General features: G+C 34.8%; 1 long non-coding RNA gene across 1 annotated transcript; it reads right to left on the bottom strand.

Annotated features, from left to right (window-relative positions):
• Nucleotides 1-27385: 27385 nt before the first annotated feature.
• Nucleotides 27386-38733, bottom strand: LOC135214499 (uncharacterized). The gene is made up of 3 exons (XR_010314383.1): nt 38478-38733; nt 31748-31783; nt 27386-27628 (listed from the first exon to the last, which is right to left on the bottom strand). It is a non-coding gene; the product is annotated as an uncharacterized LOC135214499 (long non-coding RNA).
• Nucleotides 38734-53065: the final 14332 nt, after the last annotated feature.

Below are 53065 nucleotides of genomic sequence, written 5' to 3'. Positions count from 1 at the left end.
AGAATTTTATTATGTTATTCTTGATTTTTATTTTGATCCTTCTTCCTTTTGTTTATATTTAATTTTATTTTTTTATTTTTCGTTAATATAATTTTTTTATTATTTTTATATATTTTAATATAATTTTTACTTTTATATTTAATTTTATTTTTATTTTTGTCATTAATTTTGATTTTTAATTCAGTTTTCACTTTTATTCATTAATGTGATTAGCACTATTTTTGTTTTTATTTTTATCTATGAAAAAACGCTGCCGTTGAGAATAATAAACAAAAGTGTGGTCAGGAACTAGACTTGAATTACGAGCGAAATAAAAGTCGCAGGTGATGACTCAGGAAAACTCTTAAGGAAAATGGAAACTATTTGCCTCTTGCGAGAGAGAGAGAGAGAGAGAGAGAGAGAGAGAGAGAGAGACCTTACAGACCTTACCTTACATCTTGTTCGGGTTGCCCCAGGTCCCTCAGTGTGAGGCACCTCTAATGTCTACCAGAGAGTTGCTAGTACATCTTCCGGTATATTTTGCATCTTCCAATCTTGGATGGTCTGGGATGCAGTTTAGATATTTGTCGAGCTTATTCTTAAACACATCTACGCTCACTCCTGATATATTCCTCAGATGAGCTGGCAACGCATTGAATAGACGCTGCATTATCGATGCTGGTGCGTAGTGGATTAATGTCCTGTGTGCTTTCCTTATTTTTCCTGGTATAGTTTTGGGCACTATTAATCTACCTCTGCTTGCTCTTTCTGATATTTTTAGTTCCATGATATTTTCTGCTATTCCTTCTATCTGTTTCCATGCCTGAATTATCATGTAGCGTTCTCTTCTCCTTTCTAGACTATATAATTTTAAGAATTGTAGTCTTTCCCAGTAGTCTAGGTCCTTAACTTCTTCTATTCTAGCTGTAAAGGACCTTTGTACACTCTCTATTTGTGCAATATCCTTTTGATAGTGTGGGTACCATATCATATTGCAATATTCAAGTGGACTACGAACATATGTTTTATAAAGCATAATCAATGTGTTCAGCTTTTCTTGTTTTGAAGTGCCGTAACAACATTCCCATTTTTGCTTTACATTTTGCCAACAGAGTTGCTATTTGATCATTGCATAACATGTTCCTATTCATCATCACACCAAGGTCTTTGACTGCTTCCTTATTTGTGATGGTCTCATTATTAGGTCCCTTATATGCATATAGCTTTCTTTCTCTGTCTCCATAATTTATTGATTCAAATTTTATCAGAGTTAAATACCATCCTATTTACCTCTGCCCAATCATATACTTTGTTAAGGTCTCTTTGTAGAGCGTTCCTATCTTCATCACAAGTAATTTCTCTACTTATTCTTGTGTCATCTGCGAAACTACTCACTACCGAATCCTTAACATTATTGTCTATTGTATTCAATCATAATAACAAACAGTATTGCAGCTAACACCGTACCTTGCGCACACCGGATATACCTTGGCTTCATCCGATTTCTCGTCGTTTGCAATAACTATCTGTTTTCTGTTGTGTAAAAATTCTTTTAACCATCTTCCTACTTATCCACGATATTGTGTTTTCTAATTTTCTTCGCTAATATATTATGGTCTACTTTATCAAAAGCTTTTGCAAAGTCTAAATAAACCACATCTGTTTCATTTCCGCTTTTCATATTTTTGAATATGTTTTCACGGTGGACTAACAGTTGGGTTTGTGTACTTTTTCCGGGTACGAAACCATGTTGTCCTTTATTAAACAAATTATTTTTTATTAAATGTTTCATAATATTTTTCTTCATTACCCTTTCATACACTTTCATAATATGTGATGTTAGACTCACAGGCCTAATAATTACTTGCCTCTAGTCTTCGATCCACTTTTGAAAGTAGGGGTAATATATGCTAATTTGTGCTCATCATATATCTTGCCTGTATCTACACTTTGTGTTAATAATATTGCAAGTGGCTTTGCGATAGAATGAACTACTTTCTTTAACAAAATAGCAGGAATAATTCATCAGGCCCTGCAGCAGCTCCATTTTTAATTTCATTAATAGCCTGCACAATATCAGCTTCATTAATATCTATGTCAGCTAAATATTCCACATATTTTCATCCCTTACTTCTATATCATTATCTTCATTATCTATTCTAGGGGTGAATTCTCTCTTATATCGTTCTGCCAGTATGTTGCAATTTCCTTTTTTTCATTCGTTAATCTCCCTTCAATTCTCAGAGGGCCTATTTCTATTCTTCTTTTATTCATCTTCTTCGCATATGAGTATAATAGTTGGGGTTTTGCTTGATATTTAATAGGGTTTTTCTTCCAAGTCCCGTTTTTCATTTTCTTTTGATTGTATAATCTTTTGTTCTGCATTTTCTATCTTACTTTTTAGTTCTATAACTTTCCATGCATTTTTTTTCTTTTGCAAGACCTTTTTTCCACTTTCTGATTTTCTGGAACAAGATCCTTCTGTCTCTTGGTATGCATGAATGATGTTTACTTTTCTTCTTCGGTATATATTTTTCCACTATTTTCTCCAATAATTTTATATAATATCTCCGTATTTACCCTTATGTCATCACTTACGAAAATGTTATCCCAATCTTTGTTTAATTCTTCATTAATTTCTGACCATTTTATATTTTTACTGTAGAAGTTGTATTTTCCATATCCTTCCCACTTTTTCATTTCTTGCTTATCTCTATTTTCACTTGCTTTGGAATGAACTGTTAATTCTATGACATTATGGTCTGAAATACTCGCATTATAAACTATTATTTCTTTAAAATAATTCATCTCGTTCACAATACTAGGTCTAAAGTATTTTCCTTTCTTGTTGGCAGGTGATTTATTTGTTGAATGTGTATTCTAGTAGCATATCTAATAGCTTTTCAAATTGCCTCTTATCTTCTGCACTACTATTACTCTCTTTTTTATATGTATAAGTACAACCACAATCTCCTATTCGTTCTTTCCATTCTACGAAAGGAAATTGAAGTCCCCACCAATAGGAGAATAGTCCAGTCCTTGTGATTTCTACATATATCATCCAATTTTTCAATTATTAAGTCAAACTCTTTAGTATTAGGAGGTCTATATATTACTATGTTCATCAATTTTTCAGATTCAAATTCTACCGCTATTAGTTCACATTCTGAGTTACTATATTTCTCATATATTTTTCCTTGTTTTTTGTCTTTCACATATATTGCGGTTCCCCCTTGATTCCTATTTTTTCTACTTGATCTATAAGTTTGGAACCCTTGTTTTATTTGATCATCATTCCCAGTCTCTTGGGAATACCAGGTTTCACTTATATTCATTATATCTATTTTCTTTTCATTTTGGGTTAGTTCTTCTAAGTACTCTATTTTTCTTTTTGAGTTACTCGTAACTAAACCCTGCGCATTCATCACTATGATGGTTTGCGTGTTTTCTCCTTCATTTAATACTGGTAGTAATAAGGATTTTCCATGTCTCTTTCCTGTTTCTGGTATGTTGTTCTTTTTTTCATTTCCAGAAATTCTGACATTAAAAAATCCAACTTTTCCATAATATTTGATCTTCTTCATCATAATTATTAATTTTGTGTCTGAATCTGCAATTTTTTTTTTTTCTTTTCTCGTCTTTCTGCAATATCCTCTTGCATAATAAATACAGTTATTATCTCTTGAGTAGAATTTCGGAGCTGATGCTTTGAAATTTTTTGCTGACACCTCTGCATATCTCATTGGTGGTTTGCTTTTCTCTTTTACCTGATATTCTTGATTTCTCTCTTTATTTGTTTCTTTCTTATTTTGGATTTTATTACTTGGTTGGTTATTTATTTGATTATGATTCATGGCTACAGGGTTGCCTATATTTGCATTTTTTGTCGAACTTACATCCTTTTCCTTCTTTTAGGTTTTTACATATTTTTGGATGCAGATCTCTGCAATCATCCCCATATCCCGAATTAACGTATGGCACATTTACCATATATTTCATAGTTTTGACATATCTTAGGATGTTTGTAGTAACATCTTTCTCCAAATCTGCAATTCCCTCTTTTCAAAAGGTTGCAGATTTTGTCTTTCTTGTCTATTTTTTTTCCTCTTTCCCGTCATTGTATAGATCTGGGTAGAGCCTCTTCGGGATTTGCTTTTCTGTTGTCATATCGTAATTTATTTCTTCGTAGGTATGCTGCTTTATTGCCTCATATGTAGTATCAATGAGTATCTCTGCATCCATACTTTTATCTTGTTCTTTGTTTTCCTTATTTTTTTCTGTCATTTCATTTTTGTTTACTTCTCTTCCGTTTTCCTCTTCTTCTTTTTCTCTTTCTTTCTTCCTCTTCCTCTTCTTCTTCATCCTCAACTATTTGTACATTCAATCTTGATTTAATAACATTGTCTATCCATGATAGACATGTTGAACAAAAAATTCTTGTATCTTTTCTCAAATCTTGTATTACCTCAGCACACTGTGGATGGGTCGGAATGTTGCATGCAGCACATTTTCTGATTAGGTTTTGTGGATTGACTATGCTATACCAAACCTTACACAGTTTGCATGCTTTTGGCATTCTTTTTCCTAATGCATCAATTAGGATATTCACAAGATTCACCTTATTCATTTTCTTTGTCGGAATATGTTGGTTTATGTATATTTTCTTTATGAGTCTCTTGACCACTTGGATTTTATTTGGAACTTCTTCAATTATTTTCAAGATGTTTTCATTAGATTTGTTCCAGTTTGAAGGATTATATCCTTCTAATATATCTATGAATGCTTTTGTATCTTTTTGGTTAGGACTGTTGCTGATTTCATAGATGAGAAATGCCAGTTCCCTTCCTGCTACCTCATCGTATTGCGAATCTGCTAAACACGCCAAATTACGCCACCTCTTCCCGCAGTTGGAACTTACTGCCATCTTGTTCTGATTTATAGTATTAATTACACTTGATAAACTAACTTAGAAGACGCTTTATCCTACTATTTTCACACTAATCTTATCACCGATAGTTCACGAACACTTCTAGATATTTCTCAAATTCTAGTCGTATGTTAAACTTGTGATATCTGTTGATTATTGTGACTTCACGCGGGTACGTCTCACCAAGCAAGATGGCTACTACTAGAGAGAGAGAGAGAGAGAGGTCATCATATGTCACTTCTATTTATTCATTCATTCATTCTTTTTATCTAAAACAATATTATGTTTTTAATTGTTGTTGAAAGACAGACACACACACACACACACACACACACACACACACACACACACACACATACGCACGCACACAAATGCAAAGAGAGAGAGAGAGAGAGAGAGAGAGAGAGACGTATTCAGTGATCATCATATGTCACTTCTATTTATTCATTCATCCATTCTTTTTTATATCTAAAACAGTACTGTATTTTCAACCGTTATTGACAGACAGACAGACAGACAGACAGACAGACAGACAGACAGACAGGACAGACCGCCAACAGACAGAACAGGACAGACAGACAGACGACAGAGAAGAAAGTTCTCAACGCTTATCATAATTTATTGCTGCTGATCCGTTCCTTGATACTTTTGACATCCAAAACAGCATTGTAGCCTTTTACTTGCTGGAAATAGATTCTGTCTTTCCCTTTTATGTTGATCATTAGAGATGTTATTCTTTCATTGTTTATTTTCAAGAAAAATCACGAACTTTGACCTTCTATGCAAATCTCCTCCTCCCAGTCTTTGTTATTTGATGCTAATTAGCGAGACGTTCTTTATCGATGGCTTTTTCTAATTAAAAGATTTACAAAGTCTGGGGGAAATTTGATGCTGTTTCGTTTGTTTATCAATTGGGAAAACAGGTTTGTATTTCCTGGAGTGTGTTGTGAATTCCTTCTCTATTTTTCCCTTTTTCGTCCCAAAAACGTTTAATGCGGATTTGTTCTGCTTTGTAAGTTATTAGATATTCATTAGAGTTTTTTCTTAGACCGAACCAGAATTTTCTACTGATGCCATCCTTTAAGAACAACTGTCTATAGTTTTGAGTACTTTTCTATTAACGTAATTTAACTTTAAGTGGACAAAGTAAAACTATGAAATATAGGTAACTTTCTTTCTACTTTCATTGAACAATTAAAGACCCTAGATGAACAAATTTGCCAGAATGGAGATAAAAAAAAAAGAATCAGGTAACAGCCTTAAAACTTTAGTAGATATGAAAACTGAAAGTGAACAGAAAGTAAACTAAAAGCAAAAAATACCAGTAGTCACTTTAAAGGTAAATAATCGTTCATGAAATTGTGATATATGTAAATACAGAGATGGTCTGACTTACTCCCAATTTTACATTAAACCGGTCTCCCACTTTTCTCTTCCAGGGATGACGGACCCAAATCAATATCGGTGTCGCTTATTTTCACTTCTTTTGCTCATAGATGCATAAATCAACATCAGAACTAATAGTTTCTCTCTCTCTCTCTCTCTCTCTCTCATCTCTCTCTCTCTCTCTCTGTACACACACACACACACACACACACACACACACACACACACACACACACACACACACATATATATATATATATATATATATATATATATATATATATATATATATATATATATATATATATAATGTGCATTAAGTATATCATAACAACTTTAGTTCCGCCAGAGCAGTTGTACCCTACGACCGTAGATGAATCGCGTAATATTCGTTAATAACTCTTCTCAAATACATCAGGAAACAGCCCTTGTGGGGGTGTGCTCAATACATCGTTGAATTACTCACCAAAGGTGATGAATTAAAACGGAAGAGGCGATTCAGGACGGAGGGAACTGGAGGAAAGTGGAGTCAGTTTGTGAGGTAAATTAAATTTACATTTCGATAACATTATTGTAGATTAAGCCGGCCTTATGCCAGCACGGGTGCCTACGCCTGAAAGTGACCTTAACATGATAATTGACAAAAAACATTATTGCTATGCATATTGTCTTGTGTTTCTGACTGATTTTACTTCGCTCAACATTTTGTTTATACTAGATAAATTTTAATTTGAGTTTCAAAAGATTTCGCCCATGTAATTATTGTTGATTAAAAAAGTATCATTATAAAAATAGTCTACCCAGCATTAAATAATTTTTCTAATATAATAGTATGTTTCTTTCCTATTTCTTACGAAAGTCAGCTTTCATTCATAGTGTTATTGAAAAGAGTTGAATTGAAATCAGAGATTTATATAAATATACTTTTACAGCCTTCCGTTTCAGTAATAAAATCCTCCCTTTTTGGGCCTTTCTGCTCCAATCAGGTGTGTAACAAAGACTAAAGAACGACTGAAGCAAACCTTAGCACCCCTGCCATCAAACCACACCAAAAGGTGAGCAATATTTGTGAAAAGATTTTTCTCACGAAATGATTGACATTGAACGTCCAAACAGAAAATGTCTTCTTAGTTTGACAAGAATCAGGAAAACGTTTTCTGCTATTATTTATCAGCTAAGTAACAGAATGTGAACATGATGTAATCGAGACACTTTTCATTAGGAAAATAATGTATCAGAACTGACGTATCCAGAAATTATATAGAGTAGTTACGAGTATACGATGCCTTCTCGTCAGGAAGCGGGATACAGCACAGGCAGTTAACAAGTCTTCTTCCTTGTGAACAACTAAGTATTTACATAATCAGTTCTTCCAGAATCCATGAATAACTGTCATGCTTTTAGTTTTCGGGCATTCCCTTACTTCCCATGGGCAGGCACACGCGCGTGCGCGCAAAGGACAGAATTTTGTCAATAGTTTTCCCACACGAAGAGATGCATCGGAGTTTACTTGTGTGGTTTGGTCGTATGGAGAGAATGTCAGAAAAATGAGTTGATGAGGAGTGTTTTCTAGAGTTGCTGGGACGAATAAGGAAGGATGAATAAGTAGATGCCTTAAAAGAGAGCCGTTTAGACGAACAGATGGATGGACAGATAGATAATGACATTACATAACATTACCATGTTAGTCACCCTCCCCCCCCCCCACCCACTACTTATTATTTTAATTTCCTCGTTTCTTCTTCAGAGGCTTCAGCCGAAGACCTAACGAGATTGATTAAGGTAAATGCTCGTGACGTGCAAAGACTAATGACCTGTACGACATACCTCTTTCATTTGCTCTGGAGAACAATGGCACTCCGTCAAGCGCGTTTTCCGCTTTCCGTTCTTTTCTTGCCCAGTGAGGGTTCTTTTTTTCTCCCTCTCTCTCTCTCTCTTTTATTGCTGCTTCCTCTTCTATTCACTACTGAGTAATTAATGAGTTTACTTTGCCTCTCCAATGAAATCAACTTCGTTTTTTTTATTTGCTCTTACTGTTTTTTTTTGTTAATAATGGCCAGTGAAGCAGACAGTGCTCAATGGATAACATTTCTCGTTTTTTTCCATTGACGAGTACTTTATTATTGAAAAAATTGCAAATGAGAGAGAGAGAGAGAGAGAGAGAGAGAGAAGAGAGAGAGACCAGCAACAAATCATTTGGTGGGTAGTTCGATATTTGCAGCGCAACAGGACCGCCATTTGAGAACATATGTTTCACAGCACAGTAGATCCGAGTGAACGCACCTCCCCCCAACCCCCCTTCTACGCACACACACACACACCCATCATCAAGAAGCCTGCTTTCAATATTTGTGTCAACATACCTCTAGCTACGATCCAGCAAACATGGAGAAATGATCTCGAAACACCCGGTTTTTTTAACCACTTGGAATGATTCTAAAATGCAAAAAAATGAAGCTATAACAAATCAAGCTGGAATTGATATCAAATAAAACATCCATGTAATGTGCATGTCAGAATTAATGAAAGGTATGGTACACTTTTCAAAATGAGAAGCAACAAGAAATGAAACTCAGAGCCACTGGAGAGAGACTCTTGGGTCACTGGAAGGAAATAAACCCCGACTTCTCTTTACAGTTTTCTTTCCCCAAAGGAAACACGGGAGGCGAAGAAGGAGGTCCCGGGGAAGGAAATACGGTAATACTTCGCTTTCAGTTGTGGGGAATTTTCAGCGTTTCTTTTATTCTCTCCGTCCTTTTCTCCACCTACTTATTTCATACTTTTTTCCTTAGCGTGTTAGGAATCTCTCTCTCTCTCTCTCTCTCTCTCTCTCTCTCTCTCTAGTAGGAAGGGTTTTGTGTGTGGATGTGTTTTTCTCTCATGCGCATAAGAAATCTCGTCTGCTCTCTCTCTCTCTCTCTCTCTCTCTCTCTCTCTGTTGTTAATGAGAGGAAAAGTTTGTGTGTGTGTGTGTGTGTGCGCGTATTATTGTTGTATTTGCAGGGAAAATCTACATCCATTTGATCCTGTTATTAAATTCCATATCTTGTTTTCCCGGAATAATACTTTTGCGATTTCTGTTTGGTGTCCTCTTCTGTGAAGAAGCCTGTGGAGCCGGGGTTTCTCTTGTTGTCGTATTGGAAAATAATCACCATCTGCTATATCAGGATTTTGATGTCAATATTTCCGCTAGTGAAATGAGACGGCGTTGATACATTCACCCCTGATCGTCTGTTAGTTGTTGAATGTTCATCAGTACACGTCATAACTTGAAAGTTGGTTGGTGGTTTTCGGTAAACTTTTATGGAAGGTTGACTGGAACTAAACTTCATTTATTTTTCATACTGATATGCGGCATAGTTTAGCTGAAAACCAGATTGTACAGGAGTTTTAAGCCTTGTCTGAACATCCTCCTTTGTAAAGAAAAAAATAGTAAAAGGAAAAATAAATAAATAAATAAAAAATCGCTCAGCTGCTGCTGTAGGAAAAGGACAAGAGTGAGGGAGGCTGGAAGGCCAACTGGGTAAGAAAAAACCACAAATAACAAAAATCTTTTCAAACGAAAAGTGAACAATGGTTTGCCCCCAAATAAAATTGTCGGCTCCTCTCACAGTGAACTTTAGAGCTGAAAGCGTTAAATTAGATTGGAGAGAGAGAGAGAAGGTCTGTATGTTGCCCCCCAAGAAGTAACATAGAATTAGTACCTCTTGAGACTCAAAAGAAAAAGTAGTGATTTCAAAAGAACTGTTACACAGACTAATTATTTACTCTGTGAAAGGGGAAATCCCGTTGTTGGAACTTGGCCTAAAAGTCTACACAGGATCCTTTCATTCTTTCTGGATTTTATTTGTGGTTGGTAGGTTAGATATCTGGTAAAGGGTCGTTTCTTTCTTTGTAAAGAAAAGGATATTGGATATTTTTTTTTTATTACAGTACGAATGGAAGCTTAGGAAATGTCGTGAATAGTAACTGTATTTTTATCCAGAAATTTCAGGGACTGTTATATGTGATTTAAAACCTTCTTTGTCAAAACAGGCTTAGAGAAATGTACAGCGCTTCCTTTACTAGAATACTGTTCTCCGGTGTGGATGTCTGCTTCTGTCAGCAGAGATTGATCTCTTTCAGATAGAGAGGTTCGTGGTGGTAGGTTTCAGTTTCTTATTAGTAGTAGTTATGATTTGGACCATCGACGGATGGTTTCTTGTTTGTCACTTTTTCTTAAGCTATATTTTAACTGATCTTTCACATTCATAATTGATTTCTGATCCACTTTACCTTCCAAGAGCAACTAGATTTGTTGAAAAGCAGCACCAATATGCAGTCAATGTGACTCTCTGTCGAACTTCCCAATTCCAGAGGTCCTTTATTCCTCACACCGTTGGACTTTGGGACAGTCTCCCCGAGGATGTTGGGCAACTGGTACTTCAGAAGTTCAAGCGAAGATACAATGTATTCTTACCCTAATACTTTCTCCTCGTATTTTAATACACTTATTGATTTATGTTTCACTTTTTAGTAACTTACATCTCTTCTTTCCTTATCTCCCTTTACTTCCTCTTACTTCTTCCTAATGTACACCGTATTCTTTGGAAGCTTGAATACCAAACCCCTGTAGGCTTGTTCCATATGATTGGGTTTCATCTACTGAATATATTAATCATAAAAGTGTAATTTTTAAAAATATCATTGTAATTTCTGTGTTTGAGCCAGTTGAAGTTTTCATTTCTCTGAAGACTTACGTTAGTATACGTAACAACGGCTCAGTAGAAATTGCTCTTTTACAAAAGACGGATAAAAAGAGTTTTGAAAATCTGAAGGAGTCTCGAATTTGCCTGGAAATAGTTTTCCAGTTTCAATACTGCGAAGCAGAGGCAACCAAGTGTTTCATGTTTACAGGAAAGATTTCCTGATACTTCATCCATGCTCACGGTGACGCGAGAGAGAGAGAGAGAGAGAGAGAGAGAGAGAGAGAGAGAGAGAGAGAGAAATAACAGTAAATCAAAATACGATTCTTCTCTAATCAGAGAATGTGGAAACGTTGTTCATTCTGTGTATTGTAAGGTTTCATTAAACAAATCGTCTCTCTTGCATCTAGTGGTACTGACACTTGCCTCACTAGCAGAAGGGACAGTTATCGATTTGGGACAGGAAAGAAAGAGAAAATATTTATTCATCTGAAATACGATTACTTATATCAAAGCGTATTCCATTTCATTGCCACCTGTTTTTTATGAATTATATATAATCAGCAATCAATTCTCAATTCGTTATCTCCGTCTGGAAAAGGCTAGTTTCACAATGTCATTAGTTTCTAAATGATTTGTAGAAATTAATATTATAATATATAATATATATATATATAGATATATATATATATATATATAGAGTATATATATATAGATATATATATGTATGTATGTAAAGGTTTTTGCCACGAAGGAAAAAATGAAAAACGAGATAGCCAAGCACTTTCGATGGAGTGCGATCCTTTACTTAGGCACAACTGATCGTACAGAGGAAAAACATAGTCAAGTAGGCTTAATATCCAAACTTTGACTATGTTTTTCCTCTGTACGATCAGTTGTGCCTGAGTAAAGGGTCGCACTAGACCGAAAGTGCTTGGCTATCTCGCTTTTCATTTTTTCCTTCGTGGCAAAAATTCTTTATTTATACATAGCATCACGTTTTATATACTTCGTGATCAAGTTATTCGTATATATATATATATATATATATATATATATAGATAGATATATGATATAGAATATATATATCTATATATATATATAATATATATAGTATATATATATAAGAGAGAGAGAGAGAGAGAGAGAGAGAGAGAGAGAGAGAGAGAGAGAGCAATCCCACTTGAGCCTCGCCCAGGATTCTTCGAGGTATCCCTCTGTTGACCTTTGTAGGAGGTGCCTCAAAGCCTTCCATTTCGTCATCTTGCCTTAACCTAAATTAGTCCTTTTTGAGAAGCGGTCGAGTGCCACTTGTAGGAATGAACAATATTGACTAGTGATTGTCCTTAAAAATCTGAAGAGAGTCGGTGCTGTCTTAATTTTAAACTGTTTCGGTAACAGAACTCATAGGGATCTTTCTGGTGAATTACAGCGTTTTTTTTTCATGTTCCCTAGTGCTGTGTATAGTTTATGAAAATTTTTATTTTGAATACTGTTTTACTGCTGCGAGTGCTATAATGACTGACAGTAATTACGCTAATATAGTAGTCTTTTTGTCCTTTATGTATAATATCCCACAATATAACACATATTTCAAGTGTATTATCTTGAGAAATGAGTAATATTCTTTGCCTTCACGAAGCCATTAAATTATAATTAGTGAAAATGAAAGAATTTCTCCGGCTACATATCAGAGGTGACTCAGCAATTCTATCATATTTTGGAGCTATCCGCAGCGAATGGATTAATTGACTGGAAGACTACTTTCATCCTTCAACCGCCAGGCTTTGGAATTCTCTCCCAGCTTCTGCTTATGTCCTGGGTGTTGAGTGTAATAGTTGTTTCGGGATTTAGGCATAGCCGCTTTTTCGACTCTACTTTTTTTAATTTATTGATTGTTTTTAGGGCTGAATAGCATGCTTTGATTGATCTCTATTTGGCATATGCATTCACACTGAATGTATACTTTGTTTTCAAATACTCTGGTAACAATGCCGTGTGTGTCTATTTTTGTGTCTGTTATACAGGCTACATAACACAAACGTTATAAAATCTGAAGAAGAAGAAGAAGAAGAAGAAGAAGAAGAAGAACAAGAAGAGAGAGAGAGAGAGAGAGAGAGAGAGAGAGAGAGAGAGAGAGAGAGAGAGTTCGTAATGTGATAAACCACGCGGCATGATATTGAGGGCCAAAATGTACTCGAGTGAGCACAAGCGGGAATATCTGGTTCCAATAAAGTGAACTGATATTAGTATTGGGGTAATAATGAGTCTCTCTCGCCTTATTTAATGATTTCGTTTAATCATCACATTTGCGATCTCATCTGCAGGCTCCATTATCGGATAGCATTTGCGGATTGTTTATTGCTAGATTAATTAAACTGAAATTGATAACTGAATATATGTGTGAATATTTATCAAATCAAAATATTTAAAAATAATAATTAGATTTCACGTGTAAGGCAGTAATGCATATAAAAATAAGTTAAACTGGAACTGAAGAAGTTTCCAAATTATATATTAATCCAAAAACTTTATTTCTTATTTCTTGGGCTTCGGGAAACTCATTCATGAGTTCGAGTCTTTCGCCGGAAAATACAGGAAGAGATTTCAAAGTCATTTGTACAAGGTGTATAAATACCTCCAATGTAGATACGCAAATATATAAACAGCTCTCTAGGGAGTCGAGTACTGACTCAAGCTTTCTCATATACCCAAAGAGCCTCATGTTTACTCATTCCTGAGACTAGGTTTTGTTTCTCAGAATTCTACGACACAATGAACTGACGGTATTGTATTCTTTTGTCGACAAACTTGGGAGAGAGCTTTAAGGCCGGTTTACACGGGGATAGTTCACTGGCGCCAGTAACTAGCGGCAAGTAAACTTTCCAGGATAGTAAGCGTTTGCACGAGGACAGTGTTTTGGGTAGAAGTTGCCGCCAGTAGCGAGCAAAATGTCTTCTGACATAGATGAAGCAATCGATGGTGCTTATGTCATTCTCGCTAGGGAAGTACAGTTGCTCATCAAAAAGAAAAGGAAGAAGCCCAAAATGTGGACGAGAAAATGGATTCAAAGAGGAGATATATTAGGAGGCTCTAGTACTTTAATTCGTGAATTAGCAAACGAAGATCCTTCAGAATACAGGAAGCATATGAGAATGAGCCAAGAGAAATTTGAGGAACTGCTACGTCTAGTAGAGCCTACCATATCTAAGAAGGTACCACGATGAGGAATGCATTACCAGCCAGATTAAAACTTCAAATAACATGACGGCTCTTGTAAGTCAACAGAACCATGGTCTAGTAGCATATATTTAGTGATGAAGGCTTATTGAATGACTGATCAAAACACTAATATTTCATTTCCCTCCAAGCTATTTGTTACTTCATGTGTGTATTTTATAGAGTATGATTTTCAAACTCGCAAAAGAAAAAAAATTGTTGATGAGGCTCGGCTTATTGTTACATCCCCTAAGAATGAATCGGCTCTCTTAAACAAAGACAGTCGAGGATGATAAATATCCTCTACTCCTGCTCCACTTTTCTTAGATTTTTCCACTTTCATTAACTCTTGCCTATAAACACACTTAAGAGTTTTGATTTTATTTCTTAAAACATCAAGGTTGGGAATATTTACTTCCAATTCAATCAGAACATCTCTTCTTTCTTGAAGAGCTCATCCCGCTTATTACGATTTATGTAATCGTTATGTCTAATGTTCCACAAACATTCAAAATCCTCGTATTTATCCAAAAACTTCATTATATCCTCGGTATTCCACTTCTCTGACATGATGATCCTTCTGAAGGCAAGTGACAAATGGGAAAGTTTGCTTTTGCACGGGCATAGTTACTGGCGCCAGTAGCTCAAGTGTCCGGATAGTGGCCAGTAAAGTAGCCGGGATTTCAACTAGACAGTAAACTCCCCAGGACAGTTTACTAACTTTGCCTTTGCACAGGGATAGTTTGCTGACGCCAGTAAACTGGCTCCACTCTATCCCCGTGTAAATGGGCTTTAACATAGCTACTGTGCTTAGTTGGAATTCTGTTCAGTGAAACGATACACTAGTAGTAGGTTTCAGGACTTGCAAATCATGTCAATAGTATTAATAATATTGCCTTTTTTAAAAATGGAAAACAAAAAGGTTAAACAATAACGTTTTTCTTTTCAGTAATTTGTCTGCTTTGTTTGTGTTATCAAAGCATTCATAGCAAAAAGCCTCGGAGATAATTTGCTTATCTAACAAAATACGCTATAATTGACAATGCTATGAGTTCTTACAGGTATATTTTATATATTTAGTGTTTAGTGAAAAGATATAATTTTTTGTTAGTTTATTTCATCAATGAAGACGAGACATTGCAGACGAATTCATTGCAGGGAAACGGACTTAAAAGAATCAAAGGTTCCACAACGAGGTGAAATCGTTACAGACAGAAATAGACCTTTTATTCAGCGTCATATCACCACTTTGGTGCATTTCAGCTTTCATCTATGTTCGCTTCATCAACTTTACTTGTAAATCATATTGTACCAAAGGCGTTGCAGTTGCGTGAGATCGAAAAGTTGCCCTTCGTCATTTAATATATAATTCTTAACTAATTTCCTTAGCATCCGCCAACTAGCCTTAATAGCTAATGGGGCATTATTTATTTCCTAATTGATAATGTACATTAAAAGAGATAACTCTTGGAATGAATGGTCATTCCCATTTAATTACCTAATTGCCAGTTAATGTTTCTTATCTCAATACGTAGAGCTTTTGAATAATCTTTTTTTTCGGATTCGCGTATGCACTTTTAATTAAATGAATTTTTTATAAATATTATTTCCAATTCAGACCAACAGGATTCAATTTCCCATGTTGCTATTTTAGTGATTCAGTGTTTACATTTACTATGGGTTTCAGAGACAGTGCAAGCACGTTTTTTGGCAATAACGCTGTAACGAATACTCGTATCAGAACGAGATTTTGCTATAGTGTATTACTCCCAGTGCCGTATTTTATAAGGGTATCGTGAATCACTAATTGTAAAGAATAAACACGACTTGACAAAAGCTCCCAAAATATCCCATTTTTCAGCGAAGTCTGACATTTTAAGTTCTAAATATTCTCGAATGATAATTTTTAATCAATCAGTCGCCAAAGTAAAGTCGACTATATTTTCGTATTAGGTTGTGTTTTACTTCCAGCCTCTTCTCAGTTACCAAACACTCTCAACATAAACCCTTTAGGGTTCCACAATTTTCAGTTAAGAATAAAGTTTCCTGTATTCAGTTTCGGTAAATGGGAATGTGGTTTAATTTATTTTTAAAATCTTCTTACATTTGTTAGCAAATTACGTTTATAAATGCAAAACTCCAAAAGTTTAGAAATTTGCCTTTTTTTGTTCTGTAAAGGCTTACCGACAATAGTTGCCAGTTGCTGTTCATATTTTTATTCACATTAAATTTTCCCCGAGTGATAATGAATTACTTTTAGAGTGCAGGAAAGTTAGGGTTAATTTTGATCCATAGCTTATATTACTTTCATAAAATTTCTCATTCATTTCGTAAAGTCAAACGGTAATCAGCCGATGTAAACAAAAATATTGCTAGTTGCTCTCTTCCTCTCTTCCCTCCCTCATGCGATCCTACCTCCCCCTCCTTTCGTTCTCCACCTCCCTCCCGCCCTCCCATTCTCCTCGCCTCCTACTTCCCAATACCGTTCTCTCTCTCTCTCGTCGCCCCTCTCCCTTCCCCCTCTCTCTCTCCTTCTCCTCTCTCTCTCTCTATATATATATTCTATATATATATATATTATATATATATATATATATACTATATATATATATATTAATACATATATTATAATTTTATTTTTAAGTCACTGGAAGTGTCATCAGATGTCCATAGTGACATCGTCACATATTGATGATAGGACAACAAGCTTAAAATCCAATAGAAAAATATTACGAAGCCACTAAATAGACTGTATATTAATGTATTTATGTTTACGAATATATGTTTACGATGTGATATCGCAGAAATGGAACATTTTATCTGACTAATTCTAGACCATCGTTTACATAACGATTTTCTTAAGTTATGGTGTTATCTTTCTAGTGGAGTTTGATAATTGACATGTTCTTGTTAAGAATAATCTTTAATTTGATAAGGTTGAGATGGAACAGTTTATAGATATAACTTTAGTCCATCTATTTTTATGTGATGACTGCCGTGTCTTTGGTGTTGTTTTTCCCTTTTAGTCTCGTTTCCCTTTTAGGATTTCGTCTGCTTTTCCCGACGAGAGAGAGAGCAAGTCTGCTAAGATTTCTGCAGTTATAGACAAAGTTCAACTTTGTATTTGTCAAATATCTACGTAACGTTTTTTGTGATTCAGAGTCACTGCATTGTTTATTAAATGATTTTTTTATATATTTTCTGTTATTTCATCTGTCCCAAACGGTGGGGTTTTCAGTTAGTGTCTTGTTCTATGGAGTTGTACCTAAGTCATAACGTAGAAAATTAATTATGCCATATCATCAACGATATCTCTGAAATATTCTTATGACATGAAATCTTTCAAAGCTGTCTTTAAAATATAGAATAAAGTGAACGGAATATGGTTTGAAATATTGTTCACATCTGTCAGGATAGTGTTGGAACTTGAGTCACGTGACTTGAATCGATCTGGCTCTGGCTGTGTTCTTCCCTCATCAGCAGCCATCTTAACCGTACCCGGTCCCTGAAGTGTTCAAGAGGCCTCTGGACGATTGGTTATATTGTTAAAGTCCTACGCTGAGGTAAGGCGTCTTTAATCTGGCTGTTCAGTGAAACTTTTAGGTAGCCTAGTCAGTGCGCCTGTAGGCTAAGGTTCAGCAGTCAAAGTCGTAGAGATGAATCTATTCCAGTCTTAGGTTAAGCCACCCTAATGATCCTAGGAACTGAAATTGTGACACAAGTTCATTGTTTATTCTGTGGGAATGAGGACCTTAAATTAGTTAATAATGAGTCGGAGCATTCTTCTGCAGTCTGGCACATTTGGTCGTCCTGTAAAAGTGCTGGCAATATTCAGTGCCCAAAGAGGTGCACAGAATTTAGCAGAACCAAAGATGTATTTTGGAGGTAGATGGGGACAAAGAGTCTGACTTTGGTTTTAGAGAAAGCCAGTCATGCACGATAAAGCCATAGTACTTTAAGTAGTACTAGTATGAATTCACATTGTAGGCTTTTGTAAGGTTTACTGCATCAGGATACGGCGTAGATCTCGGCCAAGGTCTATAGAGTACCTTCTGTAGACCTCGGGTCTCGGCAATGCACCTTGTTCGCCCGTTTGGGCTGACGTCGTTTCAGATTTTCCTCGTCTAAGTATCCCGTTGTTTCTGTTTTCTATTTTTTACTCGGTTCCATTTGTTTATTTTGCCAATGGTTATATTAATTTAATTGCCCAAAACTATGCAAATTATTTTATATATATCAAAAGGGTCAAAGAATAACTTACATAATTTATTGTCTCGACCTAAACACAACAGCTTCACCCAATGTGATGTGATGTTTGTGCTGCACTTTGTAAGTGAAAGTAGCTGGGTGAACACAGTTCAAAATTTAGTTATTGACCTTATTGTGTGATAATTTTAAGTGATGAGAGGTAATAGCCAATACAAATTTTTTTCAGAGATCAGTGGACACCTATTGAAATGGTTTTATTTTAGTCTGAAACAAGTTAGGGCAGATCGATGGAAGAATTTTTATGCGATTCCGCTTATGGAAATGACATAACAATTTGTTGGCAAGAAATCTTGAAAGTGGATGGTTGCGATATTCCATTATACCAATAAAGGTAGAGAAAAGGTCTAAAAGCTATATAAGATTACTTTACTTTTTCCTGTGAATAGGTCAGTGACTTTTCTTTGGAGTGGGTCATTGAATCTCATTTGGGTAGGGCCATTGAAATATTGTAGACTGTCTATTACCTGGTCGCTGACATGGGGTATTTTGACAGAAAAATGTAAGTAACTGTAAAGGCCCAATTGCTTTTTATTTTTTATTTTTTTTTAAAGACCTTGTATGATTATTTTCCATTCGTACGCACTGAGGCAAACGCGCTGATATTCATAGAGACTGAGTTTAAATAAAACTTGCGTTTGCTTATGACCATTTCAAAAGAATTTAAACTCTTCAAAGTTGTACCCACGCCCACCACTTAGGTGTTATATACGAGTTGGACTTTATACATTATAAAAACCGACATAGTAATACAGTACCATATCTACGTAAAGAAAATTCTCTCTCTCTCTCTCTCTCTCTCTCTCTCTCTCTCTCTCTCTCTCTCTCTCTCTCTCTCTCTCTCTCTCCTTCCTTTTTGACTCAGTATCTGTATTCTGAATCTTGCCAATTGATTTGTTTCGTGTTTTGCCTAATGTTACGTTCGGTAGGGTGTTGGGTATCTTTTATGGTGTTACTTAAATATTACCCGCAAGGTTACATGCGACGCAACTTGGGTAATACCTCAAGTGGAAAAGAGTAGGTCGGGAGTGTTGCCTTTCGATGTATTTTTAACCAGACGAACAGGTGGGGATTCTAAAGAATATCATAGGAGGCGTTGTGTAAATCCATGTCATTTATTTCCAGAATATATACAGGCATTTTCTGACTTGGAGACAAGATAATCTTTATTATATCTAAACGCTGGAATTATTCCAGATGACACTTACTTATTTCTGAGGCTGCATAATTACTAAGCTTTCATATATTTTTAACTTTAGGGGTTTGGTAATTGTTGAATACTTTAGAATCCTTACCATTTTCAACAATCTGGCTTTTTTCAACAATCTGGATAAAGCTCTGCGCTTTTACCTGTTTTCAGAGGTTTTAATGCTGTTTTGAAACTGACTTTGTCCGATTTATGTCCTCAGTATCAAGCTTTGTTTTTTTTTAAAGGAGAAGGAATCTAATGTTGTTATATGAATTGAGTGGGTTTTTTATGTTAAGATAGTGAGGAAGGCTTATAATTGGCAGATTTATGTAACACGTCCTTAAAAAAGGTCATAATTATGGGAATAATTAGTCGAATGATTATTATACTGTATGACACTAATAAAAATTTTTACCTAATTTTAGACTAATGTATTTTCTTAACTTAAATTAGTTTTCCTGATTTGAATTTTACTAATTATCTGACCAGACCGTCTTAAGCGTTAATTTCAGCAAATGTGTTTTACACAGTTTCAGCGTTTAAGCTTGAATGAGCCAATATTTATAACTAAGGTACCTAGAGAACGTTTGTTATTATTATTATTATTATTATTATTATTATTATTATTATTATTATTATTATTATTATTATTATTATTATTGGCTTTGGCAGCAATAGAGAACGACTTGGATCCTAGATTAGTCTTGTCTTATAGAAGGGGAATGATGACTGTCTCCTTTAGATATAGTTATATCCATAATTATGACACAACGATATCAATATCGCTGCCAGATTAGAAGATATAATATTGAGGTGCACAACAGTTTATTCAGTCAAAATGATTAACAGGTAGAGAAGCCATTGGTTAGTTCTACGAATATTACCATTTCCGTGGGCCGACAATTCATCACATAACAATTCAGCTTAGAGACAATTCAGCGCATGACGATTCAGTACAAGGACTATTCAGCGCAGAGACAATTTGGCGAAATAAAGCTAAAGCATGGAAAATTAAGAATACAGTGATCAAATTAGCTTTTATTTGTAAAATATTTTTGAAATTCAAAAATTAAATATGATATTTATTGAAATAAGATATTGAAAATTATACTAATTTATTCCGATTTGGCGACAGAAAACAAAACTAACTACTTGCAGTTAAAATTAATGGTAAGACTGATTGTTTACACTTTCAACCATCGAACAATTGATGGTTGTTATTTATGCTATAACAACAAGCAAATAATAGTTACTGGTATTCTTCTAAACTCGGACTGGATGTATTTCCTTTTCTGGAGTTTAGTTTTTTACAAACATTCGCTGAGCTAAAAAAAAAAAATAAAATAAAATCACCATAGAGCGGATTTTATCAGAGAAAGGTCGTGATCACATTCTGTTTAATGGATTTTTCTATCGTTTAGATAGAAAACTTCGTAATGAAAAGGAGTCTTGGCGTTGTACACAAGACAGAGGTCGAATTCATGTTAATGGAAGTTCATGGGAATAAGTTATGACGCATACTCATGTGGAGTTTTTGAAATTGGAGCAAGACAACGCAGGGAAAAGGATATTGAGAATCAGAGCGGGACATGACGATTCCAGAAAAAAAGCAAATTATCAGAGAACATCTAAGGCAATAAAAACGCCAGTTAGTAAATATGGGAATCGAGGAAACAAATAAATAGGAATACTTAAAACATATAAGCTACCTCATGAATTGCAGAAATAAATTAGTATGAATATTTTTGCACAAATATTTTATCGTATGTCATTTCAATAAATATTTTTGTCTACATTTTAAAATTCAGTATATTACAGATAAAAAATTTATTTGATGGCAGTTTTCTTCGTTTTCCATATTTTTATTTTATTTCGCAAAATGTCAGCGCTGAATAGTCCTTGCCCTGAATTGTCATACGCTGAATTGTCGGTGCTCCACCATTTCAGTGTCACCTTCCCCTTTTTAAGAAGTATGGATGAAAATTCAAATGTAAAGCCTACGAGAGAGAGAGAGAGAGAGAGAGAGAGAGAGAGAGAGAGAGAGAGAGAGAGAGAGAGAGAGAGAGAGAGAGTGTTGCCGGCTACCTTAAGCAGACATATTCATTTCCTCAGTTGCTAGACCTGAGTGACAAACAGTACTATTTTAGAAACAACGTTGTTGCAGGGTGAAGCGGGTTTTATATATTTGGAGTTTGTTTAATTGGTGCTTTAGTTCTTATAAAAGTTTTTCTTTTTTCATTTGTCTTATCCTTATTTATAGGATGTAGGGCCAGGCCATGACGTCACTTGTCGTTGACCAATCAGGACGCTCTCTACCGCGCTGTTTCTGGCAAGGTCCATGGTTTCTGACCCAGAAGAAATGGCTCTAACGCAACAACCGCCGTATCTCAATGGAAAAAAAAAACTATGCTGGTTCGAATTTAAAATGGAAGTGACCGAATGGGTACAGCAGAGCCTTTATATATATCGACGCCGTCAGCAGGGCTGTCCAACTGACTAAAAAAAAATATTTCAGATAAAAAAAAATGGCCACGAAAGTCAGATCAACTGGAGGTGTCAAGCGCCACGTCAGAGGTAAGGTGCATTAGTTTCAGCCCTGGATGTATAGGCCCACCAGTACCCTATAGAATTTGCGTATATCCGGCATGTGTTGCATACATAGTTATAGGCTTCCTGCTTATTTTTGGCTGAGCTTAGGTCAGTATCAGTAGGTAAAACCATTCGTATACCTGGTAGTCAGTGCACAGACTGTATTCTGTGCAAGCGTACCACAATGATATAACTGCGACGGCGGGTGTATAATTGTCGATGTTCCCTGTTGCTTGGCAAGACAACTTAAATTTCATAATATCATAAACCTGTTCGATGTCAGTATGTGGACCCTAGACCTAATGCCAACACATGGCATAATGAATGAGCTCGTAAATATGTCAATAACAGGGGATAATTTGACAATGAATTGCAGGTAAATAGCATTCTCTTGATCGGCAAACATCCCAATATTTTCGTCATTGAATGAAATGGAATCCGAATCCTGAGTGTTCGTCCGTTTTAGCTCTCTCTCTCTCTCTCTCTCTCTCTCTCTCTCTCAGCCGTATTAAATTGTGCTGTTAAACTTGAATCTGCACCTTTTCCGCAATTTATATTATTAACCAGATGCTATTGTTAAGATTATGATCAATATAGGCTTAAATGTTATAGCTGTTAGCTGTTTAAATGGATGATGTAGCCCATAGAGTCAAACTTTATCCCTTATTGATTAGTCAGCCTTTTTGTGTGTTGCATAGGCCTTCCTTTCACTCATTTAGGAGATAGTTGTGCGTGTTTCCTTAGAAAATCAGTATGCCACTATTGATTTGATTTAAGCAGAGAATTATCTTCATAGTTGCTGGGTGACCGGTGTGGCTGGCAGCCAGTGGTTTCATGGCTAAAACTAGACGTGGTGGGTCAGTACTGTGTCAAAATGTATTTCATTGCATGAAATTAAGGAAGGTAGGGCCTCGGGGTACTCCTCACTCCTTAATGACTGAAATTTTTTTATGTTCGTTTTATTTTTATTCTTTATTCAATAAGGAATTAGTTGTATTTCCTGAATAAAAACTGGTCAGCTTCCGTCATGTCAAATTAACACTTACGTGCCTGGTTGGAATATTCTCAGTTTTTAAGATTTCATTTGGATATGAATAAAAATTGACTAATATTTGCAGATGCAAGATTTCTGAATGTTACCAGTCATGTCTATTGTTTTTTCTATAAGAATTTTCTTCTCATTTGCAGGTTCTTTAGAATTCCCAATCCGCTCCTTCAGAAGATATTTCAAGACTTATCACAATTACGTGTCTGATTACTACGGAGAATCTGATTGGACGTCATTGTCTAGAACCGGACAGGTAAGGTTTGTTGTAAGTCTAGTCTGGAGTAATTCGAGTTCATATGTGTTAGTTCCAGTCTGCTGTTCATGACTGCATTGAGCTTTGAATAAATTTCCAGTGTTAGTGTTTATAGAAGTCTGAGGGAAATACCAGATATTCATTTTTGATGATTATTTCAGGTTTCTGTAGCTCATAGAAAGTGTTCATATTTGCTTGGATGACTTAGAAGCTCTCTCTCTCTCTCTCTCTCTCTCTCTCTCTCTCTCTCTCTCTCTCTCTCTCTCTCTCTCTCTCTCACTGATTTTTGGGAGAAGTGAATATATCCTTAGGATTTTAGTTAACTGAATATGTATTCAGTCGTCAGTTTATCATCATTCTTCATTGTTGTGTGAAACGAACTTAGTTGTTTTTAGCTTTGTTTGTTGGTGAGTTTTTTTTTTTTTTTTTTTTTTTTTTTTTTTTTTTTTTTGTGAGTCGTTATTTTGATTTCGTTTTAACACATGTGGATGGGTACCGCACATAAAATTCCACTGGGATCCAAGTGTTCTGTTAGGGCACTTTGAATTCCCTTTTAATCACTTTTAAACGCCTCCTGGGCCTTTGGAGTCAGTGTGTCCCAATGCCACTGACAGCTGACATCTTCAGTTGCTCAGTTTTGTACAGTCGATTCAAGCAGTGGGTTCTACGATGCCTAGTGCTTGCTCTCTTCAAGGTGCTTCTTTTCATTTAAGTCTCTCTAAGTGTCTGAAACACAATGAATATTCTTTCCTTGGCTTTTTCCCTCTATATACATCATCCATGGTAGTTTGCACTTCTATATACATGTTACATCATCCATGTTAGTTTGCACTTCTATATACATGTTGCGTGCCCTGTCCATCTCACAAGTCCTGGTAGGTTCATTTGAGATGGAAGTTTTGTTAAAACAGAAGTCATTGTTTTAGGGTGTTCTATTCTTTCATACGTAGCAGTAAGAATGTCTTTTAATTTTTTTTGTTCTAAAGCTACATTTTTGGAGTTAAGACAGAGTGATATTTCTTGTGATAAGATTTATAAAGCTTTGTGCCATCTTTTATTCCTTATAACGAAATTCGTAGATGACAGTACCACTCACTCTCTCTTGCGCTGTGGTTAATTTAACTGAAATAAACCTCGTAGATTATTTCCAACGAGACGTTGAAGTCTCTGTTGAGTGAGCACGAGGGCTTTTTTGATACTTTTACTTTGATATATGTATGAGTATTTGGGGTTCCTTTTTCATAGACTAATAAATGTTTTTAGCTAAATATACCAGATGTCGGGTGACATTATTTTGGCAGAAATAAACGGGCTGACTAATCATGTGGTTATTAGAGTGTTCGGCAGCTTGCTTTGAAAGTGGATGGTTTTTCATAAGAATGTTTGTTCATGTTGGTGTTGGTAAAAGAGACATATCTGAAAGGAACTTCAAGCTTGAAGTAATTGCTATGATACGGAATAGTACTTGAGGTTTTACTCTCAATAAAGCAGGTAGTTTATCTCTAGTTTATGAATTTCTGACACACACACACACACAGAGAGAGAGAGAGAGAGAGAGAGAGAGAGAGAGCTTGGTTATTATCCACTTACCTTCAGATTCAGGTTATAAAACAGGTTTAAACTTGGCCATGATCAAGAGGCAAATTAAAAATACCTTGAAAAGTCCAGTTAAGGTGCAACAGTATTTAAAGATACATAATGTGGTTGTATCAATAGGTTTTCTCGGCTGTAATTCAATTTCCAACCAGCCTTACTGGGAGCTGCACAAATGAGTTGACAGTCAGATTTCTGTGTTAATGTGTATATAAAGTACTTGCTGAATATTCCCTAACTGTAGTAAGACATTGTGTTTTGTGAAACTGAATGGTTAGTGGCTGGTGAAAGAAAATACTTAATAAAGTGAGAGAAATGCAGAAAAGTCTACCGTCTATTAACGGCACAGACCGTGATTAATTTGTTTCTTAGTATTGCTGTAACATTTTTCTCGTACTGTAACTTCCTGTATTTAGTCTCGAGTAAATTTGTGATTCAATCATGTTATGGTACAGTGCCTGTTTATTGTAAAACTTTATTCTCTAAATTCTAATGTTACTGTCTGTTGTTTAGTGGCTGACGTCGGTTCTAAATGGTTGTCTCTTGTCTTGCAATCCGCAGTTTTTAGTGTACATACATACAATTTGCAGTTTCCCCTTTTTTTTTATACACGATAACGGGTTTTTAGCTAAAATATGAATAATTATTTATTGAACCTGGAATATAATATTGGAGGTGCTGTACAGTGGTTGAGCAATTATTTTTTATTTGCAAGTATTAAAAAGGTGCAATTTGATCTAGGACTGTAGTTTTGACATGTGGTCTTTTTATTGCGTCCGACAGGTCTCAGAGACAATTATGTCGCTATGCTTAATAGAGAGAAATGATAATATGATGAGTTTTATAATTGGAAAGGCATCCCTACAATTAGTCCATAAGTTTGAGTAAGATTTACCAGGAGGATATGCCTAGTAATTATCATTAACTTAGTCTTTAAAAACTACTAAATGTGCACAATATACGAAAGATGATTTAAAATGTATTAAAACTAACGGTTTCCTTTTACATTCACGTATATGTTTTTGAAGAACATCGTAGGTTAATTGACGTGTATAGAGGCGATTGATATTGGAATGTTAACATTGCTGCTTCTTTCAGAATGAAATACTCTTCGCTTCGATGGCTGGTTGTTGCGAGGAATCTTTTTATTGTTTGAACCGCGTCTTGGGAGTGGAAGTTCCAGTTCCTGGAGTCGAAATTTCATAGTTTGAATCACGTCTTGGGAGTGGAAGTTCCAGTTCCTGGTTCATGGCGAGTTGGTTCTTGGAAGTATTTGCTGAAATAGTTTATGAACCTGAATAAAATCTGGGTCTTTTATTTTAGAAATAGTGATTGTAAAGAGAATTTTGGAGAGTGGAGGTAGTGCTTTTTGCTGTCTCCTTAAGATTTCAAACAACACTTGTCAGTTTTAAGAAGCTTTCCAAGGAAAGAGAACAGACCAGAAAAAGGGCTGGTATAGAGCATTCGGAATTTTAATTCGTGGAAGGTCAGGTTCATTGCGAGTCTATTTCCTTTCTTTTGAGTGATCTAGTTTGCAAGAAATGGAATCAATATTCAGTATCATAGTCACTGCGGTCTTTTGAGTGATCTAGTTGCAGTAATGAAAACAGAATTCAATATCATAGTCACTGCTGACAGTGTTATTAAAGTTAACAGGAAATTCCGAAATTCAGAGAGCCAATTTAAACTTGGTGAAATTTTGGGGCTACTTTGTAGTTTCTTCTGAACAGATTTTTTGGTTAGAATGAATAAGCCTCGTCATGAAATTGTAAATGCGCATTCCTTAGCTTGTGAAGGTGCTGAGCTAAGTGTCTCTAGTACACGGGCGGTCGTGGAAGAAATATGGCAGGAATAATTTTAACGTAGCTGTAGCTAGTTCTGATGTATGTGTTATCTGTGTATTCTTAAAGGGAGAGGGTTGATTATATTTCGTAGTCTCTAAACCTGCTTGGCAGACGTTCTCTAAGTTGGCTAACATAAACGGTATCAAATGGTTTTACAGTGAAAGGTTGTACAAATTTATGAAGCGGATTTCTGTAATGTTTATTTGTAGTATATAAACAGTACAAGTGTTTGGCATCCGTTCTCAGGGTTGGCTCATTTGTCATCTACATGATCAGTGAACAGCAGCAACCTTTATAGTTGTTAATGAGGAAGTAAAAAAATATCTTGGCATGTCTGGTCTTCATTACACAAAAAGGATTAATACAAGCAGACAAAGGCCATTCTGGGTTTTCGACCCTCTCGGAACAAGAGCACAGACCCTGACTCCCGCCGTAAAAAAAAAAAAAAAAAAAAACAAAAAAAAAAAAAAAAAAAAAAAAAAAAAAAAAAAAAAAAAAAAAAAAAAAAAAATTCTAAAAATTTTAAAAGTTGAGGCTTCAAGAAAAACTTCTATAACAGCCCTTCTTATTTAGTTTCACTTGAGTTAACGGCGATCCTCTTGCCTCCCCGTTCTCTTCTCTTGCCTCTCCTAAATTACTCTCGAGCGTCTCTGTAAAATAAGAGAAATGAGAATTACAACATGCCTCATAGGGAAACTATAAAACATGAAGGATCAAACTAATATCGACTGTTAAGAACTCAATGGTATGGACTTAATTCTTAATCGTTATTAATGATTGAATTCTTATAATTGTTTATCTTTTCGATACTTTTAAAATTCAGCATACTCTCATAAGTTTTGAAAATCTTCAGTTGTCAAGTTCTGAAAATCTAAGCTTAGTCTCACAAGTTTTGAAACTGTCACAAAGTAGATTGTGAAACGACAGTTTATAAAGAATCTGAATTAGTTTGCAATTACTAAATACGTACGAAATGGCAAGTTAAAAAAATTAGAAAAAATTAAGACTATAATGAAAACTTAAAAGGTGCTGTAAGAGATTGTTTTACCCTGGTTTAGTAAAAATATAGGTGCAAAATTACTAATTACCCTAGTTTAGTAAAAATATATGCCTAAATTACAGTTTTTTATCATCCACTAAATTCTGTACCTCAGATCGAAGGATTTTTATAACGAGGGAATGGAAGTTAATAGTAGCAACAGTTATCGCTATATTTTAGGTGGTTTTATTTTACATATATTCAAAAACGAAATATTTATTCAAAAAAGAAAAATTAAACGTAAGCGCTCGAAGCATGCGATATGTAAAGTAAAATTCAGAAAACTTTGATATCAAAGTTCTCTACAATTATTCGATGAGTGGCAGCTTTTCAAGGCAATTTTAATTATTATTTAACCTGCGCGTACTACTTCGTTACTAACTACCAATCATTACTGGTAAATGTTTTGTGATTACAACACTTACGAAACCACACTTAGATAAATTATAGATAATGACACTTCGAGTTATTTCTAAAAGAAGAGGTGCGATATTCGGAAAAGCAGCGGGTGAGCGTTTTGCGCAAACAAACAAAAATAAAAAATTAAATAAAGTAAAATAAATAAATAAATATAAATAAATTATAAATAAAATTATTTATAAATATAAAATAAATAAACAAAATTAAATAAATAAAAAATGAAAAAAATACGTGCTGAAAGAAGAAAGACGAGTTCTTAATAGTAGGAAAAGATGGAGAGCAAAATTCCTAAACAGAGGAGAGCATCTGTAACAGAAATCCCATTCGGAAAAAGATGATGGGGAATGTGCAGAAACAGCTGGTTTTCATACCTAAAATAGAAAAATGAAAAATTTTCAGAGAGAGAGAGAGAGAGAGAGAAACATCAGTCCCTAACATTTTAAATACGAAGGGATATTAGGTAATAGCCAACACTAATACCTGATAGGCAAGTTACGTTTGCGTACGTTCTATTTATAGAAAAGCAATTGCTATAGTACAAGACTTTTCATGCTCAGAAAGTGATGCATTACCATGTGTAATTTATCCAAAAGTATGAAAACATACAAAATCATGTACATCCGTGTAGTGTTTAGGCAAGTACAGCAAGAATGAGAAACTATTTAGGACAATCTTCGATGGATAAGACAGGCATGCATGTCCACTAACAACGAACTTTAGGAATGTGTTTTTCCAAAAGGACTTGGCAAATATTTAGGTATTATAGAAAAACTAAACTTCGTAATTATTACAAATTTAGGAGTGATTTTGTATCATTTAACGGTATCTGTACTTATCCTGTAATTATAAAATACATATTCATCTGGTTTGATTAAATTTAATCAGTCTACTCTACTGGTTTAGACCACTGAAAGCAAACATCACAAAATCTTTGTACTCGACACCTGAATAATTGTAACAAATAAAAAAAATATACCATAAGTCTTGAACATACTACTAGCACTAAAATGAAAAAGTTTCAGGACCATTTACGAAAATCAATGCAAAATGAAGGTCGTCTGGTAGACAGCTGTTACAAATAAAGTTTCAAATCGAGTTATATAAGAAAGAAGACCAACAGAAAACAGAGAGAGAGAGAGAGAGAGAGAGAGAGAGTGGAGCAGCAAAATAAGGAGTTATCAATACAATTTATTCAAGCATGAAACCCAAGTACTATGTATATGTCAATACCTATTCGATATCTCGAACTCTGCAAAAATGTAACCTATTAAAAATTAAAATTGAACTTAACCCTCTTCAGAAGTGCTTACGAATAAAACATCAGTTTACCACCAAATCATTCAAGATTTTTCCTGAATTTGGAACTTAAACAATATTTAACTAAAAGATTAAGATGAAAAGCTATTCATACAATATGTTCTGCGTCTTGTTACCAATTCCTCTAACCACATTTAGGTCTTAAATCTTTCAACCACATTTAGGTTTCAATCTTTCAGCAGATTTCAGGATCTTATGCATACAACTACGTAGCTGGAAAATTCAGGTTAAGGGAAATTTCTCTCTGTGTGTGTTACACTGAAATTTACAAAAGCACTAAACGAAAACCTTCGATGGCAACTGCCTTTGGATACTCGTCTCAGGAACAATGAATCTGATCCAAGAACATTCAAAATGGCGTATATGGGTCTACACTTAGGTACTATATGAAAAATGTACTTATCCGGATAATGAGGTATCACAATATACAAAACTTTCATAATAAAATCATGAGGCTTGTTTTGGGCTCGGATAAAAGAGGCAGGAAAGTTAAAAGTAAATTAAACTAAAAATTCCTTCAAGTTGTCGAGTTACCATCATCTAGAGAACTTGACATCTAACGCGACCTGGAAGATACCTTCTTACAAAGAGAGAGAGAGAGAGAGAGAGAGAGAGATGAGAGAGAGAGAGAGAGAGAGAGAGAGACGAGAGAGGAGAGAGAGAGAGAGAGAGAGAGAGAGAGAGAGAGAGATTAGGGGGGGAGGGGTGTATGGAAAAAATTGCAGAAACTAAGGTATGCAAGTTTTAACCTTTAATTATTTCTTAGGTTTAAAAAGAAGTAACCACTGACAAATTTAGAGGAAAATATGTATGAAAGTATATCCTGTATAATGTGGCCTATATCGAAACTGCAAAATACAAATACTGCAACTACCTTTTGCGCATTCCTAAACATACGAATGCAGCAAAAGACACTAGACACATGGAAATATATTTTCATCTCCGTTGCTTATTTAGGTTTGTGACTGATCTACTATGTAACAGAACACCACAGTGGCGAGTTAATCTGCTGAAATGTACTACATATCAGAAACGCATGGACTTTATAGTGGACATGCAGATGATTTAAGTAAAACCTGCTACAACACGTACTCACTCATTCCTACAAGTTAAGTTTACTTTACAAGTTTTGAGGTATTGAGTACTGACGCACCTCGAATTTCCTAAGCTTATTTTCCCGTTATTTTTTCCAGCTATCTACTTGCTTCTTCCCTAATAAGGCGATAATCAAATTTCCAAAACTATACGTATGCATATTATATACTAATATATGCAGGCAATGTCATCACGGGGGAACTAATACGACGTCTCTGGTAAGTTAATTATATTGTTTTCTGTGATGCTCTTTTAAAAATAAAAATTACGTTGAGACTTCAAGGAGACAGACAAGAACAGAAAAGCTACAAATTTCCTTAAACACACTCCATCCTATAACGAAATTTACGCAAAAACAGTATCTATCCTTAACAACTTTTGTTTTAAATGACGTTATTTATAAATTTATATTTTACGTAGGCGGGAAGGAGAAAACCGGAATTATCAGGTCAAGCGGTAGTTGAAAGTTATTGACATTCTGCAAAATATTTCCATGTTTTAATTCTAAAGTTTCTGTCTTCGGGAAACTATGGGATAGCCTGGAATCGGTTAGGATTTGATTCTATTTTAACCCAAATTTAGGAGCCCTGCTGAATTAAACCAAACATTGAAAAATTCGGAGAAATTGGACGCTGTCAATATCATCCTAGTAAATAAACGATACACATAGCAGCAGCAGCAGCAGCAGCAGCAGCACAAAAGGTATTTAACAATTCACCGAAGTACGATCCGATAACAGGAAATATTTGCGGTATAAAAAGGATATAAGGAATCTTGTCTGTCATTACTTTACTAAAATTCTGTTACTATTCCCAAATTAAAGATTGCAATAGAAAAAGAATGTCAGAATTTATGACACTAGATAGAAAGAATAATTAAAAACAAATGGGACACTCACCAGCATCTCACTCGGGTACGAAAGTGTCCTTGGAACCTGTAGAACAAGAAAGTCAAAATGAGTAAGATATGTGATAAGAATTTTTACGTTCTGTTCACATTCCATCACACTTTACAACAAAATCAACAACCACAGAGCAGGAATGGGGATAATTACATTTCTCTGATTAAATTTTGAAATACTAAACATTTTTGTTAAAACAATGAGGCGATTCAGTTGTACATATGAGTACATAAAAGTGGCAGAGTACTATAAGAATCTTTATTTCTTATCCTTAACCTTAAGCAGAATGAAATGCCACTACCATCCATCAGCCACATGTACTAAATACTGTAATAAACTCTTTAAGGAACAAATTAATTAATGTCGACCATCGGCAAATTTAAACTAGCAATAAGACAGGAAAGCTAATGCCCTTCTGTATCCAGACAAAATAAAATTACGACGGTATGGGCATTAAGGCATATGGTGAATTGTAGGAACATACCAAATATATATCAGGTTACTCAGCCAAGAAATTCTGTACACTCATGCCACTTTCGAGCCCAGATAACAGATTAACTTTTTTTACAGGAATAATTAAAGGCTTTGCCAAACTTTGCAGGAACCTAAGGTGTTGGTTGGAAAGGGCAAGAGTCATGAGAACGTAACTTGGGAATTAAAATAAACTGTCCATTAAGAGTTCACAAGCAATAAAAGTTCATGAAACCAAGGAAAAGAGCAAAATAAAGAGCTAATGAGCTGATACTACAGGCCATTACAAAGCAAAATAAACTTGAGCTTCTGCATGGAGTTAAAACAAGGCAATAGGTCTCACAAAAACGCAAGTCGAGACTGCAAAAGTTCTTACCACCCTCAGAGGGAATGTACAACCTATGATTGATGTCAAAACCTGGTGATGTTTTCGCAAAGAGAAGTATATACCAGAGCCGCCTAAGTGCTTCAGGTGTCAAGATGTACGGCCACCACAAAGACAGCGGCAAGGCAAAATTAGTGCTTGGGGGTACAGCAGGAACTATGCCATGCCTCCCAAATTTAAGAATAGTGAACGTCCCGATTTTCAGAAGATCGCATTTCCTACTATGAGATTCAGGGCCTCTGTAACACGGTTTTTTGGACTTTGTTCCTTATCAAAGCATCGGATGTAGCTGAAAGTTGACATATGTATATTTTAAAACCACACACAAATTTTGTCAGCATTATCAACAACCTAAACCCAATAGTTTTAATTTTTATACTGAGTAAAAATTATCTAGCCGACGCCATGGCCAATGATTACCAGCCAAGAGTCTAAAAACATTCATTACGTAAGCAAGGTAAACACCGTTTTACGAAATGTTGCCCCGCCCATCCGCCAGACAGAAACTTCATTCACCTTGTTCCATCAGCTCTGAAACCCATAGCAGTCAAGAATGGCTAACAGGATTTGGAATTTTCCCCGTGGTTGCAAAACTGCATTTGTCTTACGACTTGTAACTTTATACAGTCAAGAGAAAGCCCGTGGCCATACTTACTATAGCCTGAATAGGTAATTATTCAGTTTATAGTTTAAATCCAATGCTTATGGTCAGATTTGTATTTAGCGTAACGTGATTATAATACTTGTAATGTCATTCAGGATTTTGAACATTTCCATTAACTATTCACTATGCCACCAAGAGAGAGAGAAAGAGAGATTGTATGTAATCAGCCTTTATATAACTATGTTTTTAAAATAAGATTTTTATCCAAAGTAAATACAAGCTTATAATGTGCTAAAATCTCCAGCAGACCAACAGATCATCAGATATTTGTTTATCTTCTTCTTTAGGTCATACGACGTGTTGGATATAAAGACTTTATGAATGGCAGAACGATACATAGATGTGGGTGGGGTGCTAGCGTAGCAATACTACTGCAGTAATAGCAGTAATATACATGAATTAAACGTTTAGGCCAATTGCTGGGATCCTCGAGGATCATTTAGCATTTCTTACAACTGCTCGAGAAATGAGTTTTTATAGCCAGAAGTTAACTTTTCTAATCCAACAATGCCCATGATGGCCTTCAGTGTTATCCTGAGTTATAACGAGGCCAAAGTGGGTGGAGCCTCATGAAGTCATCATTCTGACGATAATTATTGGTGAAGGTTTAAAGCCAAAATACGGTGCGGGCTATTCTTTTTTTCAGTAAATAGGTAGATAGCCAATAAATAAAATTTGCTTGACATTGGATATAGCAGTTATCAAATCAAGCTTGTCTACTATGTTTTTGAAAATTACCAACTATTCCCTACATTTTGTCAATCTGATTGTGACCTATAAAGTAGACTGTAATTTCTTAGGACACTTATTTTGGGAGTTAGACTAATAATCGAAGTGTTTTTGTATTTATTAACATATTTTGTTGGTTTGTTCATTACGACAATTATAAGTGGAGAGGCTTCAGAGTTCATAAAGGTGTTCTGCTTTGCTTGTATTTAAATTTGTATGTCATTGTTGCCAGAGGTCTAGCCTTCGTTACGTATAGCCAATCATCCATCGAGAAAGAGGGAAGAAATGCTGTCATAAGTTACGTAACGAGTGTGTTCGAAACCTTTTCTCTGAGTAAGTTGGTCCTTCTTCAAAAAAAGTCACTTTTACATTATAAGTACCAAATTTATTCAACCTACGTAATGCAGAATAGTCAAAATTAATGTGTAGATATAATATGTATTCTGAATAAGCGTTATATTTATGAAATGCATGGATAAAATGTTATTGCGAAAAAACCATGTTACAGAGGCCCTGAATCTCATAGTAGGAGATAATACAGTACAGACTACAAAAACTACCCCACCACCCAAAGACCTCATTCATCCTTAATTCAAGCACTGGCACCTGCACAACCAAATGAAGCTCCAGTCATACCTCATGAAACTGCACAATCTATGGCGTCTTCACCACCGTTGAGGGTGAATCCAGATACAAAATTCCTCCTTCCTGATTTGTTCAGGAAACCCTATCTGAGCCTAGGAAGATTAATCAGGTCGCAAGAGAAGATTTTCTATCCAAAGCAAGCTTAATTTGGGGAAAGTCTTACGACGCTCAAAACGCAGGTTATCAACATAAGACTTGAGTCTCTCTCTCCCCAAATGGTTTTTTCCCCCTGTCCTTTCTAGTCTTATATAAAACCAAGAACCATTAATTAATGTATTGCTTTGGAAGTATGGTCCTAAGATTTGTTGTCCCATAAATACTTTTGTATTTTGATCGATCATCTTTATTTGCCTTCCAGGTCATCTCTTGCTTCAGGACTCACTGCCGTAAACTTCCCGGTAAAAATTTTCCTCAAGACAAGAGTATGTGACACAGAGACCTAAAAGCAAATATATGGTGAAACATCCAAACACAAAACGACATATGCACGGGAAATCTACTCCTTACAAGCAAATAAAAAAATACTTAACAACCAATCAGCACTAAAATACAAAGGCTGGATTTGCACACAATCCTAAAAACTCACATTCAATCCACTAATACTTCACTAAACCAAATTTTAGATATCGATATTATGAAAAGCAGAGAAAAACTAAATACATTATCTGCTAGTGATTTGAACCACTAACAATACTACTTTCAAAACCCTTCAGACTTCCACTCTCTTTCAGGCAATCAAAACTAATAATTCATTGACTACTTCGTGAAACACTTATCAGTGAATAAACTTATTACGCTAAGCAAGCATCGGCGGTCGACCGTTTATTAACAAAGAACCATTGCACTTCTTAACCGAAATCAGTAAACTTATGGAATTACCTCCGTATTCAACTAAGTTTCCATTAGTTAAAGAGCAACAAAACGATACGGAATACTGTAGAACAGGAAGCCTCAGATTGTTATTGGCACCTCTCAATACTAGAAAATCACCACCACCACACAACTGCTCACCGTTGATTAAAATAAGGACTGTTAACTTTTACTATCCCGGGAACCTACACACAAGCATTACTTGACCTTTGAAAAAAAAGTGAATGGGGAAGTGATAGTAGTACACATTCTTCCAGCTCATCACCTGCTCATGTGGCCCCATACAAAGTAAACCGAATCCGTCCATCTGTAACACCAAAACTACAGAGTTGACAAGGGAAAATGAAGTCACTACCATACAACTGAAACACTCAAGATAAATGCAAAGAAATTCAATAATGAAAACCGGTTTTCCCATACATACAAAAACCTTACACCGCGTTATTATGATGGACAACAAAAATGAAGATTCGACAAATTCCTCTGATTGCAGACCATTCTGTTTACTGGTAATGTGTCAAATGAGAAAACATAGCTTGTCGCACCAAGTATGCTGGCCAATTAATATTTTGGCAGTATAAAACAACAAATGCACGAAACACGCAACACAGAATTGACCACCAACGATCTAGTAGACTAGGTACATAAGGTCAGATGACGCGCCGGCTACCTGGCTCGCAGAGAGAGAGAGAGAGAGAGAGAGAGAGAGAGAGTTAGTTCTAGTAGTAGTTTGTTCTTGATAAAGGATTTGCAACAGTCATTTATTAAAATAACACCTGCAAAGTCTTTGTTTGACCACAGGGGAATATCACCGACAGATTGACATGCATTTAAGTCCCGAAGATTGTATCAAACATCTTAGTTGTACATCAGAATTTCAAGCAGACGTTTCGGTATACCTACAGTGCGACTTTGGACGTATCTAGAAAACAGTTTTCAAGGCTTTTCTATAGTCCTGTGGTACAAGACTGAGACAATAATCATGGTAAGTAATTGTGCGGCTTATGGTTGTTTTAACAGTATACTGACAACTCTAAAATATTTTACAAGTTTTTTTAACTTTTTAATGAATTGAATGTTCCTAGTGATTAAAATTTTGGTGTTGTTTTAAGGAACTGCATGTTTGACTACCCTTTTTGTGAAGAAACAATTAACATAAAGGAAACTGGCATAGGAAATATGGCAACACTCGTTCTTTCGCGTGACGTCATTACAAGTCAGCAGACTTAAAGTGCATAATTTAGCTAGACTTACGGACTACATTTTAATCCCTAACCTCCTCCCGTCAATTTAAATTGCAACTTTTCTAGTAGGTTAATTATTATTTCCCCCAAGCACTAAATTTGCTTAAACCTTCACGATAAAAATTTAAATCAATAATAGTATTCTAGGGTTGAAATATTTTCTGGTGCTTCAAAGTGTGCTGTATGAATATTTATTGCAGTAGTTTCAAAGACACTGAAACTATCCCTGAAATCCTTCAATTATGGAGGCCCAGTGGGTAACCGGGATGTTTTGGAGGTGGGTAAACAAAACTAGCATAAAACCGTGTGGGCTGCAGCCGCTTTGAAAACGTTCAATAACCTTTCTTAAATCTCAGAATTTGAACTTTCAAAAATATCCTGGACACGTTCTAGTTCACCCTTGTATTTCACTCCTGTATGTTCCCATCCAAAGCCAGGCTTCACTGTGGTTCCCAATAATTGTATGGTATAAGGGGCCCGATATTTACAATACTGTTTTGACGAGATTATAAAAATCACTAAAAATATAGTTAGATCTAGGTAATAACTCCGCGTCGGGTATTTCTTTGGAAATATAGTTTCCTATAGTAATTGGGTTACTTATTAAGAATTTGCAGCTTTGGGAGGTTGCCTGTAACCCCTAGGGGCTAGCACTACACACGAAGAAATACATATGACACCCCAATCCCTAGTGGCTGCCGTATTCTCGGGAACGTTCCTTGCAGTCCGTGCGGAGGTATTACCTACAATTACCAAAGTATTTCTGGAAAACCAATCCAAGGAACGAATCATTCTTTCAAGATATGCCTAATTTCAAAACTCCACTTTATCGGTGAATTTTGAACAAAAGAATCAATAGGGTTTCAGCATTGATCTAGTACAGTACCCAGACTTTTAGATGCATGTAACAGGGACAAGAAGTACATTTGTCGAACCAAAGATTTGGACAAATGACTGATCTGATGGCAATATTTACCGGTTAATATCTTCGGAACATAAAATGCGTTATATACTTCAACATTGAAGTTTTTCATATTAAGCATAATCAGAGATTGATCGAAAAGTATATTGGGTAAAAATACCTCTGTTTACTCCGCGAACCAATCAACGGATGGGCGAGTCCCATTAAATAAACGAGAATTAAGTTTGATTTCATTTACCAACAAGACCCTTTAAATGTCAAAGCAAATGTATGCTGTCAAGTGATACTTTGGTACAATTACAACGAAAAGAATAAACCTCCGTAAAAGTTTCAGAAGACAATACTGGGCCCCATAGCAACTTGGCATTCAGTCATAATATCGCAAGTCTAGGGGCACCCATACAAAATTTCACTATCCCTCACAAAAGGAAAATTGTAATGTAACTAATGGGCCCCTACCAAAGATGGCCACATGCTACTATCCAGTCAAACACAGGTCTTTCCAGTCACAATCTAATACAAGGAAATCATTTGCATTACTAATTTTGAGATAAGATGCTGTTCAAAAGTCTTTTTGCCTCTAAGGCCCTTTGCTTACTCTAAACAGACATCTATCGCACCGGGTGCAATCACATTTGTGCCCTAAACTAACAACATTACACTCCGCAGTCATCAGTGCATTTGGAATTGTATACATAAATAAATGCCTGCACTAATAAACCTTTAATCACGACAATACCTCTCAATAGTTATCAAATAACCCCACAATTATAATAAATAATACAAAGGCACACTACCTTTACAGTTGTGGAAATCTCCAGATCCTTCTTTACAGCGGACACCACAGCGACAAAGGCTTCACAACAGAGATTTCTGTGACGGTTTTCCTCTTGGTCTATTTCAGTTTTTTCTTGACTTCTCTCGTTGGTCAAGCCTCTGCGCTTCGGATGTTAGGAATGTAAGCTAACCTCCCATTGGCTGGACTTTTTCATGAGATCTTCCATTCCTTGCACAGACCCTCAACGGTATTTTCAAATGATACATTATTCGAATTAATCTGTTTTTCAGAGGGTTGAATTTAATATACATGTTAATGAACATAAAGCCGGAGAATAAACTGGAAGAAATAGCAAGAGATTTTTAAAAATATTAGGAAAAAAGCGGTAAGAATCTGAATTAACATCAAACCAAACGAGCGAACAAGATCTTAAATGGAAAAATACCAGACCTAACAAACGAAATCAATTACTTAGTAAGGAACGAATATTTCAAACCGACCCTTAAATCCAATCATGTACAAAGCAGGGTTGGCAATGGTTAAATCAAACTGATTTAATCAAGTGATTAAATAACTTATTTTTTTCGTAAAAAATCATAATTTTATATATATATTTTTTTTAAATTTGAAAGCAAACAAATTGAACAATATGGTTTGGAGGTTAATAAAAACTTAAGCATAACTGTAATGCATCTATTCATTTTGACATAAAAAAATTGCAAGTACATACTTTAGGTCAGAACTGGAAACCTAAAAGATAAATCAATAGAAATTCTGTCATAAAATACATTTTGAGGAAAAAAAAGATTGAAAAAACATCTAAGCAATAAAAAAATAACTAAAAAAGCAAATAAATAAAAAATCCAATAAATCACTGAATTTTATATTTTTTTATAAAAAAAATCACCAACCCTTGTACAAAGTTGTGTGACAATTACCGTTTACTTAAAAGGCTTTGTGAAACTAGGTTGTCTATCCCTGGTGTCACTAAGACCTCACAATTCCATAGAGCATGGAGGATGCATCTATAATAGTGTGTGAAACCATCAAGCACATATTGCAACCTCAACTCATCCTTTCAACGCGCCAGTTTAAAGGATGGATGGAAACCTGTAATATATTGCCAGTTGCTTTTTAACCAACAATTTTTCAATCAACCTTAAAATCCCCTAAATAGCAAGTCTGTAATTTGGATGGGGAAAATCGAAGTTTCCATCCAAACTGGGTAAAATGCTGTTTATTTGACAGCTAATTGCGAGTATCAATAAAATTTGCAATATAGCGCAGTTTGCTTACAATAATGTTGCAAGCAATGCACAAATCTCAAAAATAGTAAGGAAACGGCCAAAGGATTTCTTGGTGGGGGGGGGAGGGCCTGAGGGTTGGGGTGATGAAGACTTTGCCTCTAAGTTGGGGAAGGTCCAACGTATTTGGAAGCTAATCACGACTATAAATACAGAATTGCTATATATTGCAATTCGATTGCTAGACGGAAAAGCTGCAAGCAAGGCAAAAATTGCGCAAATGGAGTCTATTTTCTAGGTTATCGGCGAATACAAAACAAAAGGGCATCATACCGCAATTTCCTTGCAATGCAGAAGAAATGTTTCGGTAAATCAAAGCACAAAAATAGCGGGGCTGTTGTTTTAGGATTTTTCGGGGTCGATCTGTTTTTTCCTTCAGACTGGACATAACGGAATATATTTCCATGCTTATCACGAATATGAATGCAAAATTGCAACAAATTTCAATCTGCTTGCATCAAGCTAATATTCTAAACAATTCGTCGGTGATGAAAAAAAAAAAAAAAATAGTAAAGCTATGCACCACCAAATTTGGAAGGGCCACCCGGACTTCTTCAAACTGGGCATAAAGCAGCCTATTAAGCCACGAATCACTAAAATGAAATAAAATTGGCAATTTATAGCAACTAACTTACATTGTAGCAGTGTTGCCAACGCAAGAATTGCCAAAATACCAAGTTAATAGCCTTGGCGTTCTTGAGATAGCTCCTTCAAACCGGAATAAGAGGGAATATAAATTGAAAAAGGGGATATAAAGTAATTACAAGGAAATCTTCAAGCAATGCAGGTATTGCCAAAATCAGACTTATTTGGGGTTTTGACTGATTTATGCTAATTACGCTCAAAAGCAAAGCACTGGAGCCCTCCTCTAGGCAGTCAGCGCTTACACAGTGAAGAGACGGAGTTGGAGAGGTTTGGCAGCAAGATGGGAGAATAAAAGGCTGAAAGGGGGTTGCAGCTGGGGGCCGAAGGGGCGCTGCAAACAGCCTTCAGTAAGGCTTGCAGTGCACCACGCGGGGTCCACTACTCTTCATTAGGGATAAGACTCCGCCGAAGGCAGAATTCCGAAAATTTATCGAAAATTGTTTATTGACATTCCCGGACAGTTTAAGGTGCGACTAAACACTGCCTAACGTATAATTGCTCAAAAGATATTTCCAAGAGGGTCATACACCTTATTTTTAGGTCTTTTATTTTGTGACAACTTATCTCAAAACCTCGCACGAGTCCCTAATCCCTTTTAACCTGGTTAGAAATTTATTTTACTTTAGGTACTTTACCTCGGCATCATCGTTTTCACTGCATGGAACTAAAAGAAAACGTCTAGAATCTTACAGATTAACTAAATTAAAATTAGAACTTCCACGTAAGTTACTTATCTCGATCATCCGAATTTTTTTTATTATATGTCGCCCTCGATGATTAAATATTAGGCACACTTTATCTTAGTAACAAGTGTCATTAATGGCAGTTACATATTTGGTTATATTTACTATATGAAGGAGCACTTTCGCAGAATACAATAATTAAGATGCAACACGAATGTGAATGAAACTTTGTAAGCTTGTAGCACAGCCATTTTATTTAGATTTATCCCCAGGAAAAAATTTAGAACAGCGCACTTATTTGACACTATGGAAAAAGGTGTCAGTTTTTTTAAACGTAAATTTTATAACTTATGAATTGAAATATGCTCACAATGTCACAATATTGCAGTCAACACAAGAATCGCCAAAATAACCAGTCTGTATTCTTATAATTTTATGTGGGGCAACTGAATGTTTCTTTTAAACAGGGGATCTCAGTCTCCTTACAATATGGCAATGTTGCAAACAACACAAACCACGAAAATCGTTGGTTATCGCCTTGGATTTAATCCTAGAATTTTGAACCAAACGTTTCTAACTTGGAGAAACACGAGGTCAGGCAAAACGGAATCGACGTCCGAAAGATGGATGCTAAATTCCCTTTATGGAACGTCAGGGAAAGGTCAAGATGGAAAAGGTACATGAGAGAGAGAGAGAGAGAGAGAGAGAGAGAGAGAGACAGTAATTGGTACAATAGTTTTTTTTTTAATGTGAAGAACACACCACAGATTTGATATCATTACAAAAAATTAAAATGTCCACTACTACTACTACTACTACTACTACTAACTACTACTACTACTAATATAATAATAATAATAATAATAAAAACAAGACAAGAACCCTGAGTAGAAATAGATGGCAATTAGAATATTATATAAAGCCAATCATAATTAACAAGCTAAAAAGAAAACGTTCAACAAACTATGTGAAGACAGAACAAAAGAGAATGACTTATTCAATAAAATACTTTTATGCTGCTGATAAAAAAGATTCAAATTTAATTACTTCAAAGAATAATGCACATGTATTATGCTTATCTATTTATAGGAAATAAAAAGGTCAAATGAATGTTAAAACACAGAAAAATATTCTTGATTGATGCTGCTTTATATTTGATGAAAATGACTCATAGGATAATCAGAAATAGACAATGTTAGCAAATGCGTCTTGCTATTGGATTTATATTGAATAGGAATCTATTTTGGTCTTGTGTAAAATTTCATATTTTCTGCTTTACGTGTCATAGCGATAAAGAAAGGTTTATAACTGGTGAGAGAGAGAGAGAGAGAGAGAGAAAGGAGAGAGACGAGGAGAAGAGGAGAGAGAGAGAGAGAGAGAGAGAGAGTCAGCTTTCTCGTGTTTGAAGCATTTGCTGGAAACCAGATAAATTTATCACCACAGTCACGTCTGTTAAGGGAACGAATGGCGACAGATCTGATTTCCAATAAAAAAAAAAAAGAGAGAGAGAGAAAACAAAATATATATACATATATATATATATATATATATATATATATATATATATATATATATATATATATATATATATATATATATGGGAAATATTCCTGTTGAGAGACAGAAAGACAGACAGATAGACAGACATACAGTAAAAGAAACTTAGGAACATCCATCAACAAACTAATAGAATGTGACATGAACTACGATGCCTTAATAGACTTTAAGATTTCCTCACTCGGGGGTTTTCCAGAGTGAAGACGTTTTCTGAGCTCCAGGGTTTCACTGATTTTATTGGTTGTCGGATGTCTCAGTTTTCCTAATATATTCTAAGGTTTACTGAAATCTAAATGTTTTCCTTTATCGGTAATACCGCAGTCTTTTTTTTAATTCTTATGCGAAATGGGTCATGCGTCTCTCTTGGAAATGAAACTAAAATGAAAAAGTAATATGTTAAACATTTTGTTCTTCATGGCTTCTGAGTTATCGGAAATTTGACTTCTCAAAAACAGGAAAAAAATTCAATCTTCATTTTTCTAGATATTTCTTTGCAGAACGAAAGACGAAGAAATTCTAGAGACCTACAGCGTTCGAGAGGAGTGTTTTTCTGTGGCATTGGTTCTTGGCCCAAGTACCTTGGAGTGTTCGGATAAACGGGGTCTGTCGAAACAGAATTCTGTGTGTGTGTGTGTGTGTGTGTGTTTGTGTGTGTGCGTGTGTGTGTGCGTGTTCGGCTTCAATAACCTATACATTTGTAATATATCAACGAATTTTGTAAATCGATTCATATTTTCTCTTCCTAAGTGACCATTTGTTCGTCTGACTGACTGTCTGTCTGTCTCTAACGAGATAAAGTGTCCGTCACCACCTGACTTGTCACTTTCACCTCAGTTTACAACTTAAGTTTTCTTTAACGTGAAAAAAATATACTGACAAGGATTGAACTCTCCCCAGTAAAGAGTTGATAGCATGTAAATAAAACTTCTTGTATAAGTTTCACAACATTTTATATGACTTGTTAAGTGTTATAACAACCAGTCAGTCTTCTGTAACTGAAGCAGACGGAACACTTTTTATATCTCTGCCTGTCTGTCTGTCTGTCACTTATAATCATCCATCATCGTTTCAAAAAGCATAACTAGAAAAATCATTCAGTATTCCAGACAAAACAACAGAAGTAACACAAATAAACAATACATATAACTAATGATTAAAAAAAAAACAAACTCTGATTAACCTACCCCCGACCTTCATTGTCCAAAGGACAAAATGTCAGCTCACAAACAATCAACATTTCATTTGCTATTTTTTTTTAACAGCTATAAGCGAGGAATGTCTTTAACTGTCTCTGTCCATTGTTCTTTATTTCTCTTAGAACTTTCACCTATCGCATTCTATCCTCTCCTCCTCCTCCTCCTCCTTTTTTTTCATCACTTTAATTCACTCACAAACGCCCGAACTCATTGCTTTTTATAACCATTTAACAACCAGTCTGCAAAGGTTTGCAAATATGGGTTTAGCCAATGCTTGGGTGCTTGACTAGAAGGATAAATAATTATATATATATATATATTCTATATATATATATATATATATATATATATTTATATATATACTGATATATATATATATATATATAGATATATAGATATATATTATAGAGATATATATATACGGTTATATAGATATAGTATATATATATATATATATATATTATATTACAATATATATATATATATATATATATAATATATATATACCTTATATATTGATATACTATATATATATCGTATATAATATATATATATATATATATATATATATATATATATATATATATAATGCATATGTATATATTGTGAAAAACTGCATTAGTAAGAAATTACTGCACTGAGAGTATTTGTATTTCAGCAAACCATTTATCGTGTACATTTTTTTAGCCCCTTTCTTCATAGGTTTGTTGTAATTAATAGAATAATACTTAATTTACTCCTTGGAGAATTAGTATTTTGATTATAATATTGTCTTAATTCAAGTGATAATATTGACTTATAAATGAATCAAAAGATAATCATTATAGATAAAGTATGCTGTGAAATTCCGGAATAATTAAAAACCTTTTTTTAGTTTTCTGTGAAAAATAACTATTGAGATGACTTTGTCTGTCGCCCTCAGATCTTGAAAACTACTGAGACTCGAGGTCTGCAAATTAATATGTCGATCATCCACCCTCCAGTCATCAAATATACCAAATTGCAGCCCTCTAACCTCAGGAGCATTTACTTTATTTAAAGTTAGCCATAATCGTTCTTCTGGCAACGATATATGAAAGGCCAACATCAGGTCGTTGTTAAAGTTTAATGGGCCGCGGTTCATACAGCATTATACCGAGACCACTGAAAGATAGATCTATTTTCGGTGGCCTTGATTATACGCTGTACAGAAAACTCGACTGCGCCAAAGAAACTTCGGCGCATTTTCTAGTTGTTATGAAATTGTCCTCGGCTGAGACTAGTTCTCTCTCTCTCTCTCTCTCTCTCTCTCTCTCTCTCTCTCTCTCTCTCTCTCTCCTATTTTTTTTTCAAATATAAAATCGTATCCAGGACGAGATGTATGAAATATAGGAATAAAAACTAAGCGCTGAAGGGAAGAAATATATTCACGTTTTTGTAACAATATCGCAGCCATTAACGCGGAGTATTATTCAAAAGCAAACGGCCTTTTGTTTTGAGAACTATTACAAAAAGAACAGGTTTGCTTGACCTCTTTTGAAATAAAAGCAGGCGGAAGGTTTTAGCGCAGCCCTTTTTGTTTGCAGCCAAGCTACAAAACGAAAGGGTTTACTGATGAAAATCGGACGAGTTGGATATCGAAATCATAAACGATTTCATACATTGCACTCTTTTGCTACACTTGTATTAAATTTACTGGACGTTTGGAAATGTTTTTCCTTGAATATTTCAAGATGAGTTATATTTCCGTCACTGAATATGGAAATAGCAACGTAACATTATTCCCAGGAGAACTTTTGGGTTAGAAATAAAAAAAAAAAATAATAATTTTTCAGTTTTCGTTTCAAGGCGGAATTTATTCGTGCATTATCGGTTCATTAATTTTGAACTGCGGTTACCGTCTGGCTTCGATAATAAAGTATCTGGACTCAAGTGTCTTTCAACCAAAGATTCATGCTACGAAAATTATAAGTGAAAAGTCTAAATATTCGACAACAACAGGATAGAAGTGCAAATAATAATATTAATAATGTGTTATAAAAAAATCCACAATTATATATTGAAGTATATTACTAAGTAATATACCTCAATATATAATTGTGGATTTTTTCATAACAGATTGTTCTTCACAACACTGTGAATTTCATAACAATAATAATAACGATAATGATAATAATAATAATAATGAAGTTTTTACCGCCCATGAAATGACCTATGGATTTAATTTAGAAAATACATATTATTATTTTGAGATTAAACGAATATTACTTTCTCATTGATCCTTAACAGCCTTTCCGTCCACTACAATGTCATCAATTTAACTAAAATGTGATAAGTGCTTCTGATGTGCTATTTAGAGTGAGTGGCGACTTCAAAGTTTTTCAGACAGTCGGTTCCATTCAGAAAGAGATCTGGAAGGAATTTTAGTTTCTGAGAAAACTGTTATCTGGATTAGCAAATATCTAATACCTTTTTTTTTTTTTTTTTTTTTTTTTTGAGTCTTTTTGTAACCTTATTAAGTAATATTTCACTCCGACAAAATATCAGAGAGAGAGAGAGAGAGAGAGAGAGAGAGAGAGAGAGAATCGTCAATGAATTTTATGACATGTAACGGAATACTTTGAACTTAATGTTTAATAATAAATAGACTTTACTGTTAGAGAATGACAATTATAATTCGTTACAAAGTAGATCTAGTAACGATAGTCATTTTATTCAAATATTATGTCCTCAGTTAAAATGACATTTCATTCAACAGTGCAATATAAATTTAACAGCTTCCCAACCTTATGCTCTGGACGTGAAGAATAAATCAAACCAAAATTTAAAAAACGTCGGTTACAGAAGAGCGAATCTGAATTGCCAATTTTCCGTTCAGCTGAGGTTTTAATTAAAAACGGAAAAAAAAATTATTTCTGACAGTTCATATCTCACAATTTAACAAAACGATTGTTTGTTATGGTCGAGAGAATAATTCTGAGCGCGTTAAACAGAAGGACTCTTATTGCTTGTTCCAATCACTTACACATAGAAAAGTGTCTATGTTTTTAGAATTTATTTATTTTTTTTTAAGAACACGTGTGGTATTCATCTGTAGCATGAAGATCTGTAAAATACTCTCAGTGCAGTATTTTACAAATATCAAAACATTTCCAAAATGCAGTTACGAAACAGGTGACCTACTCTCTAACCGAGATTACGACTAACATTAACCACGAGGTTAGTAATCAAGGTAGATATATGAGCTATTTTACCTCCTGAATCTTAGTCTGTATTCTTTTTTGCAACATTCTGTATCAGTAAAGAGAAGAGAGAGAGAGAGAGAGAGAGAGAGAGAGAGAGAGAGAGAAATTCAGCTTAATGTAACGGTCTAACGTTATATAACGGCCCATTAACGCTGTGTTTATGTTGTTCCTAAATAAGGAGTTTCACTGAATTCTCACTTGATGGTTAAACAAATTTCATATTAATTACTACTTTGTGAATTGGTCTAATTCTTTCTGTATATGTTTTCACATAAAAAATAAACAGCCAGATTAATACAATATTCATGAACTATACGTAAATCATTATTTCTTCATCAAAAATGTCTAATCTTGAACCCCAACTCTTATTGTTTAGAGAAAAAGTCAGATCACTTCTAATTCATGTGAGTTTTTTTTTTTTTTACTGGTGCATAAATGGATTTTAAACAAGTAAAATGTTCTGTACATCGTATAGTCAATGCCACCGAAAATTGCTATATGAACCGCGTCCCATGAAAAACGGCACGTTGGTGGCCTGTCCCATACCGTTACCAGACGCACGATCACGGGAAACTTTAACCTTAAATAAAATAAAAACTACTGAGTCAGGAAGGTTGTAATTTGGTATGTTTGATGATTGGAGGGTGGATGATCAACATGCCAATTTGCAGCCTTCTAACCTCTGTCGTTTTTGAGATCTGAGGGCGGATAGAAAAAGTGCGGATGGACTGACAAAGCCATCTCTACAGAGAAAACTGAAATAAATACAATTAAAAAAAAAAAGAATGCTAGCTTCAGTTGCATTAATCAAAGAGAAAGCATCTTTGATTTATTTGATAAACAAAATCTAGTTTTCACTGTATAGAATGAGAATAGATTCAGGTGAGTAGGTGACATGAGTGAAGTTTCCAGAGTAAAAATGAACTGAGGAGGATTATGTCAAAGCAATACTTTTATGTCTGACAAACACTACGTAGGCTATATCTTGCTAAAAAAAAAAAAAAAGAAGAAAAAGAAAAAAAAACTCAAATGACGTCATGCTCTGACGTCACGGAGGGAAGTTTCGAAGGAAAACTGAGAATAAGCTACGATTCAGTTGAGATAACTTTCTCGTGTCAACGTTTGACTTTCCATCTTGATAATAAAATCCTACGGAAGCTTTGAGGGGATTTAGGTTCTCGTACGTACTTGTTGAAGGCAAAGTTTCCTTCTGGAATTAAAGAATAAAACTGCGACCGCGTGTATGTTAAACAGATCCACTAAGTCTGTTTCAACTTAAAGAAATATTGTAACTTTCTACTTTTATTTCTCTATTGTAATGATAATTGCTGTTATTATTTATTGTAAAGATTATTGTTATCATAAGGTGTCAACTTTATTTTCGCGTCGGTGAAAGCAAAGTTTAGAAAATTCCAGTTGATGAAAGTAGCGAGTCTGTTAACAAGAGTAATGTTGGTCTACTGATTTCAAAGGACAAATTACGTACAGAAATGTCAGAAGTTATGGAAAAAGGCAGCGCCTTTATTCACTGTGCCAACTCTTAATGAAAGCTGTGGCAAAGATTTATTTGATTATGTAAAGAAAACTATAAATGATCATTTTCTAATTCCCTTCTACCCGGAATTATACATTTACTACAATATAATGAACTAGAAGAACAATTTAGAAAAAAAAACACCTCCTCTTGAACTCAGATACTGAAATGAAAAGTTTTAGGAAATACTTTTATGAGTCAGCCACCACGGGGATATTAATAAATACGAACTCTATTCAGGCTCAACAATATTTTCCTCGCTGAATAATGATTCAGTTTTCAACTATGAATTCCATCATTATCCCTGCCATTATTATTTCATCTTCTACAGTCACTACATCCAAAAATGGCGGAATTCACCAGTTCCTATTCAGTCCCCAACGAAAACAATTTTGAAATGTCGTACGTTGACCTTTCCACTTTTGTCTTCCGGGAATTTAGATGAAAAACGTCGCTTTTTTTTTTTTTTTTTTTTTTGCTCTGAGTAAAGAGAGTTCGGTCTGTGAATGCTGAACAATATTAAAGGAATGAAACGTTCATTCATGATTCGTATTTGGGGGAAACTCCGTATTGGAAGCAATCTAAGGGTCCCGGACGGAGTTAAAAGCTGAACAGATTCGAACAATATCTTTCTTTGGGTTTTAATAATCGGAAGAAAAATGTCATATAGAATTGCTTCAGTCCCCATCTAGAGCTGTAAACCATAAAAGGCCAATTGCAGTTTCCGGGTGAACAGGCCCTGGGCTAAAATCACGAAATCCTGTTGTTCAAATATTTTCATACAAGCAATCATACGTCCGGATTTGCATTACAATTAACCATTTGCTTTATTGTATTTAATTTCATAGGGATTACTGCAAGTCTATTTTGAGATCATATTTTACGCACTAATGCATTTGACAAAATATAATGATTTGAGTATGCTAATTAGTTTTTTAAATTATATGAGTCACTAAAAACAGAATATTGATATTTATAATTGCAAGAGTAAAGGTTTTCATAAAAATGAAAATTTTTTCATGGAATTACGGTTTGTTAAATTTCACTAAAATGGTCTATAATTTTTTTATGCCTCTATACCTACATACTTTGATAAATATGAAAAGGAAAATAATCCAGTTAAAATGATGTGGGATGTAATTATGAGAAACTTTAAAATGACAGCCCAAAAAGAAACTACGAATACAAAAGACGAATGGGTCAGTAATGGCAACTTCCTCTCGGTGAGAGAAGAGAAACCAAAGTGATAAAAGCGGCACGGAAAAATGAAGGGGTTTTATGGAAAGCATTTGGTCAATTCTAGTTAATCTAAAAACGAAGACGAGAAAAATGGATGTATCCAAATCAATGAACTGCGCGATTTCCAAATGGATCTTTGAACCATAAAAAAGAAAAAACGAAAAAGAAAAGTTGACGACGGAAAAATTCGTCCTTTGTTAAGAAGTTTTCAACCATCGAGGTTTGGCAATTCGTTAAATTCTTATATTTTACGGATCAGGAAATATTGGACGTTCGAGTTTTATTGCAGAAGCCTAAGTAAAATCTAACCTTTTCCTTATGAACTCGAGGCACTGTCGAGAGTTTCAGGTGAAGCAGCAATAAAGCGAAGAGGAAAAATTGTCTGGAAACTAATGAAACTGAAAAGGGAATCTCAGTCCAATATTTTTTTTCATTATATACAGAGGAGGGTAAGAGTTCCAAATGGCATGATATTTCTATTCAGTTTTTCAGAGGGAAATATATCACATATTATTATCAGGCAGAGTCACTGAAAGCGAATTGGCAATGATGTATTAATATCAGAGGATTACATGTTTATTTTATGAAATAAAACTATTTTGAAGCTTCCTGAAAAGTCACGAAAAACGTATTGGAAAAAGGAAGAAAAATCCTCTTTCTTTTTCCAATAGTTTTATCATGACTTTTCAGGAAGCTTCAGAATCATTTCATTTCATAAAAGAAAACATATATCCTCTGACAGTAACACAGCATTGCCAATTCGCTCTCGATGACTCCCTGATAATAAAATCTGATATCATATTTTACTCTGAAAAAAAATTTATATAAATATCATGTCCTTTGAAGCTATGATCCTCCTCTGACGTCCCGCTCTTAGGCCCCAGCTTCAACGTAAACAAACCAAAGACTCTTCTTCTTCCAAGACAGTTCCTTCTAAACCCCTGGTCATCCGCTGGACTTCCTGAGATATCTTGAGCCATAGACTCTCTCTCTCTCTCTCTCTCTCTCTCTCTCTCTCTCTCTCTCTCTCTCTCTCTCTTCTACCCTAAATGAAAAGTAAAAAAGAAAAATAAATAAATAAAAAACAAGTGACGCATCTGCATTACTTTTAAAAAGTACATTTTTCCTTGTACAATAAAACATGAATGATAATTCAAAAAGGACCGATTATGCATCATAGGAACTTAACAATGATTTGAAAAATAGGAACATGGCTGAAAATTCAATATGTTCTCGACAGAAAATATAAAAATATATGAACTTTATGAAACTGACAAAACACCACTGAAATATGAATATATAGGACGACAAAAGAAAATATTGAAACAAAAATTGAGGCAAAACTTATAACATTTTTCCCAGTCTTGTTTACGAGAATTTTGTCAAAATTCGATTTTTTCTTGTCGAAAGTCTCACGTATTTGTTTGTATCTTTATGCACCTGACAGTTGTTTGATCTCTCTCTCTCTCTCTCTCTCTCTCTCTCTCTCTCTCTCTCTCTCTCTCTCTCTCTCCGTTTTTTACGAAGACTTGCAAACAGGATATACTGAAAATTTTTGCTTAAAATAGGTTCACAATAATACAATTCTTTTAAACTAGGAATAGCAACTATAGATATAAATAAATTCTGCTTTAAAACTTGGTTTACACTAACAATGGTTCTTTAGAAATTTCAAAATTACAACGTCAGAAGTTCAATCTTTTAGTTGAACAACGTCCTATGTTCAAAAGGGTCTACCCCGTTATTTTCATTTCAATACGATCTCATTTTCTTTTGTCTATCCTCGTTTCATAATTCGTATTTTCTCCTTTTTTCACAGGCCAAATGTATAATGAATAAATTAACGTACAATTTATTATAGCCCAGATTTCAGCAGGAAACTGAGGCTCTCTTAGAAGCCAAGAACCTCTCATACCAATACGATATTACGTAATATCATTGCATTACGTAATACCTGAAGAAACTTATTCCCCTCGATCTTACCCTGAGCGATATCTGGAGAGGCTGATGGTCTGGAAATTGCCGAATAAGTCTTGACTTGAGCAGGAGGAGATTTGTGTCTCTCACCATTACCCGAAATGGCTGTGATCGAGAAAGGCGGATTTGGCTGAATTGTGGTTTTATTTTGACTCTAAAAATGTTATCAGATTTAAGGGTCTCACTTTGTCTCTTTTTTTTTTTTTTTTTTTTTTTTTTTTTTTTTTTTTTTTTTTTTTTTTTTTTTTTTTTTTTTTTTTCTGTGCTTTGCATCGTATTCCTTTTTCAGTCAGTCTCCGTCGTTTTCGAAGACGAGGAAACTCACGTGAAAATAAAGAGGAGAAAGAGAGGTGAATGAGAGTAGCAAGAGGAAAAGGGAGTCATTCTTAAAAAGAAACCACATGACCTGGGAAGTTCACCTTCAGAAAACTGTTCGAAATAAACAGAAAACAAGACGGAATGAAAGGAAGTTGTAAAAAAAGGAAATACAGGAAATTCATGAAAATAAAACAACGACGAAACGATTAAACACATTGTAAATTAAGCAGACAAGAGGAATCAATGAGCAAAACCGAAAAGAAATTTATTTGGACCGTTAAACATAAAAGCTAAAATGATTAGTAAATCAAGGAATGAAATAATCGCTGAATAAAATATACTGTTCTAAATCGAACCATATCATCTTGGGGAAAATGAGAATTTCTTAAATAAAAAAATAACTCTATTTGCTTACCTATCTATCTGTGTACAGTCCAGAACTACGATTTGAAATTTTGTTCCACCAAATCTCGTTTATCTCCTCCACAACGCTGACTTCACTCTAGGTCGGGGAAGCTGGACTCAGGTCAGGTAAATCTGCAGAAAGGGAAAGGATTAGGGACGCCCTTATTATCTCTGCTAAGGGAGGTCAAGGCGTTCCGGGAAATAATAATAATAATAATAATAATAATAATAATAATAATAATAATAATAATAATAATAATAATAATAATAATAATAATAATAATAATAATAAAAGCGTTATTTAAAATTGATACTGGTTATTCTACAATCCACATATATACATATAGGTAAAATAATGAAAACTCAGCATTAAAATAAATTCATAGTACGTGAATACTAATGTAACAGACACTTCCTCAACTTTTTCTTAAAAGAATGTAGAGTGGCAGCATCCTTGATATCTTGTGGTAACTTATTCCTGAGGTGTGAAAAGTAAAACGAATTCAAATTTCTTTTTTCTTTTTA

The sequence above is a fragment of the Macrobrachium nipponense genome, chromosome 45 (assembly GCF_015104395.2).
Source record: "Macrobrachium nipponense isolate FS-2020 chromosome 45, ASM1510439v2, whole genome shotgun sequence".
NCBI lineage: Eukaryota > Metazoa > Arthropoda > Malacostraca > Decapoda > Palaemonidae > Macrobrachium > Macrobrachium nipponense.
Note: the sequence above shows the minus strand (reverse complement) of the source record. Positions and strands in the feature narration are given on the sequence as shown.